Source organism: Podarcis melisellensis (assembly GCF_964234715.1).
Source record: "Podarcis melisellensis genome assembly, chromosome: 2".
Taxonomy (NCBI): Eukaryota; Metazoa; Chordata; class Lepidosauria; order Squamata; family Lacertidae; genus Podarcis; species Podarcis melisellensis.
Window position 1 is genome coordinate 57,852,944 of NC_138529.1, and position 72,089 is coordinate 57,925,032.

The following is a 72,089-nucleotide window of genomic DNA, read 5'->3' on the forward strand; positions in this document are numbered from 1 at the left end:
ACTGGTAAAGAGGAGACTGAAAGGAGCTATGATAACCATCTTCAAATATCTCAAGGGCTTTCACATGGAAGATGGAGCAAGCCTGATATCTTCTGCTCCAGAGGCTAGGACCGGAACCAATGGATTCAAGATACAAGAAAGGAGATTCCAACTAAAGAACTTTCTGACAATAAGAGCTGTTCGACAGTGAAGCAGACTCCCATGAGAAGTAGTGGACTCTCCTTCTTTGGAAGTTGTTACGCAGAGGTTGGATGGCCATCTGTCATGTATGATCTAGTTGAGAGTCCTACATTGCAAGGCATTGGACTAGATGACCCTTGGAGTACCTTCCAACTCTTCAAATCTATGATTCTATGAAACATCGATCTGGAAACATTGTGTTGAAAATGATAGCAGGTCAATGGCTTCTTTATTTTTTAAAGGTAAAGGTACCCCTGACTGTTAGGTCCAGTCACGGACGACTCTGGAATTGCTGCGCTCATCTCGCTCTATAGGCCAAGGGAGCCGGCGTTTGTCTGCAGACAGCTTCCGGGTCATGTGACCAGCATGACTAAGCTGCTTCTGGTGAACCAGAGCAGCACACAGAAACACCGTTTACCTTCCCACCGGAGCAGTACCTATTTATCTACTTGCACTTTGATGTGCTTTCGAACTGCTAGGTTGGCAGGAGCAGGGACTGAACAATGGGAGCTCACTCCATTGCAGGGATTCAAACCGCCGACCTTCCAATCAGCAAGCCCTAGGCTCAGTGGTTTACACCACAGCGCCACCCGCGTCCCCTCTTTATTTTTTACATATGTGCTTATCAGGAATGTGGATAATATACTGTAAACACCAGTTTCAGCTTGAGGCCAACATGTAATACAATGAGCTTTGGAACAAATGTGGCCGAGGCTGTCCAATCTCTACAAGTGGCCCAAGTATTCCAGTAACTGACCATCAGTCTTATTCAGTAACTAATGACTGATGACTCTTTCAAGCCCATTTTTGTGTCTTGTTCCAGCCAACACACATGGGCTCTTTCAATGTATTTCCATGCATCCAATCAGTTTTCAAATTGATTAAACATGTGTCTAGACTGAGCTACAACACCTCTTGAGGAATGTAGCACATTGTGCACCGCAAACCATTACATGCTGTTGAGTAGTCATTTGGAACTATGCTGACCTGTTCGTGAGATCCTTTCAACATAGGCAAAACCACTGAAAAGATCAAAACACGTCAAAAATGGTCTTGACTTTTTACCTCTTCTACTGTCTAGGAAAGTCCTAGCAAAAGAGGATATGGCAAAGAATGACGTCAGCTCTTCATATAGTTTGAAGAATTCAAACCATATGACTTCAAACGCCACAGTCTCTTGTGGCATTGTCAGGCAAGAAAAGCAGAATATAATTTGCGTGTTCTGTTTATTTTACAATTTAACGGACACAAAAGAACCTTAATTAGCACATCTCAGAGGTATAATGAACTGCAGAAGTGACGGTTCAGTTTGCCAACATACCATTCAGAAAGTGATTTTGCAGGTTCAGATGAGTAAAAGTAATAAACACCAAATCTGTCTGTCTTGATCATGCAGTGAAATATAGATGAATCCTACTAGAATTCTCTGTCGGTTACATCATGCTATTCATGTATCGTATATAAGAGTTGATGACTTTTTAAAAATGTAACCGTAGAAATTTATTTTCCCTTGGTATAAGAAAAAGACTGCAGCAGTCTGCTATATTGACACTTTCTGGGACTTGGGTTATACACTTTTTTAGGGTGGGGAAAAAAACACAGTGCAGTAAGACCTACAAGTTCCACATGGAAATGTAGCTTCTTATTCTCAGTATGTATAATACATTGCTTTATGGAGTCACCAGATTGCCAGCAGTGGATGGGAAGGGAGGGTATGTACTTGTCAAACATAATAGGTGAAGTATGGGGAATATTTTCTAAATTATATTGTGGGACTGAAATGCTTTCTGACCATGGCAGGTGGGTGTCAAGGATAAAAGCACTTAGATAACTTCCTGTTGAACAAACTAGTTCTAATCACAATTATGCTGGTTGTAACTGAGGTAGCAAAGGCTCTAAAATTGACCTAAAATTGTCTTGCCCCAGCTACACACAAAAAGCCTGTGGTCAATGCTCCTACCACCATCTAACTTATGTTGACTTGGGTAGAAATTTGTTTTATAGTTTAATGAGACCATTTCACCACTAGGAACATTATGTTTATACGAGCCCATTATGTGGCTGGTGGAGTGGGGTGAGGGAATGTTATGTGCCCAATGGCTGGGCTCACTTGTTTAATCAAAATCAATGAACCCTTGTCTTAAAGTAAGAGACAATGCCCTAATAAATTGGAATGGGTTCTATTATTCTAAGTAACTCCCAGATGCAAGGGATGTGGGTGGCGCTGAGGGTTAAACCACAGAGCCTAGGACTTGCCGATCAGAAGGTCGGCGGTTCGAATCCCCGCAACGGGGTGAGCTCCTGTTGCTCAGTCCCTGCTCCTGTCAACCTAGCAGTTCAAAAGCACATCAAAGTGCAAGTAGATAATAGAGGTACCCAGTGGCGTAGCGTGGGGGTGGAGGGGGGGGGCCGGCCGCACCGGGCGCAACATCTGGGGGTTAGGGTTGGGGGCGCAAATCCACGGGTTAGGGGGCGCAAATTACTTGCCTTGCCCCGGATGCTGACAACCCATGCTACGCCACTGGAGGTACCGCTCTGGCGGGAAGGAAAATGGTGTTTCCATGCACTGCTCTGGTTCACCAGAAGCGGCTTAGTCATGCTAGCCACATGACCCGGAAGCTATACGCCGGCTCCCTTGGCCAATAAAGTGAGATGAGCACCGCAACCCCAGAGTCGGTCATGACTGGACCTAATGGTCAGGGGTCCCTTTACCTTTACCTTTAACTCCCAGATGCCCCCAGCAGCAGATGCTGAAAGGCAATGGTGGCAACCCTTAGCCATTCTTCCTTAGCTCTCCAGCCATTCTCTTCAGTAGCCTTTGCTCGGGTTTAGCAAAGGGTGCTATCTCATCACTAGGGTGGAAATAAGACTGTCCAGTCAGGCTGTGAGGCACCATCATGCTCTTTGCCTCAGGCTTCAAAATGCCTTAGGCCAGCCCATGAAAGCACCATTACATAAAGAAAGAGAGACTCAATATTACTACCTGGTTAACCATTAAACCATTAAACAATGGATTGGTTATGAAAAATGTAGCACATTTTATGAAAACACAGCTGATTAAGAGAGCAGTGAAGGAATAGTTCTAATATTCTTTGTCTTCCCAGTTCTTTTATAAGGAAGTTTTACAAACCTCCTAAACGGGCTTCTCTGTGATTTCTCTTCCTTATGAGCAGCATCTTTTCCCAATTATCTGCTTAACCATAATCTACAAAATCAGTCTTGTTAAATTAAACCATATGTTTTCTGAATTCAAAGATAGGACGTAGACTGCATGTGTCGACTGTACAGACACACACACACAGGGTTCCTGTGGCTAGCTGAAGTTGTTCTCAATGTAAGGCCCAAGGGTGAAGAGAAGGAGATGGCTGGCTGCCATTTTTCCACTCTCAGAGCCTGGACCAGCCTTAGAAAGTCTAACATGATGATGTAATGGAGCAAAGGAAAGAGCTCTGCATTAAACATCTCAGTGTCCAAAAAAATAATTAAATAAATAGACACTTGGCACCCCAAAGCTCAAACACATTGAGGTTAAAAAGGATCCAGACTTACACTATAAACACACCGTGAAGGAAGGTTGCTTGGAAATTAGTGCTATTTTTTCCTAACATATAGGTGCCAGAGACATGGCACTTGAGGCAGTATGGGTGGGCCCCCAAAATCAAAATGGCACTGTTAAATGACACACACCCATTGCTAAGAACAGGGCAGGTGTCACCCCCTGGCATCCATGAGTCATTGGCAGGGTCAATCCTAATGCCTGTCCTCAGTCCCTAAGTAATAATAATAATAATAATAATATGACCTAGCATTTTAAGTAGTGCTGGATAGACAGCTGCGTCGAGCTGACATTTTTAATTTTACATAGTGCTCCTGGTGTAGCATCACTCTGAGGCGTTGTGGAATATGAGAATGGTAGCCAGATCCAACCATCCAGTGCTGCTTGGATAACTGCTGCTGCCACCAGAAAATCCTGCTGGGACCCACTGATAGAAGCTAAAACCATAAAGCACTTTGCCCAGGAGCCTTGCAATCTGGATCCAGGCATGGCTCAGTGACAAAACGAGTGCCTCCTCCAAATTGTCATTATTTTGCAGGAGGGATTGAAGCCCATAACAGAACATTAAAGCGATCAAAATGTTCTGTCACCCTACTGTAACATATACACTTAAAAACAAAGTCTTTTGGTGGGTTTAGAAAAGGCATAGGCAAACTCGGCCCTCCAGATGTTTGGGGACTACAGTTCCCATAATCCCTGACCACTGGTCCTGTTAGCTAGGGATCATGGGAGTTGTAGTCCCAAAACATCTGGAGGGCCGAGTTTGCCTATGCCTGGTTTAGAAAGTGATGGGGGAAGGCAGCGAAAAGTGTAGGATGGCCAAATGGCCAATGAGAATATGTGCAGGTACCCTGTAAGGAAAGTAGTACAGATGCAGGATGAATTCTGAACTGCCCCAGAATCCAATCAGAAGGAAAGCTTGATAAAGGCTGGACCACTGCATGATTGTTGTGCAAGCAAATGGGGGCACATGCTGAACAAACAGGTTGTCTGGAAGACCCCTATGTCTTTCATTGCCAGATGGTGAGAGCAAACATCTAAAACAGTTGACAGCAAAGCAGTACTTTAAGACAGAAGTCCAGGGCCCGCTCAGCTGAATGAACAGGAGTTGGGAAGAGGGAATGCAACAGGGCTGGCTTACGGCATTAAATGAAGTAATGCATGCTATCATCTAACTCCTTCTACATCATACAGGACCAAAGAATCATGGGAACTGTAACTTGTTAAGGGTGTTGAGAATTGTAGCTTCCTTGGGGGAAAGCTATGACCTTTAAATATGCTTTAAATGTATGGTGTAGGGTGTGACCATTAAGACCATTATTAAGTCCAGAATCTCGATTTACCTCACCGCACCACTGCATGTACATTGAAGAATAAATACCGGTAATAGTTTAAAATGCACTGAGGACCTCTAAACCTTATGGAGGAGCAGGCATTTACAGCTGCAGCCCCACTCTTCTGCAACATCCAGTTCCAGCCTGAGGTAAGAAAAACTGTAGCCGAGGTCTGGGATGACAGACTCTGTAGAGACTCCAGAATGCTTGAATATGTGGACAGCTCTGTAGTGCATCTCTGCTGCAATGTACCATTGTTCAGATGGTCTCCATGAAATCATTCTTGTCCAAGCTGTGACGAATGTCATTTACTTCCCCCACTCCGGCCATCCATTCTAGTGAAAAAAATGAATTCAAATTTGAAAGCAAACCCTCCTAAAAGCGAGAGGCAAAATAGTGCAACACCGGGAAGCAGACTTTTTTTGCTATACATATTACAAAATGGCTAACAGCCAAACACCGTGGCCGATTACCGCACTAACATTAGGCACCCATAAAACATTGACATCAGTGGACGCAAAGCAGAAACATGTTATCTGTTTCAAATGTTGCCTGATCAGCTCCAGATATGGCTTCTTTCCAGGGCTGACCTAGAATGTTCCATAGCTAGTGCTGGAGATTATTATCATCTGGCGACAGCTGAGGGTATCCATGTTGCCTTCCCCCATCCCCCTTAAAATTTAGAAAGGTATATTAAAGAAGGGGGGATAGAAGAAAGCCACCAGTACTCTGAATTTGACATTTTTACAGTGCTCATAGTAAGCTAGCTGCCTTGCAGAACTCAGAGGTGACAGGTCCACACCCATACAAAGACTAAGGACAGGGCCCAATGATGAGCATTCAGATAGTAAGTTACAATGCTCAGAGCACTACAGTCCCTCAGTAACCCTCACAACAATCCTCTCAGGCAAGGTTGAGGAGCTCATGGCTCTCCAGATGTTGTTGGGTTCCAGCTCCCATCACCTCTGGCTGCTGGCCATACTGGTTGGGACTGATGGGGCCACAGGGCCCTATCTTTGCTGTAATATATGCCATATTGCAGGTAGGAGACTGAAGCTGGGAGGCAATGGGTTGTATCCAATGCTGTTGCTAGTGACATTCATTTACACAATCGACCTTCCCGCCTCCTCTCCTCTCCCCTGCAGTGCTGGGCTGGGGGTCCTCCCAGAACAGATTGTGGAGCACACAGGGAGAGCAAAGGAAGGGGAAGTCTTGTTGAGGCTGCCTTCAGTATTCTACCTCAGGACTTCCGGACCTCCATGATGACCATGGGGCTGTCTCAACACACAGGGCAGGGCAGGTTCTTGCTCTAGGTCAAAGAAGGGTTGTCTAGAAATAGGTGTGATGGATATCACAATGAATTTATGAAACTGATCCCCCACTTGCAGGAGTAGTGGACCAATCTGGAAGGTCCACCACAGAGACAAATGGAATCCGATGGTTTCTTTAACTACCTAGGGGTACTTTTCAAATGGATAGAGCAGACAACTCTGTTGAAGCATGTGTTGCAATGAGGAATAGTTAGGTATGGTAATCCCTGAGCATCTTGACATGTTACTTCCCTGAGCCTCTTCTCCAGAACCTATTCTGCACCTTGGTGTGCCACAGTTCTATATTCCCCAGGCTCATTGCCTGGATCATACAAGTGCCCATGTGACTCTCCTTTTGTATTGCTAAATCCTGTGCTGGTTGATTTGTGCCTATTTTCAATGTGCCCTTTTGAGATAAAGGGAGCAGGGAAGGAGGAGAGGAGCATGGAGAAATTGTGTGCTCTCTCTCACAATTTACTGAACGTTCTTTAGCACTGACCGGTAACAAGCAACCGAAACCATACCTGTCTCATCACAACAGACCAGTCAGCCTTCACATCTAGGTAGATCTTCAGCTTCTGCCAGAACTTTGCAACCAGTTATTGTTTTGCCAGATAGTACACACACACATACACACATACAATCTTCTTGGGAGCTACGACCACCCACGTTGAAGCTGACATGCTAAGGAAACCTACCCATGAATCATCTTAAACTAGCAACAGCTGCTCGTTCTTTCTTTTCACAATAAAAAGTTCAGCTTGAAAAGTCTAGCTGCATCTTTCCAGCTCATATGAGCCTGGCAGAACAGTCTTACCAAACTGTGTTCTCTATGGCATTGTAAGCAGAACTACCTGACTACGTCTAGCAGCACAACACACATCTCATCAGTGATGCAGGCTAAGGAGAAGTGAACATGCAGATGGAGCTACTTTAAACATTTTTAATGCAGGCGCTCCCTCAACTGAAGTTTTCAAGGGAAACAGTTTCAATGGAAAAGCCAATTATTCAGTGGGATAGAGAGAGCTGTTTTCTCCTTGAATTCAGCTGTCACAACCCCCCACCCAACAACACATAGACTTCCAGAAGTGCACTCTTCTTCCCCGTCATAATTATGACATTTTTGAATTGCAGCTGAAGAGATTGAGTCTACACTCCTTTGTGCGCTTGCTAGGAAGCAAGCCCTGTTGATCTGTGTCCAATTGCCATCAGCAGCCGGCAAGCATGAAAGAGCCTTTTCTGGTGGCTTAACTTCCAAGGGCTTGATTGTGAACACACTTAAAAGCCTACCTGCTATGAGGAACCTGTGTTATTAGGGTTCCTGATTAAATAAATGTGTTTTGAAGGTCCCTTGAGATCTTTGATGTCAGACAGGAAGCTACCAAGGTAGCACATCAGCATCTGCCTTTGGAACTCCCTGACTGGAGAAGGTAGACCATCTCCCTTCTTGTCCTTTTGCTGGCAGGTGAAGACCTGCTTGGGGAGGATTGACTGCTTTTAATGAAAGGGCTGGTGCCATGGTGTTTTTACTGTAATCATCTGTATCTTTTTAATAGATCTTGGAGGGAAAGAGAAAGAGAGATTTTAAAATCTAATAATAATAATAATAATAATAATAATAATAATAATAAATAATAATAAAGTTATTATTTATACCATGCCCATCTGGCTGGGCTTCCCCAGCCATTCTGGGCAGCTTCCCAAAAAATATTAAAATACTGTAATACATCAAACATTAAAAGCTTCCCTAAACAGGGCTGCCTTCAGATGTCTTCTATTAATGTTTAAGTGTTTTTTAATAACTCCTCCTCCCTATGTTTTTAGCTGTTCTTATTTTTTCTGTAAACCATCCTGAGTCCCTCTCATGGGAAAAGGTGGGATATAAATAAATGAAAAGTTTTAGTATGGTCACTAATTTATGTTGGGTGGGATTTAGCTAAGTTGTTGCATGCGTGGCATGAGGTCCACTCACTCACCTTCCCTCCCTCTCCTCCCCCCCCCCATGCCCCTGCATTGCTGCCTAAATCTGCTCCGGAAGGTTGAGGGGAAACCCCAGAACACGTTTAGGAGCTGTAAGGTGCTATTTACATGGAATTTTTACTTGATGGGATAATCGCTTGTTGCTTTCTTACACTTGCTGGTGGTGGATTGTTGTTACATCAAAGGCATCACACATAAAATCTGATTCTGAAGATTAGAATCCAAGTTCTCTATGTAGCTCATGGTTAAGAGATATCACATCAGAATTATCTGGTGCCCATGATGGAGAACACTTGGATGCGGTAACCCAGAGGCCAAAAATGTCTAAGACAGCTCCATGATCCTGAAATGGGCAAGGTGTTACAAAACCTGGGTAAGCCCTAAGGACCATGCAGGTGTACCTCATCTGATGGCCAGAAATCACAGGGAGAAAACTTTCTTACCAGAAGTGAAAACTGAAACAAAAATAAGCATACTTTGTGGAGGATAAAAATAGAAGATAAAAATACTTTGTGGAAATCACTGTGATTGGACATACTTCATTACTCCTGGACACTCTTTATATCCATTCATGTTTTCTACTTTATTTTAGTGCTGTTTATTTCAAATTCAGTGGTGACTACTGCTCTGCTCTCCCCACTTGCAGAAACCCATGAAAAAGGTCCTAGTTATTCTCCCTAAATGGCTACCAACTGTGAGGCTGTCCTACGCAGTTCACATAACAAGAACAGCAGTATGCCTGAGCAAAATGTTCAGTCATTTGCTCTTCATATTTTGCTTACGAAAGGAAAAAAGAGGGAGTGCTTTCCAAATAATAAAGCTTTGTCATCACTAAAGGCTTCTTCTGTTTAGCCCCGTGATACCTTTGGGAGAAATTAGCTTCCTGACTTGTACTGGAACAGCTGCTATTTCTTGGCTGCTTCTTGGTTTGAAAATGTGTATAAAAGCATTTTTGTGTCTGCGTGTGAATAGTCATTATTTCCAGCATATTCAAGAACTTGGGACAACGAAAAAGGTATTCCCAAATGATCATGCAGAAAACAATCGTTTGGTGTTCATACTCCTAGAGACCAATTGCCAATTGCAACAGAAAATTTTTAAATGTTCGTCAATATTGCTCACCTACATTTCATTTACCTTCCCTTTGTCTTGAGGCAGGAATGGCCACTCCTCTTGGGATCTAGTATATCTACTGCCACCTATGTTAAATTCCTCACTACCAAATATAAGTGGAGGCAGTAGAGGTGAATGTTCAGGAGCATAGCTCAGTCGGTAGAGCATGAGACTATTAATCTCATGGATGCGTGTTTGAGGCCCATGTTGGGCAAAGGGGTCTAGAGTAGATGACCCTCTACAATTCTAAATCAAGCTGCTTCGACAAGTAGGAAGCTGAACACTGCTTGACTAAAGTCTACTACTGAGGCTTTGGTGAAGTCAAAAACTGTTTGTAAGTTGTGTGTGTGTAGTCTACCAGATCACCCTTGTTGACATGCAGATGTACTCTTAGGCACAAAGCAAGCACTACAGAAATTATGAATGGTGCATGTGACTGTATCTTTTGCAAACTGTTTTCCAGTCTTTTATTGTGCTGATGGTCCCACAAGAACTTCATCATGAGACTCTCACCTCCCGTAGTTGGAGAACTTAAGACTGAATTGCCCAAAAGAATGCTTGGTTCACAGGACAAGCCTACCCTTGGTTTAGTGAGACTGCACAATTGTATAGACTCAGGACAAGGAAGCCAAAGCCTTGATCACACCTTGTGATTAGTGAAGAGAGAGCTGAACCATGAGTTCCTGTTAGCAAGAGTTGCAAGAGTTCAGCAGGACATTATGGGGCATGCACAGACTGGAAATGAAGGAGATGTCTACCTAAAAACTTTTGCAAGCACACAGCATTGAAGGTGGTATTGCATGGAGCCACTCAGATATCATCCTGAGCAGAAGTCATCATTAATAAATAGGACGTGGGGAGGGAGGAGGGGCTCCCTGTCCTACTCAGGCTTCAAAAGCACCATGGATTAGTAAACGGACCCCAACAATTTTTTTTTAAAAAAAACATTTATTTGCTTTCTCAATTAAAATTTTAGCCATAGATGGAATATAACATAAAAACAAGATTCCAAAGAATCTCTTGGACTTCCCTCCTCCCCTTTCTGGGTCCTAACGTTAATCATTTCCTTCTGCATCTTTTATGATAGTCCAAATTTTTTACATCTCCATTGTGTCCACAGTTCACCATTCAGCTACAAGTGATATTCCAAACCTACTAACGATGTTAACTGTTTACAATGGTTTCTAAGATAGGTTATAAATTTTCCCTATTCCCTTATTAAAATTTTGGTCTTCCTGATTTCTGACTCTTCCGGTCATTTTAGCCATTTTGGCATAATCCATCAACTTGATCTGCCATTCTTCTCTGGTAGGGACTTTACCTTCTTTCCATCTCTGGGCCAATAACATCCGCGATCCCATACAGAGTCTTTTCTGCTCCCTTGGGGTTTCAGAACCTAGAATTCCTAAAAGGAAGAATTCGGTTTTGTTTGTTTTAGGGGGACGGGACACCTTTCAAAGCACACACACACTCTTCAGACTGCCCCTACTGTTCCCGCACAAGCCCTTGGCTGAATGGGAGGGGTCTCCTCCGTCTTTCATCCCAGGGGGACAAACGACGGCGCGGTTCCGACACCTCCTCCCTCTGGAGGGCAGTCATTCAAAGGCCCAAAAGCAAAGCAAAAGTGTTCAGGGTCCGCTTCTTATCCGCAAACGAAGTGGAACAAATGGTGGCGGCAGGTAGCGGGTGTGCAAGGGAGGTAGCAAGGGACGGGAGATTTCTACCAGACCCCGGCAGGCCGAGCGGAAAACTTGCTCTGGAGTTTGAAGGAAGGCTGGCGGAGCCGGCGGAGAGAGCCGCGAGAGCAGCTTCAGGTGACCCCACCCGCCTTTCCGCCCCCTGGCCTGCCGCCGCCCCACCCCCGAGCGCCGTCCCGCCGGAGGGGCCTGTCTCCGCCCCCTCGCTCCTCACGCCCTTATTTAACTCCGCCGCGCAACAGGGGGAGCGGCTCACTCCGCCGTCCCGCCGCTCGTCTCCTCGCGCCGCCTCGGGTCTTCCCCCTCCGTCACGATGCGCTCGGGACTGCTGCTGCCTTTGGCCCTGGCTCTGTGGGCCAGCGTCTCTTGGGCTGCCACTCGGACCCCTTACCAGCAGATCTTGCATCACAGCCGGCTCCGGGGCAGGCATCAAGGGTAAGTCTCTGAACTTAAATTGGGGGGGGGGGGGAAGCGATCTGGTGATCCACCCAACCCGCGGGACCCGGTGCCTCTTGCACAGTGTGCCTGGCTCGTGCAAAATGCGGGAGACGCGTTCGCCTCAGAACGGATGTGCGATGGTTTGGAGAACGCGAAGCAGAGGCCACATGATGGGCCGAAGGTGTTTCGCTGCCGCCCTGCTGCCTCTCGAGTTTAGATTATTTTTTTAGATTTCAGTTTAGATTTTGGGTTCCACAGAAATGTCTCTTGGTCCAAAAACGCGTCTCCTGTTCCGGTGTAATTCGTTTAAGGGATGGTCGGAGGGGCAAGCATTTGGAAAACGAAGAGAAAATCCCAATCCATGGATTAAAAAGCAAGTTTTAAACAGCTGGGGGATCCACTTGGATAATGGTCAGTGGGGATCAAATGGCTTGTGGAGATGAGCTGTGTTTCCCAAAAGAGTGAGGCTCTTTCTCCTGCCAGTTATTTATTCTCTATTAGGTAGGTCTGAAAGAATAGGAGGCAAGATTGTATCTTTTTGTTTTTCCATTTACTGCACGGGATGGTTCAGGTAGTCTGTTTTCAAGTTACATAGAACTCTTCCTGCTTAGAGAAGAGTGCTGTAGGAATTGAAGGTTGGCTACCCTTGAGGCACAGCATACTGGCACTAACCCTACACCCACCTTTCATGGACTGGCTGCACATCTCACTCTTTCTCTTTAAGGAATGCATCCAATATTGTGTTCAGATGACTGAAAGTCAATCCAGTTCTTGCCAACATTTGCCTTACATTTAAATGGACAAAGGTTCAGTTAGCCAAGTGTTAAGCTGTTCATTTGTGCTCACCTTTCCAAACTTACCCCTGCCAAGCCAATTCAACAGACAAAGTGAAATAAGGCAGAACCATAAATGTGGTTGCTTCTCCCGTCCCCACCAAAAAAAATAAAATTAAGGTGCTCAGTATCCAGGCCAGCTATGTTAGTTTGGCACCTGAGGCAGAAAACCCCACTAATGACTCTTTCCCCTTCTTAGCAGTAAAAATGCAAGCAATAATAAATTAAATGACACTCAAAATCAACTACCTGAGGTAGTCATCTCATTCTACTAACAGTAGAGCTGGTTAACATTTCTGTCCTAAATGGCATGAACACGTGTAAGCTCTTTAAGCACAGCTGTTGAAATAGCACATTTTAGGCTCATGCCACTAGTGAATTTAATAAGGCTGATGGCATTAAGGGGAACTTCAGGCGTACTGAAACCAAAGAAATGTGAATCAAGCCAAGCTGATACATGCAGGAATGGAAAACCTCCTGGAAGGCTTTGAGTATGAAGGAAACAAATCACTTTAGTCATTTGGGGGCAAATTCTAAAAGGCCTATTTGGGGACGCGGGCGGCGCTGTGGTCTAAACCACAGAGCCTAGGGCTTGCCGATCAGAAGGTTGGCGGTTTGAATCCCCGTGACGGGGTGAGCTCCCGTTGTTCGGTCCCTGCTCCTGTTAACCTAGAAGTTCGAAAGCACGTCAAAGTGCAAGTAGATAAATAGGTACCACTCCAGCAGGAAGGTAAATGGCATTTCCATGCTTTGGTTAGCCAGAAGCGGCTTAGCCATGACCTGGAAGCTGTACGCCGGCTCCCTCGACCAGTAAAGCGAGATGAGCGTCACAACCCCAAAGTCGTCCATGACTGGACCTAACAGTCAGGGGTCCCTTTTAAAGTATTTATATAGCTTTTGCTGCACTACAGATCCCATCCTCCATGACGGTTGGCTATGCTAGCTGTGGTTGATGGAGGCTGAAGTTCAAGATGTTTGAAGGGACAGATTGAGAAAGCCAGTACTACAATAGGAGCTGATAAGTCAGAGGGATCCGAGTGTTGATAGAATGCAGTTCTCTAGATGCTCTTTTCATTGGTGCGTAAACAGTCACAAGTGTGGTCCTTTTAGGGGCATTCAATTCGGAGAATTCTGGTGCAAGTTGGGAAGCAACAGGCAAGCACAGGCTTAGCTGTGAATGGGCTCTGGGGTTCCTTCTCTCCGGGCCCTTATTTAGATCGTAATACTTATCCTGACCCTCACACAACAACACCCACCCACAAATTAACTTAAAAACAAGGAAACAACTGGATGAAATTAAATACACAACTATCAAGGGCAAGTAGTTCTGATAGCCAGAAATGCTCCTTCTATTTCATAGATCAGGTATTTGGAATTGACATTGCTCGTTTCCTGCCTTTCTTCCAAGGAGTTTAGGGGAGCGTTTTATCCTCCTAACAGCTTGGTGGTGCAGGCTAGGCTGAGAGATAATGATTGCCCAAAGCCAACAAGTAAGCTTTGTAGCTAAGGGAAGATTTCAATATGGGCTTCCCACATCCTATCCCATCCTATCATTGTTAACACAGGGACTAGATTCTGTATCTTGGTTAGATCCTGCGTTAACCACTGTTTTATCATCACCTTTCCTCACTCATAGTCACCCACACACTCGGTAGTATAAGATTCATTTCACTTTGTTGTTGTCCCATCATGTTGTGGTGTTGTGTGTGAATATCCCAAACAGATGGGTGGAACTGGTCACTTGAATGCCGACTTTTTAATATGAAATACCAATGCAGTCAGCTCAGTCCACATCATTTCTTCATTTTTGCTCTTTCCTTCTTTCTCACACACGTCACTATGATATTCCTATCACAGGGTGAAGGGGAAAGAAAAGCACTCCTCATGCAAGTAGCTTATCCTTCTATTGTTTTGCCCCCTGTGGTTACTTGAAGGAAAGGCCCTTTTTGCATTACTTGGTGTTTTTCATCGTTATCATCAGTCAGCTTATTCACAAGCAATGCTAAGCCAAAACCATAGCTTGGTGCAAATGCATGAGTGTGCAGGATCCCATAGAGAGCTGCTTTGCTCCTCTGGTCCTGCTGTTGTGATGTAAAGCCATGGTGTGTTATCTGAGCCAAGGTTTATGGTTTGTCGCATTCCCCACAAACCAGGGGCTGTTGCCAGGATTTGCCTTTGAGTTTACAATGGCCAAGATCTCCTCTCTGGGAACCTTCACACTTGTGCATTTGTGTCAAGCCACACAGAAGCCTTCTCCACCCCCAGTCTGTCTCTGTCTCTGTGTGTAAACTGTTCCCCATGAGCGTCCTTCTATCCATGAGTGATGAACTTTGATGCAGGAAGGTAGCAGGCAGGCTCTCTTCCAAGCCCCTGTCAATCAGCTGTCCTCCATATCCTTTTCCTCATCAAAACTGAAGTAGAGTTAATTTAAATTGGATGAAAATTTCTTCCAAAGTTATAACTCACATTCGCTAACACACTCACTCAGGGGATCACTTGCCCTAGTGGAAATATACAAAGTTCGAATGCATTCAAAGGAAGGGTGCAATAGAGGTGGAGGAAATCTAACCTGGCTTAGTGAAAAGAAAGGTCTTTCACATTTCAGCTTCATTTATGATTTATATTCTGATCTCATGGAAATTTAAACTGTGGGGGTAATGATTCCTTCTTTATAAATACAGTGCTTCTTTTAGGACTTATTATTTACAAGACGTCTTTGAATGCCAGGTTATGTATAGGGAACTCAATATATATATATTTCTCTCCTTTACCTGTAGTCCCAATGTGTGTGCTGTGCTGAAGCTCATGGGAACAAACCAGAAATACTTGCCAAACTGCAAAATGTGGTACCATAGGAAAATCTGCGGCAAATCAACGTAAGTACTTGAGTGGTTTGAAGAAAATACAGTGCTGTGAAGCAGATGGATCTCTGTTGGTTTTGGGGTGCTGTGCGGCAGGTGTCCGGTGTTTCTTGTTACCACCAGGCCAAACATAGTTTGCCAGCTTCACAGCTGCCCTGTTTTCATAATACCAGGCATGCTGTAAAAGCCAGAGGTCTATCAAGCCCCTGAGAAGCACAAGTCACTTTGGGGTTTCCTTTCTCAGAAATCTGCAGCAAACCATAGTGTGCCATTTCCAACTCAGGTCTACAAACCAGATTTTGACTTTGGTTTGCTATCCTGCTTGCAGGATAAACCAAGATCGGAGGAAGTCAATCGCACGAATGGCAGCACATTATCCTAAATTCTCCCTTTCCCCTTGGGAAGGGTCATTGCTCAGTAGTAAAATACATGCTTTGCATACAGGAGGTCGCAGGTTCAAATTCCAACTATCTGCCCCTAAGACTGAGAAAGCCCCCTGTCTAGGGAATTGAAGCCTGTCAATGTATACCGTATTGGATTAGAGTGGCCATGCTTCAAGTAAGTCAGTTTCCTAACACTGGTTTACTTCCAGTGTCATTTCTGATCCACCCTTATATAAGAACATAATCTGATCAGGCCAGTGTCCCATCTAGTCCAGCATCTTGTTCTCACAGGAGACAACTAGATGCCTCTGAGAAATCCAAAAGCAGGACTTGAGCACAACAGCACTCTGATCTTCCTGTGGTTTCCAGCAACTGGTACTGCCTCTGTTGCCCCTAAATCATTGCTTTGCAAGTTTTAGGGACCTTCTTAAAACCTGCTTTGTGTCTTTAAATTGCTGCTCTGACCTGCATCTCCCTGAAAGATGGTGATTATGTGACTCCTTTTGGCAGAATAACAGAATTCCAAATTTGCAAATCAATTTGTACGCCTGGTCATTCATCTCCTAAAATAAACAGTCCTTAGATAATGTTGTCTCAATAATGTTCTGTTGACATAAAAATATTTTCTGGGGAAAACATGCAGCCACATATGAGAAGCCTTTCTCAGAGTGTGGGCATCTACACTACTGGATGTGCAAGGTATCCATTTTTATGTAGTATTTTGAATTCCTGGAGCCTCTTGAGTCTGGAAAGAGCTAGTGAGAATGGGGAATGGATGTGGTTGTTGTCAGAGGCAAGTTAGTGGACTGGATAGATTACTGGGTGACCCAGTCTATTTGCTCTTAACTAAACTTGAGTTTCCTAGTAATTCATAGCACCTCCATGTAAATCAGACACAAGATTTATCATGATAATCCCTTTTCCTGGGATTATCCCTTTTACTGCATAGCACAGTGGTCTCTTCTCTTCTTTTGAATTTATTGATGGTAAACTGAGGGGTGCTTTCTGGGGAGATCATTTCCTTGTAGAGAAAATGATTCACACTGTCATGTATGAAAGACATTGCAAGCCTGTTTTGTCATAATTACATGGGTTTGTGTAGATCAAGCGTATGCAAAACTATCCGGCCTTTGTTTGCAGCCCCTTCAGTTGCACGAGGAAGACTTTCAAATCAGTCCGATGCCTGTCCCTGCAGATGTTAGCATTCAATAGACCTTGCATAAAGCACCCTAGGAAAGTGGCCTCAACACGTCCTCTTGGAAGGGGCAGTCTGCACCTAATTATGAATGTGTGCAGTGCTGGCTGGCTGCCAGGTATGAGTTGAAGCCTGCTAGTCTTCCAGGAAAGGTGTAACCTCCACGGGGTCACACAAGCTCCAGGAAAAAATGAAATTTGGGGAGGGTGGGCGGAGGGAGGAATGAAACAGTCTTTTTAAAGTTCAAGGAAGACTCCAGACAGCTAAATTCACTTGAATGACTGTTACGTCTGTCAGCAGTAACAGTAAGTGTAATTTTCTAGATATGCTTAGACAAATGCAGGAATGACAGCAACAATTTTCCAGGGAGACAGAAGTGGGTCAGTGAAAGTTATGTGACCAAGTATCTCCTTAGAGGTGGAAAACGACATTGTCTCACAGCATTTTAAAAACTCAGTATCATATGGTGAAAATTAAAGGCACAGAGTATTTCTCAGGGAAAGGGTGAAAACTCTATCCCTCACCCCACCCCACCCACTTTTTTTTAACTAGGATTTTTACCCCAATGCAGACTTAGGACCAATTTGAACGTTACCATAACAGTGTGCTTGCTATTTCTGCATAGTTGGAAACAGGGCCAGCCTAAAATGGAGCAGAAAATATGGCTGCTCTCTCCACCAGTCAAGGTGCACAGTACCCAAGTCTGGTAAAATTATTTTGAAATCAAATTATGTTGATACAGGAAACCTCACAAGCACCTCTCTCCTTCCCTGGCAGTAAAAATACAATAGCAATAAATTAAATAAACTATCTATTTGCTGTCCTTCCATGCTGTCCTTCAAATCTTCTACTTGAGGTGCTTACCTCACTTTGTCATGTGGTTGGGCCAGTCCCAAAGTTCATTGCTGGTGTGGATATTTAGCTTGCAATCCAGCCAAACTTTGTGGATATTAAATATGCAATTCAGCCAACCACTGTGGAGAGCAGAATCCAGTAACTAGAGTAAGCAAGAAGGAAACATTCTCTGTGAACGGAAGTGGGAAGGCCATACTTTCAACCAATGGCATTAAAATTAAAAGCGTAGAGCAATTTCAAGCAGGCCAGCCACCAACCTAGAGCTGGACTGAGGAATAGAAGAACAGTCAAACAGTATGTGAATAGATACAGTGCTCAATCTAGCATAGCATTAGGCTTTCATAAGCTCTTCTGTTTCAATGGGCTTAAGCAGACCTAACTTCTTGTTGGGTTTAGGCTGTAGGAAATGATTTCTGGATGGGATTGTCAAGCAGCACAAGGAACCAGATCTTTATGGTGCTCAAATAGAACTATACTGCTTACAAAAGGAAAGTTGGAATATGTTTACACTTTTTAAATTTTTGGGGTGATACATAACAGCTCCCCCTATTGTTCTCCCTACCGTCCTATTATCCATGTCTTGCAGTAATCATGACTCTAGGTTGGTGCAACAGCAGATGGCAAAGGAGGTTGGGCAACATGCTGGATGGAGCGACCTGCAATGGTTCCATCTCCCACTGTATTGAGACAAATGCAAGAACTCAGGGACATGACCTGGCAATGCTTTTCATAGGCCACTATTTCTTATGCAGCTGGGAACTCCCATCAACCCAAGATAGCAGCCATATTACTGTTTACATGACCACTGATCCCATAATGATGAACATGTGAGTCAGCCATCCCTTATCTTGCCAGGGACTGTTTTGCTTCTCACATGTATAAACAAATCAGAAATTGGAGCGAGTTTGGGAACTTGATTAAGAAGTCCCTCTCTGAACTTTCCTTTGTTGACTGTTGAGTTGGAAATCCAAAAGGCATAATGTTATGCTTGATAGGATTTCAGTGCTGTTTCTTGCAGATGGCCTTCAAAACTCTTTTACTAAGTGAGCCTTAGGAAGTAGCCCTGAAACTATTAATAAAAAAAGGTTATGGAATGCAACAGGTAGAAACACGACAAAAGAAATCTGTTTTTGTGCAGAGTGTATGTTTTCCTTTCTCCCTCAAGCTTTGCCCTTCCCCAAGTTCCCTGCACAGTCAGTCTATCTTGTATTTTTGGTGTATCCTTGGTCCTTTAGTCAGCACAGTTTGTGGTTTCTCACTTCCTCTATTAAGCCAGATCGCAGATGGGATCATATGTCCATTTACAGCAAGAGCGAGGTGGGAGGGGGGCTCTAATCTAATGGGTATATATGATATACCCATTATATATATGATATACCCATTGGCATGCAAATAGTCATGTAAACAGAACTTTAATATCAGCTGTCATTGTGTGTGTGTGTGTCTGAGAGAGAGAGCGAGAGAGAGAGAGAACTTAATTGTTCTTCAGCAGAATAAACTGGAGATTCTATACTGCGCTTCTTTGTTGATGGGAGAAGAGGAGAAAAAAGGATGGCTCTGACATGAGCCCTTTGCTCCCATTCAAATCCATAATGCAATTACTCTTTGATCCGAGAAGAATGTGGCTGTCCATACTGTGCAGCTGGAGGGTGTGTCTCCCATCATGTACATATTTTCCTTCAGCACGGATTAGCCAAACGTATTTGTGATGAGCCATTGGGCTAAAAGGGAATTTTATGATCATTCAGCAAAAATGTTGATACTAGAATCATAGCAGTAATTGTCTGTCTAGCAGGGACTTGTCCAAGCTTTGATGAATTAGTATATTTAGAGGAGAGTGCCACGATACGAGCAAACCATTTTAGGGGACATTGAGCTGGCTGTAATTTGGGGGATCAGTTGAGCATTTCCATTCTCCACAATACTAATATGCGGGGGGGGGGTGCTACAAAGCATGCTAGTCCTGCACTCATCAGGACCAAATTAGGTTGCATACCCCACATAAAGAGGCTTCCTGCATTTATCCATATCTGTCAGGAAATTGCCATCGGAAGAACAGGTGGCGGTAGGGCTCCAGGAGAATAGGAGAGACTCTGCAGCAGAAGAGGGAACCAGTAGGGGGGGAGCAGGTGCTCCAAGGGGAAGGGAATCGGAGGAGAGGCTCTGGGACACTTCCAGTGAAAACAGCGGAGAGGTATCAAAGCCCCCTTTAGGAACCCCCACCCCTCGCCGGAAACTGTCACGCAGGGAATCCAGGAGACGTGTTTCCGTTAAGCAGCTTTTATGCTGGAAGCGTTTCTGCAGGCGCCCACTGTCGGATTCTACCAGCGACTGACGGAGCCATGTCAAAGGGCTCCGCTCAAGGCAGAGCTTTGCTACGCTGAGCAAACTCTGAGGGACCAACCCTTTTACGCACAAGTAGCTCATTGTCCCATCATAATATCCATATAGACCCACAGGATTCAGACCGCATTAGAGCATGCCTGAACAGGAATGTCTTAAAGCACCTTCAATGTGCCAGCAGGCTTGGGTAAATTTCTCAGGGCAGCCTTTCATGCTTTAACTGTGTTCTTTGGTACAGGTACATGATCACAAAATGCATGTGCTGTGAAGCATTACACATATATAAAGGCAACTGCTTTCTTTTTACAAGATATGGAAGGAGCAACTGAGAAATGACTAGGCTTCTGTTTCTGTGTATTTTTAAGGATTGTGATGATTTGTACATTCTTGTACTCACTCATCTGTACTGACATGCTGTTTACATATTTTGCACTTGGATAGAAAGAATAACCCACCCAACAAAACAAATAATAATACAACACCATCAACAAAATTACATGGCAGAAAAGACCTCCTTCCTAGGTCCCTGCCAAGCTGATCTCCCTAGCGTAGGGGCCCTCTCCTATATCAGGGCTCATATGGGAAGAGATTCTCTTGAGACATTGCCAGTAGCATGTTGAGAGGTATATAGTGCACCTGCAGCTTGCTGATGTTCTCAGATGTACTTTAAAAGCAAACAAACCCCTGTATCTCAGTCTCAGTTATTTGGCCATCAAGTCAAGAATATCTGGAATAAGACGTAGTTCAACATTATATAGGAAGTTGCCCTATGCCATGTCAGACAAATAGTTCATCTAGGTCAGTATTGCTGACACTGACTGGCAGAGGCTTGCCAGGGTTTTAGACTGGGCATTCCCAGCCCTACCAGGGCTTGACAGAAACTGAACCTGGGGCCTTCTGCATGTAAAGCAGATGCCCCACTGCTTAGTTACAGCCCTTCCTGAATATTTTGTTCAACTCTATAAAGAGTTCTTTCTATTGTTGTTGTTTTTTAAAAAAAATCTGTATTCCACCCTCCCCTTCTATTTTCAAACAAGAAGCTCATTTCAACACTTGTCTACTGTGGAGTCTCAATAGAGTCTAGCGGTTATGAATCACTGGCACAGACACAGCTAATGTAATTAGAAACATTTGCCTCAACAAGGTTGCCCTCTCTGTGTTTCCCTCTGGATGTCCTATTGCAGAATATTAATTTGGAAGACATTTAAGATGTCTGCAAAGAAGAGTTGCTGATGATAGGTGTTCTCTCCTTCAGACGTGAGGGTGGGAACATCTGCCAGCCCAGAGAATATTAAGTTAGACGTATAGAATGTAGGTTCAGATCCCTGCTCAGCCACAAAGCCACTTTGGTTAAGCCTATCTGGAAGAGCTGCCAAGATAAAAAAACAAGTGGCACATTATGACATGCTATGTGTGAGGTAGCACACAGCCAATTCTTACTCCTGTCACCAGGTGCTGTGGGGCTCCACCCCACACCAAGCAATGGCACCATGTGGCACTAGGGCTGTTGGTTGGAACTGTGGATGGTTGCAGCTGAGACATTCACACAACAGAAACTTGGTGGCCCAAAGAGCCTGATCTCATGCCCTTGCCTGATTGGTACAATTTTCCATGCCTTCTGCATTTATTCAGTGTGGGGAACTTATCATTGAGGGAGATACCATTTTATATTTCTGTCCTGCTGACATTAGCCTCCAGCCACTTGCTTGCCGGCCTCAAAGTATTTACCCTCTAGCTTTATATCTGGTACATATAAAGCTCCCTGAATCATGCCTTGTCCATCAAGGTGAGCAACCAAATATGTTTAATTGCTGTTCCTACAGGTTTCCTGCAAAGCTGTTTGATGCTCAACCATCATCTTTCTTTCTCTGGTCAATACCACTGGTCTTATTCTTGTGCACATCTAAAAGCCCACCCCACATCTCACTTGCCTGAATTCTGCCAGCCCATTTGATGATATTCACGATGGTCCGCAAAGCATTATAACCATCTCCATTCCTACCAGCCTTCTTGGATGTTACGTTCTGCAGAGGCGGCTTTCTTAGTAGTTCCACTACCCTTAGAATCATATTCTAAAATGTATGCATAGTTGTATGTGTTGTGTGGCAAAGTCCCAAACCCTCCCGGGAAATTTAATAAAGACACATGAAACAGTATTTTAGGTTAATGGGTGAAAAAGGCCACAACTTTATTGGTTACAGAATGTGAGTGGTACTTTTTTTCATAACATTTGAAGAACTACAAAGCTAGAGTATTAACTGTGTTTTGATCCATATATTAAACTGGGAAGTGCAAATCAGAAGGGCTTGCTTAAAAATGTGGGCCATAAAATAAAAAAAAAATCCTTGGGCATCCCCAAAATCAGCTACTTTGAAATATGTAGTTGAAGTGAAGACTTCACCCTGCTGCCTTCATAAGGCGCAGGACATTCTTTTGGATATTCAGCATTTTGAATGTGCTCTTATGTTGGAAGTAGATCTGATACAGAAGTTGGTTTGTATAATTGTCAGCCTATGTTTGGATAAGTTGTGGATAAATTGGCCTTAGAGCAGAGGCAGCTTATGTGACATCATGGTGTTTTATTAACTGTACAGTGAAAGCAGAGCTCTGTTTGGTTAATTATGTAACTTTCCAGAGTTGGATACTGCAGGGAAAAGGAAGATATCCCCCCCCCTGCCCCCACTGATAGATTTATATGTGCCTTATGTTTTGTTTTGCCCGTTCCATAGCCAACCTGGAATTATTTGACAGCCTGTCCCACAAAAATGTAAACAAAAATAGCTTTGCCACTGGATAATTAGAAATGAGATTTCATAAAACTAGAAGTGGGTGGTTTGTCCCTTCTGTCATTAGGGCTACTTCAGACAAGCACCACTGATTACCTCCCCTTCTACAGGAATGCACTTTGGTTCTTGAACACGTACAAAAAATAATCTGCATAATTTTATTTCTGCTTTAGGCATCTTTATACTGCTGCTGTTTCCTGTAGCTCATGGGGCCACCACTGTGCTCACAGACAAGGCAGGTTCTTGTGTGGACTGCCATGCCTCCACTGGAGGAGTGCGAGAGTGGCTGCCATTATTTACATCCTTGCGGATATGGCTCCATTGTTCACATCCCAGCCCAGCGGGAGCCCCATGAGCTTGCAAGGCAACTAATCAACCAGCCCTGCAGCTGCTGCAGCCACAGACGTTGTAGCTGCTGTCTCTATGCAAAGCACTTATCGTCATCAGCAAAGCTTCTTTATGTGATCATGTATTCAGGTATGTGGTTGCATGAAGAACACAATGGTTGCTTGTTTGTGTGGGAACCAGCCCTTGGAGTTTCACGATATTAGATCCTTTTTTAAACAAACAAACAATGTGCTTCATTGCTGTTCTCCTGTTACTTTTGAATTTATATTCTTTTTTAGCCACATGAAAGGATTTTTCCAGCCTTGGGGTGGGTGGCGATGATACTGTTTTTGAAATCAAAATATGTGGATTTTGTTACAACAAACTATTACTCATGGATCTTGACCAGGCCGATACGTTTAAGCTTATTTTTATTATTTCAAAATTTCACTTTAAATTAACTCTGAGATACTAAGAATAACTGGGAGGGGAAGCAATGGCCAATACAAGCAAGGATTTTCCACACATTTTGAAGTCAGCGTCTGATTTACTAATGGAAAAAGATTTCCCTTAAAACCACCCACCAAATAAGGCAGGAAATGTGTGGTTAGAAGCCATTTGAGTATATAGGACAGACACTCATGGTGTAAGCAGGTACTGATAGGGGAGTTGTTGACTTAGTAATATCTCAGTGGAGCCAAACATTCAAATTATCACTCATTGCTAATCAGACATCATAAGCACAGTATATAAATGTATCACTGTTCACAGAATATACTAGTGATTTGTGCAGCTTGTTGATTCTGAACACTGGGTCCAGTGGTCCCCTAGGAACTGAATTTGGTGCTTTCATTTCATTTAATTGCTGGGGGGGAAAATGATGTTTCTATAACCTTAAGAAAGAAAAACCTAACTTTTCTAGCCTCTGTTAGTTTGTATGGAAGCAGAAGAGAGCAAAATCTGTTTAGAATATCCCAGAACAATTGGGTAAATAAAACATAACAATGTTTTTATAGAATGTGAAGAAAAGAGGCAAATAGTGTGCAGTAATTATGGGTAATTATCACCCTTACGTGCATTTTGCTTCGTGTACACACAGAACAATTGTGTGTCCAATCATGGGAGACAATTTGTATTCTTGTATTATTTGAAGTGTTCATTTGAGATGATTTACTTACTTCTGATGTGTATGGGCTTTGGAAGAGTGGCCAAATATGATTGTTAGCATGATTGGTTATGTTGAGCGTGCTCCAACTATAGTTATACACTACAAAACCCGCAAAAGGTGTTTGATTTTATGATAAATTGGGGGGAGTGTTACTGTTGCTTAGCCTATGACTGAGAGAGGCAGGCTGACCAATTCAAAATAAATAGGGAATAGAGAAGATCAAAAATATTGCTTTGTTTTTGTTAATGTTTTATTTAATGGTACATATTTCTGGGAGCCAGGAGTAACCCAGAAACCAGAAGGTCAGTGCTCAGTAACCAGCATATCAGGCTGAGAAAGGAGGCAGGAGCTAAACCCAAGGAAGGAGGGAAGGGAGTCAGAGGAGATAAGATTCTGACCCTAGTGGTCTGGAAACCATCAAGCTATTACTCAAAAGCAACCTTGCTATGACCCAGGGAACTCAATGCAGCACAGAGTTGGGCTGAGCTGAGAGCACAATATAATCTACAAGAAAGGCTGATTGGAGCCCAAACTCACCACAACTTGAACTGGGAATGTCTGAACAGCTGATCTAAGTGCTTGCCTTGGCTGTGATGATGTGCTGCAGCAGACATAACCAACATCTGTATGATCACAGGCTGCTCTGTTTGCAGATAAGTGTTTGGAGGCTGGAAGTACCGTATATTTTGCTGCACACACTGGCTTGACCATTGGGTCAGGGAGAAGCTCCTTTAAGAGATGGGCTGGAAGCAGCAATAAGTGAAGGCGTGTGAGCAGCTGCAGAGAGAGGGAATGAGGTGGGACAGGCTACAGGATCAACCCAAATGGAAGTCTCCTGCTTTAAATCAACAAGGAAATGCTTGTCAACCAGGAGCAACTGGGGCGAGTGGCATCCCCAGAAGTCTTGGCAGCAGTGATCAAGTTTGGCTGATGAAGCATTGAATGAAACAGATTGGTTATCCGGAAACTCTGTTCCGGCGATATTTGGTGACAGATTATGTATATAGCAAACTTTGCAATTTCTGTTCATTTGTATTAGTCTATAAATAGTGTTTAGTGCCATTGTTATTGGCCATTGTTCAGCTTGTCTATATTGCAACACAGGGGTCTGTTTATGGCATATTGCCATGGGGCAGGGTGTCAGCAAGGTTGGGGTGCTGCAGGCACTCCCACCAGTGTACCCAGACCACCCCAAACTCACTACCATCTGGGCCTGCCCTCATAGCATGACGATAAGCTGCTTGCCAGCACAGAGGTGGATCGGGATATGGAGCACACATTCACAGACACAGCATTACTCAAACAAATATGTACACCTTAACTTTACATACCAGATTCAAAAGAGATGTGACATAACTGTAGCGGCTTATACATTATTGCTCTTAGTTCTTTCAGGCCTCTTGCCAGTTGCTTTGAAGCTGAGGTCACTTCCACCGCTTCCCCTTCCCTCTGCAGGGTCTTCCCAAGCAGATCCGTCCACATTTAGACTGCCCTTCTGAGTTTGGTGTACATTAGGTTCCTGGCCTATTAGCCGCACTTCATTAACCTCCCATCTCTCTATAAATAAGCCTTTGGGAAACGACGTCAGTTCTCGAGAATTCTTTAGGTTAAACTTTGGGTGGACTTGCCTTTAATCATTTCTTTGTGTTTATTCCAGTTTTGAACCAAAGTGCTGTCTAGACTTTGAGAGAATATACAATTGGCTCTTTTGTGTCCAAAAAGAACAATTAAGGAATACAAAGTATGTGTGTGTGGTTTTTTTTCTGAAGAGAAAGTAGGGTAGATGAGATTGAAAAGTTGTACCAGTGGGGTGTTGAGATCTCTAGAAGTCAAAGAAAGCAATTTAGCCGTTTCCCACATGGAATATATAATGTCTAGACAATCAGTCTGGATTTTTTGGTGCAATTTTGCTTGGAAACTATGACACATAATTTATTTCCTTCTATAACTCATGTACAGGTATTTGCTACATGCTAAATCTTAATTACCTTGAAGAACTTTGTTTCATTCAATAGTTTCCCCTGTTCATTTTTATAACATATGAAATAGTTTTACCCTTGACCTCCCTCCCCAGAATATATATATAGAGAGAGAGAGGGGTGTGTGTGTGTGTGTGTGTGTGTGTGTGTGTGTGTGTTTTCTTGGGTATACTTCCTTTCAACCAATTTTACAACTCAGGTCAGCAGTCAACACACTATTATTCTTTGCATTTTTGTCACTGGAATTAAATTGTCCAGTCTCTTCTAAATGTTGTAAAGCTAGAAATAATACAACCCTGGGGAAATCATGAACCTGCTTTCCTTATGAATATTAAAGCATGGTCTGTTGCTGCCTTTTTTAAAAAAATGCATTAATGTAGGAAGCATTTTTTGTAAAGTGAAAAAAAAGTTGGTACATAAATTGTAGCTTAATTAAAGTGTGGTCTACTATGGTGACTTCATTTAATAGCATTCAAGAGCAGAGAAAGAGCAAGCCAAGAGCTATTAAATCTATCAGACAGTTCATTAGCGTGTGCAATTGACCAGCTTCTGTTTTTTCTCTAAAGCCTCTGAACACAACTAATTGGCTTAGCTGCTTGGTTTATATCGCAGAAGAGCATTTGCTGCTTTACTTATCTTTCTGCTCACAACATAATTAATGTGTCCCCTGTGCCCATCCAAATAAGTACGGAGGATAAATGAGGCCATCTACATCGAGGGAATAATTAATTCCTAATGTTTAAGGCTGAGAGCTCTAATTTGATCCAAGAAAGCAAAAAGTGTGTTTCAAGGAGAGAAGTAGTATTCCAGAACTGGTGGGCCCATGAGAGAAAACACTAGGTTGTTTCGTTAAGATAATAAACATAATGGAATTACAATGTTATCCAAACAATGATTAAATGTGGTGTACAAGGCCAGTGGTTCCCAAAATATCTTAATCTGCTAACAAAACACAGCACTTGCAACTTCATTCCTTTTAAAGTGGACACAAAAGACTGTTACCAAACACTCTGCTTGTTCTTCAAGAGGCTCTGTACACCACAGAGTAATTGAAGTAACTGAAAGCCACAACCCCATACATTGATTCTTAGAAGTAAGCAACACTGAGTTCAGTAGAACGTAGTCACAGCAAGTATAGAACTGCAGCTTAACACTTTTAAGATTTAAGAAGTAGTAGTGGATTGCTGGAAGCTCCAAGGCATAGGTGAGGCACCTGTGGCCCTCCATATGTTGTTAAACTACAATCCCCATCAGCACCAGTCAGCATGACCAATAGTCAGGGATGATGGGAATTGTAGTCCAGAGATATCCCTGCCATAAGGTTATCTCCCTTTTGGACTACTGAAATGCACTTATCTTATGAGGATAAGACAGATACTATTACACTGGCTGAAGCAAATTTTCTCTTGGAGGGCTAAAGTTCCTCTGTTGGCCAGTAAGGCTACCCCTACAGCTTAATAACTGCTGGTATATACCATCGCTGTACTGTTTATTTTGGGTCTATGGACTGCAATGAAGCCTATCTGTATGTGAATATAGATTGTCTCAGTTTCTGTGTTTATACACCCATGAAGGTGATGGATGGTTGGTGAAGGACCTTGTGTGAGAGGTAGGAAAGTGAAGATCTTCCAGGGTGGGAAACTGGGGGAAGAATGGGAAGCTCCCAGATGAGAGGTCCTCCTCTTTCTGTGTGAGACAAGAATTAAGATCTACCTTAAAGTGATGACTCTGTACTTTCTTTTCTCTTTCTCTTTTCGTTTTTATTTAGATTTTTAAAATTGTATTGTATTATGAAAAGCCTTAATAAAATTTTATGGGGGGAAAGGATTGTGTTTACCTGTTTTTATGGTGAGGAAGTGGTGTATGAATGGAAAATAGATGCATACCTCATAGGTTGTTGCTGTGATTGCGATGTCCCATTTTGGGTGTTGTCATGATGAGAATTGCAAGTAGAAAGGTAATTCCAGTTCAGGTAGGTGTGAGCATGATTACATCTCCAGCTGGGAAACTTGACTTGTATGAACCATCCCTATAACTGCAGGCAAGCATTTGGACCACAATATAAAGTCTATATATGAACGGTAGTCAAATGCATAGAATGGGGGTACCTGTGCTACAATTGAAAAAGTCACAAAAGTCACAGTACTGCCTGATTAAACTGTGCTACTTAAGGTTGTGTGTCTGATTGCTGCCCCATGCTCCAAAAAGCCTTCATGTGAACAGCTAGCATGTCAGGGAGGATTACAACCCAGCCTTCTACTTCTAATTTCCTACACACACACACACACACACACACACACACACACTGCATCATTTAAGCATCATTTGTTATGATTTACTTTAAATTACAAACAACCACACCCATAAATCAGTAAAGAAACTATCAAAACAGAGCGAATGAAACACAGCATAAAAGGCTGAAAAACAGTCAACTTAAATGCTTCAGCAAATATTCATTGGCAGATTCATCACCTGATATGCTTGTGACAAACAGCTCACCATTCATGCAGATAATGTGATATTCCATCTATAGTATGCTGTGGTATGGTCTTTTGGAGCTCTGTGCCATGCAACCAATTGAAATTGGCATGACAGCTAGCCATTGCTTTGACTATGCTCCATTTCTTTCTCGCTGCAGAATGATTACCTACGAATGTTGTCCAGGATATGAAGAAGTTCCAGGGGAAAAAGGCTGTCCAGCTGGTAAATCAATTGAAGTACAAACTAATACCTTGTGCAAATTTGGGATGGTGTGGGAGCATCAGTGCATACATTGATTCTGCCAGTGGGCCTCACAGGTAGCTTTCAGTGAGGAGGAGATGTCTTGCGCAGTATAGTTTCCAGACATTATGATGGGAGTAGCAGCAGGTCATTTGATCCCCAGGCTGCTTTACTCATTACATTTTGGGAGTACAGAACGCAACCAGTAACCAACAAGGCAAATCCAATGTTAGTCATATGCAGACGAGACCCATTGAATCAATGCACTTAAGTTACTTAGGACTGTTGATATAAATGAGTCAACTATACAGTATTGGATATCACTCTAGATGTAGTTCACTGATTAATGAATATGTGGTGAGCTACTACTCTTCTGGGCCCAAATTATATCTGGCCAACATCGTAAAATGAGCATGGTGCAGGCGAGTTCCTGATATTCAACCCAAACCTTCCTTTTCCCCATCATTCCTGTCACCATTGGGGTTGCTGTTGATGTCTGCATGCAACCTATTCCCTCCATAGGCAAGCAGTCTTGGCAATTCTGCTCATATTTCTTTCCCTCACTCCTAGAGTTCCCAGATCCATTATTCCCCATTTATTAGTGACTATTACTCATGATGGCTATCTGGAATGTAGGGTGGCATGATGACTACCTGAAATCAAGGGCAGCATGCCTCTGAACATGAGTTACTTGGGGAAAGCAAGAGGGGTGGGGTGTTGCATTCTGCCCCTGCTTGTGGGCTTGCAAGAAGCAGCTGGTTGACCACTATTCTTTTTTTTTGAAAAATTATATACCTCCCTTCATTTACTACATAAAACATAATGCACAATATATGTCGGTATATAATATCCATACAATACAAAACAGACAAATAAATACATTTCATAATAAGAAGCAATATCATGGTACCTAATATAGAACAGGCATCATGGATACATATTAAGCAGCAATATCAAATTAGACACAGTATCTTTCTTTCTTACTTCACTGAACCTTTATACAAGTATAGGCCATCATAAAACATCCATATATAAAAAATTAAAATATATACAAATAAACAGCCATTTGAAATATGTAGTAGCTAGGATTTTCATGCTCTGCATCTTCCTTCCCATCCCAAAACACCCTCAGGGTGGGTAGAGTCCAGTTTGTCTGCCTCTGCAGCAGTAGCTGCTAATAAACAATGTCCCATGCACCAAATTAACGTTAAAAGTTAAGAGGGTAGCCTCAGTTATAAGGAGCAGGGAGTATGAGGTTTGAACTTCACCTCCCTTTTCTTTTTTTCCGATAACCTGGCTGTGAGTAAGTCTGTCATTGCTGCTAATATGTTTCCTTGACACTGCCCACAGAGAGCCCAGCTTTATCCTTTATTAGGAATAAAATGCTGGACCAGGTGGAGCTGTGGTTTGATGCAGCAAGGCAGTTGCTAAGTTCACTGTATTCTGCACAAACATATCTATTGTTATCTCAGTTGCCTCCTCCAGCTCCCATGCCTTCTGTCACGTCTGGAACATGCCGCACATTACTTTCTAGTACAGTGGTACCTCTGGATGTGAACGGGATCCGTTCCGGAGCCCCGTTTGCATCCTGAAGCAAATGCAACCCGCGTCTGCGGGTCACGATTTGCTGCTTCCGTGCATGCGCGTGACATCATTTTGAGCGTTTGCTCATGCGTGAGCCGTGAAACCCGGAAGTAATGCGTTCTGTTACTTCCGGGTCGCCGCGGAGCGTAACCTGAAAACGCTCAACCTGAAGCATATTTAACCTGAGGTATGACTACATGTAACGGTAACAGGACAGCCCTTTTTTCTTTTTTGCCAAGGAGGGTGTGACTTGCAGCGGAGAAACAGCAGGAGAGGATAAGGGTGCTTAACCCTTTATCCACACACAGACTGCCGGCTGCAAATTGTCCCTCCTAGTGACTTCCCTGCCACCAAATTGTTTCAAACATGCATTTTCTAGGGCAGATGCGAACATGCCCTTGAAAACGCATTGGTTACAAAGGGTGCTTAGGAGAGCAATTTCACATAGGAAGATAGTGGGTGGAGAAAGGGTGAAGTTCGCTTTCCCCCTGCTATTTCTCCACTCGCAAAGCAGCTTTTTCAGTTTTAAAAAATGGGTCATTGGGCAATTCTTACAAGCATTTCCATGTAATATGCATTTTTATGGTGAAGTAGTAAATGTTATGATTATGCTATTGCCTTGTCAAAGTGAAATGTCATCTGTATTATTATTTTTAAACAGCTTTGCCTCTTTCCAACCTGTACGAAACACTTGGAACTGTTGGGGCCTCAACCACACAGCTCTACTCTGCCAGCTCTAACTTGAGTGCTGAAATCACAGGCCCTGGAAGCTACACAATCTTTGCCCCAACCAATGAAGCCTGGGCATCCTTGCCTGCCGTAAGAATAAGTGCCACTTCAGTTTCTAAAACTTGAATGTGTTGAGGAAATCATGAAAAATAGAGGTGGTCTATCCACAAAGTGGGTAGGACACAGTAAGAAGATTGGAATCATGATTTTAAATGAAGGAATAAGAATATTCAGACACCATGATTAAATATCATTATACGTATATTCACATTTAATCATTGTTATATATTGTTTCATTGTTACCCTTTCTAATATGTTGTTTTGTTGTTCCGTAAACCACCGTGATACTTCTTTGAAATGAAAGGCAATATACAAATTATTTAAATAAAGGAACTATTGGGATCACACTTCCGGAGCTCAGGTCCTGCTTGATGGCTTCTCATAGGCATCCGGTTGGACACTGTGAAAGCAGGATGCTGCTCCACATGGGCCTTTGGCCAAATCCAGTGGGGCTCCTAGTTGCATGTCAAGACCCCGAGGCCTCCCCCTTATGTTGAATAAGAACACCTGGACACAGTATTTTGGGTTAATGGGCAGATAAAGGCCACAACTTTATTGCTTACAGAATGTGAGTGGTATTGGCTTAGACACTGGAATTGAACCGACTATATCTGACTCCTGCCCACCATGCAGGTAATCCAGTAAGGGTCAACCACCAATAAGGGGAGTCCTGTTGATGTACATCAACTAAGAACTCCCCCAGGGTCCCCAATGGGGTCATGGCATGGCCCTAGCCCCTACCCGGGCTTCAGACAAGATCCACACCCCTGGATCCCTTTAACGGAACACCCTTAAAAATGGAGGGGCAGGTGATGGCCACACCTCCCCTCCCCCAAAACAGGTTTTACCAATGCCTAACCGCCAAACCTTACAAAAGTTGTGATGATTGCTATGAGGTAGGTGAAAACAGGAAGATCCCTGGCCGTACGGCTGCTTAAATTAGCCAAGTCATGCCCACCCGCCCACCCCGCCAGCTGGCTAGGGCTGGGACGCGCCTAGAGACTCCCCAATGACCCGGGAGCTTGGCTCTGCCCCCGCTGTGTGCAGGAGGGCCTGCCCGCAACACTGCCCCACCAGTGGAGCAGCTTTCTAATCTTAGTTGCTCAAGCTCCCATTCTGTGTTCTTGCAACTTCCAAGAGCACTCCTGCTTATCTTTTATCCTGTTTCTTTTCCTGTGCCTCCCATAGCTATTCATAAGAGGGATGATTAGATGAAATTATTTCTCTTAAAGCAGAAAATACAAAAGGCTGCCAGTAGCTGAAAGCGGGATCTAGAACAACCTTTCTCAACCTTGGGTCCCCAGATGTTGCTGGAATACAGCTCCTATCTTCCCTAGCTAGCAGGACCCGAGTGGTCAAGGATGTTGAGAGTTGTAGTTAACAGCATTTGGGGACCCAAGGTTGAGAAAAGGCATTGTATCGTTTTATTCACAGTGGGCTCAGTTCATTGGATGGGAGCTGGGTAGTGCAAGTAACACAATTGCTAGCTTGAGGATGCATTCTCCTTTCAGCTGGGGAGCTGTACACAAGAAGTTGCAGTCCAGGAATCTTCCCAGCAATTGCATATTGTTCCACTGACAGAGGAACAGGGCTACAGTTGTTAGCCCTCACTATAGGGGAGGCAGTTGCAGTCCAAGCATATTTCCTTCCTGCTTGCGAGGTAGAAGCAGGTAGAAATAGTCAGGTACTATTAGTCAAGCATTGACACCTATGGCTTTGTGAGAATAAGCTCAGTGGAACTGAGTATTTGGTCTCATTTGCTTTTTCTCAGGAAATGTTGGATTCTTTGGTGAGCAATGTTAACATTGAGCTGTTAAATGCTCTTCGCTACCATATGGTGAATAAAAAAGTTCTTACGGATGATCTGAAACATGGAACAACTCTCCCTTCAATGTACCAGAATATTGATGTACAGATCCATCATTATCCAAATGGAGTGAGTATTTGGTAAAACTGCAAGGAAAACTGAAACTACAAGGGCAATTGATATGTACCAAATATTCTTTAAAGAGATTCTATTTTAGATGGCCAACTTAATTGTTCTGCCAGATGTATTAATATGAACTGGCTTTTCCCAATATAAGGGGTGGGTGATGTAACCAAAGGCTTGGGGCCAGCCACCATTATGGCCTCATGTCCGGGAAATCAGTTGACACTTTTAAAAATGCGAATAAATGGGTAACTTATTTATTGACTTATTAAAAGGATGAAACTGACTTTCAAACCACTAGGATCCTTCAAGGTGGCTCTCACAGATGCATACAGACAACCTTTAGAATTCTTCCTGTCCCACATAGACTTAATGATAGAGAAAATGATACGTGGAATTCTTTAAACCAGCTATTGACATATTATTCCACTGGCATAATATAATATGTTAATCATATACTAGCTTTAGTTTTTTATTTGTCTGGTCCCTGTGTTCCCCAGATCGTGACAGTGAACTGTGCTAGGTTGTTGGAGGCTGACCATCACGCCACCAACGGAGTGGTCCACCTGATAGACAAAGTCATTTCCACAACAACAAACAGCATCCTTCAAATTGTTGAGCTTGAAGAGAATCTTGAAACCCTAAGAGTAAGTCCATTTCAAATATATATCCCAATATTTCCTTTGATGCCCATTTAGGGCAAAATCACTTCCTTGAAAACATATTAACTTGTATCCCTGCTGGATTCCTTCCATTCTAACATGCCTAATTCCGTTTCTTTTGTATTTATTCAAAGACTGCTGTGGCAGCTGCTGGTCTCGACAGTCTTTTGGAAAGTGAAGGCCAGTTTACATTGCTGGCTCCAACCAATGAAGCTTTTAAGAAGATCCCACCAGAAACCCTAACCAGGATCCTAGGAGACCCAGAAGCTCTGAAAGGTAAACAGCTGTGAAAATGTCTATTGTACATAGATATAATTTGTAACCCACTTTGACTTTTTTTCTACAGTCAAGTGGAAAACAGTGGACCCTCTGGATACAAACTTAATTTGTTATGGGGATCCGTACGTACCCCAAAAAGTCCACATTTAGAGGTGCTGCTTCTGTGCATGTGAGCGGTGCTATAGAGCGTTTTTGCACATGTGTGTGCGGCGAAACCCGGAAGTATACTGGATAAAACCCGGAAGGGTCCACTGGATAAATTTTATAAAATAATTTTTTAGAAAAATCCTGAGTAGAAGGGCACTGGAGGTAGGGGAACGTCTTAGACTATGTGTTTTGCCAGAAGTCTCCAGCTAGTATATGTGGTCTAATGTTAGGAATGAATCTGGGTCAGATGTATTTCTGGAACTTTGCTATACTTTTTCTTGGTGTGTAATTCACTGATGATTTTATAACTTTGCCATATCTTGAAAGGCAAGGTTAAATGTTAATTTTTCAGGGGTAAGGGGTGGGGAGAAACTTATATTTCTGTAATGGTTCAAAGTGACATACCGCTGACCTCAAATCTTTTCTCTCTCTGATTTCTCTCCTTAAAGTTAGTAGCAGATGGACATTGTGGTGACCTCGACAGCTGCATTGCTGCTGCTTACTGGGAAGGAGAAGGGGAGAGACAAGGGGGTGAAGTCCAACTGGTGCATGTGTAGCAGCAGGAGCACCAGATAGGCTCTGCTGGTGCGCTTGCACTGTGCCAACCTCCCCACCATCTCCCCCTCTCCTTCCCAGTAAGCACCAGCGACTCAGCTGTCAGGAGCTCAAGTGAGCACCACCACTCGGCTTTTTAGGACAGCTGGCAGAAAGGTCCTCTAAAGAGAAGGCGGGTTTCAATCCCCATAGCCCAGTGCTCTGTTTTCATGACCCGCTGCCATGGTGTTGGCCTTTCTCTGCTCATTCTCCACCCTCTGGTTTTAAGGCAGGAATGTAGAGAGAAGGCCATGGAAAAAAGAAGAAGCTGTATTTGTACTGAGTCAGAAGCCAGAAGGCAGACAGGGAGCTCAGATGAATGGAGAACTAAATAAGGAATAACAAGCTCATCAGCACTTTCCATGGGGAACTAGATGAGCAATAGCAAGTTGGTCAGCACTTTGAGCGATGTGCTAGATGAGCATTAGCCTGGTTCTACGTAGCAATAGCAAGCTGGTTTTAAAAACACCAAACCAAACTCAAGGCTAGCCACTCGCCTCCTAAGCAGGAAACTAAAGCACAAATAAACCAGGTCTTTGTTCCTTGAAATGGAGAACAATGCTCAACACTGGCAGGTCTTGATCAAATGTGGTGGGGGAAAGAAAATTTTGGAAATTTATTTATTAAATCACGCTAGCCGCCCCATAACAATGCTCTGGGCATCTCACACAATGAAATCAAACAGTTTTAAGTTCACCATAAAGCAGCAAAAGTCACAATGAGCTAATTTTGAAAAACCATTACACAATTTAAAAATCAAAACCATACTTCCATTAAAAAGTGTGCATCTGCTTTTGCAGATGAGTGTCCCAACCTCATTTCTTGGCAAAGTGGAAATGTTTTTGGAAACCATCAGGGAAACTTTGTACATATCTCAAGAGTACAGATTCTCTGGCTAATTTAGGACATTACAATGATGCTAATTGGCTTCAAAGCTGTACTATTTACTTCCCTTGTCTCCAGCTTCTTGCAATTAGTGTGCATATGTACATACAACATGCATTTGGTTCTTTTGTGGGGGGCATGATCAGATTAAACGTGATACCTTGTTGTTTGGTTTAATTTTCATTCCATAGCCTATGACACACTGGTAGCAATTTTCAAGCCACTATATCTTTCCTTTTTAAAAATTTTAAAGAGATTTCCCCTCTTTTCAAATCTGCTTGGTATATTTTGTTTCCACGTAGACCTGCTGAGCAACCACATCTTGAAAACAGCTATGTGTGCAGAAGCCATTATTGCTGGTTTATCAATGGAAACCCTGCAGGGGAACATGCTGGACGTAGGCTGCAATGGCGACGAACTGACTCTTAATGGAAGGCCCATCATTGCTAACAAGGATGTCATCGCGACCAATGGCGTGATACACTTTGTCAACGAATTACTCATCCCAGACTCTGGTAAACCTTTTTCTCATTGTGACTTTGTCTCAGACAAGATGTGCTTGGTGAGCTTGCCAGTGTGAACAGTGCAGCTCAACCGCCAGGGCTGTTGTTTGGGGATGACCCCCAGGGTCTCAGTTCCAGGCCCTTTGTGTTCGGTGTTGGACATCCTGCCCATTTTTGTAGGTTTTTTCTTTCCTTATAGCATGGCTGAGCACACTGCAGAGCAAAGTGCAGATGAGACACCAGCCAACTTGCCCAGAAGCATCTCTGCATATAAATTATACCCATTTTAAGTACCTTTTAATTATACCTTTTAAGCAACACCCCTGCTCATTGCCATCAATTGTATTCTTTTATTAGAATATATGGAGAATGCACTACAACAACCTGACCCAGTTGTGACTGGCCTAATTCCATGTCAGTTCAGCTGATGTTCCATCTGAGTCACTTGTCTTCCACAGTGTAGCTTTCCCACTTCTAAAATGAGGTTATATATGAATGTATTTCACAGAAAGAAAAATATTAAAAACAAGCTTAATGTCAACAAAATTAAGAATTGAAATGCCAAATATTTCTTGGTTTGTTTTTTTGATAGAGGAAGCACAGCATGAGCATTGAAATGGAGATGTAAAATGAATCATAAAGTCTCGTTTTTAAAACACACATAATGAACCTGGCATAGAATACACATATTTTGTTGCATATTTTAATTTAATTTAAAGCTCTGGTCCATGGGTAGGCAAACTAAGGCCCGGGGGCTGGATCTGGCCCAGTCAGTGTGTTTTTACATGAGTAGAATGTGTCCTTTTATTTAAAATGCATCTCTGGGTTATTTGTGGGGCATAGGAATTCGTTCATTTTTTTCTTCAAAATATAGTCTGGTCCCCCACAAGGTCTGAGGGACAGTGGACCGGCCCCCTGCTGAAAAAGTTTGCTGACCCCTGCTCTGGTCCTTCATCAGTTACCCCTTCTGTAATAATTAATAATGTTGAGACTCATGTTAACATCTTTTCTTTTTAAATTGCAGCTAAAACTTTATTGGAGCTCGGTCAGGATTCCGACGTTTCAAAGGCTATGGACCTTTTTAGACGAGCTGGCCTCAGTTCGCATCTCACGGGAAATGAGCGGCTGACAGTTCTTGCCCCCATCAATTCTTTCTTCACAGGTAAGCTCTGGCACTCATCTGCACTCTAATCTGCTTAGTGGCAGAACCAGAAGCGTCAGTCAACTCAGGACAGAATCCATACTCTGGTGGGCACTGCTGGTTGTGTGTGACAGCCATGACTGAAAACGAGGAGAGATTATAATCCCCTCTGCATGCATGAGCTGTCCCTAAAGCTTTGTTTTATTGTTGAAAGTCAATTTGAGCTTGTAAGGTTGCAAGTTAAAGTCACATCTCTTTCCTTTTTTTGGGGGGGTGTTATTCTGGTTCTAATGCATGACTGTAAAAGGTAATGTAAAATGCAGTCGCTTTAATGCATGCAGGATATGCCCATCAAACACGGGACCAGCCAGCCCAGGTTACAGTGTGATATTGGCACTGTAAAGGCATGCTGCTTCCCCAAAGATCATCTTCATTTGCGCTGACTAGTTTCTGGGGAACTCACAATTCTGCCTGATTGAAAGAATCCACATTCATCTGAATGTATTCATATCAGTGGAATAATTCACATTGTTTCTACAGGGTCACCTATTAATTCATGTACAGTATAGGGGTACCTGGTGTTGATTGAATGAACTTTACAGTGTGTGTGAAGCCACTCTGAAATGATAGATATGGGGGGATGGGAATCCTGCCTTTTGTCTTGTCAACATAACAGCCAGTTCTTGTCACAGGAGCTCATTGTGTGTTTTGGCTTTGGGGAATGAATGGGCGGTGTTCAGCAGAGGTGGGGAAACCAAGGCTCTCCCAATTTCATTGGACTACATTTCCTGTCATCTCTGACCATTTGTTATGCTTGCTGGGGCTGATGGGAGTCCAGCAATGTATGGAAGGACACAGGTTCCTCACTACAGATTTGCACAGTGGTACCAGTTGCTCTGACAGTAACTCTCTACTTAGATGTTACCTTTAGATCCTGCTTTTCCTCTCAAGAACTCTGAGGCTGTCATGTGGACCTCAGGCTATCTCTCGCCCAAGGCGATTAAAAAAATGAGCTTGATCAACATTTGCTAGAACTTTATGACAAAGTGTTGCAAACGTTTATGCTTCAATAACATTAAGTCTTTGAAGTGCCACAGAATTTTGTGTTGCTTTTGTTACAAAAGCTAAATGGTTATTTCTTTGGAATTGAAATACATTGGCACTAACATGGAGGGAGAAAGAGGCAATGGAGTATCCTTTGTCCTCACACTGTGGAACCCTGAGCTACAAAGGAAACTGTGCATGCTGCACTGAAATATTGAAAGTGTTGACTCGAGCGGCATTTTCTCTTTTATAATAATAAGCACTTTTATTATTTTTAGTTTCAGGAACTATCAGAGTGATGCCCAAGGATGACACTGGTGTGAATCACAATTGTTCCCTCAGCAAGTTTTCTGTGTAGCCACATGGGTTGCAGATGCAAATTTTGTTTTTGCAGACACTGACTACATTTTAAAAGAAAGCAATTGCCAGCCTTTTTTGCGGTGGGGGAGGGGTCACACACAGTGGCGTAGCGTGGGGGTGCAGGGGGGGCCGGCCGTACCAGGCGCAACATCTGGGGGGTAGGGTTAGGGGGTGCAAATCCACGGGTTAGGGTATGCAAATTACTTGCCTTGCCCCGGGTGCTGACAACCCACGCTATGCCACTGGTCGCGCAGGGGACTGACTTTGAAACTTGCATTTTGCGACAAAATTCTACACAACAGCATGCTTTAGATGCCTTGTTATAAAACTATGACTCTTGGCTTTCTTTTGTTCTGCAGATCAGACTCCTACGCCAGGCAGGAACGTGCTCCGGGATCACATAATTAAAGAGCAGCTTTCCTCTAAATACCTTTTCCATGGACAGAAACTAGAAACTCTGAGTGGCAAGCAGCTGAGAGTATTTGTGTACCGAAATGTATGTTTGCCATTTAATTACTCCTCCCAGTTTTTACTTTTAAAACAGGGTTTGTGGCTCTGGGTTCCTTTGGGAGGAAAGGTAGGGAAATAGTAGTAGTAGTAGTAGTAGTAGTAGTAGTAGTTGTAGTAACAATCAGTTCAAATAAAATCCTTTCTCCAGGTACTCATACATAGCAGTTTAAATAGGGTTATTTCATTTCTGTCCTTGCAGCAATCCTGTGTTTGACCTAAGATTATTCAGTGGTGATTCTGTATAGATGAACAAGCTGGTTCCTTCCTTTTCTGCATTGGAAAGTTCTTTTCACACAACACTGAATTGATTCCACTCTAGTGTTACACTGAGCTGATTTGTTTGAATGCTCTGCCTTTTAAACCACTTGTTCAGCATGCAGTCGAGAGACTGTTAGCTTTGTGGGAATGTCCGATTTACTAGTCAGTTGGTGTTCAAGTACTTCTAGGCCTCATGCCATAGACCAAGATGTGCAGGGTCTCTAGTGTGGAAACTTAAATCATTTTAAACTTCTGCGATGCTTTTAATTAAAACCCAATCCATCCTGTAGACTCTCTGCATCGAAAATGCCTGCATTGCTGCCCACGACAAAAGAGGAAGATTTGGAACCTTGTTCAGTATGGAAAAGTTGGTGACTCCCCCTCTTGGCACCGTTATGGATGTGCTCAAAGCGGATGATCGTTTCAGGTGACATTTTTAGTTTGTATTGTTGGCTTGAGAACAGTGACATGGGAGAAGTGGTTTTGCTTTAGTGAGAACTTGAGGCTGATTATTTCTGCATATTTAATCACATTTTGAATTTTAAAATCAATTATCTGATTTAAACCTTTTTTATATAAAAAAGTATGGAAGACAGATGTAGGAAACTGTCCTATACAGATCCAGACCATTAGTCCATCTAGGTCAATATTGTATATACACTGTGTATTGTATTGTATATACACTGACTGGCAGAAGTTCTCTGGTTTTTCAGACAGGAAACATCTCTGGACCTGCCTAGAGATGTTGGGGGCTGATGCATGCAAAGCAGGTGCCATGCCACTGAGATATAGTGTTTAACAGCATGGCTTTTGACTCACAAATAAATAAATTGACACCATTATTGTAATATTAAGGACATGATTTTTGAATTATTTTTATTTATAAAAATACCTACGTATCACTATTCATTAAAAAAAAACACCAGAGCCGTTTACCACAATTAAACTGAAAACCATACAATAAAAACCATGTAAATATTTAAAACTGGAAATCAACAATTGCAAAAGGATATTTTATTAATGGCCAGCATACACGTGGCAACATAGAAAAGTTTCTGGCTGGTGTTTAAAGGTTAAAACAGAAGGCACCTGTTGTACCTCTTCTGGATTTTATTATGTTTTTAAAAAATAAATGAATCAAAAGTCCTGATGGGCACACATAGTTGTGTAGTTCTCTGTCTGTTACTGGGAAATTCTAATTGTGTCTCTCCAGTTCAAGCCTAATTCATACATTGGCAAAGCATTTAAAATTAATTTGAGGCTCTTGCTTGAAAGCTTTTCTCAGTGGCATTGTAGACCTAACTTTTATTTGAATATTTAATCAAAATGCATTTTTATCACAGTGATTTTTATTCTCCATGATTACAGAGGATGGGCAGAGCATTCCACCCTGGAGAGGGTTTGGATGGGGTGGAAGGCAGCTCTATCTGATTATTGCCTCCGCAGAGGTCTTTCCTTCACCCATCTAAAATGTGGAAAGGCAGGGAAAAATTCCAAAATGCATCATTTTGAAGGCAAGGAGGGACAGAGCTGGTGGAGACCAAGGATCTGCTAGATCCTACGCAGCTTTAATGAGCTGCAGATTGTGGCAGGCACTCCACTTCAAGCCCATTTGCTGCATCTACCCTGGTTCCGCCTCTCCTTTGAGGCTCAGCGCTACCCAGCCAGGGTTAGGATTGCCCACAAGTAATTCAACACAGACCAATGCTGCAATTTAATTAGATCCTAACTTCATTATAATTCTTTCCATGTTAAGTGCTTGTACTTTATCTTTTCCTCTTTAATAATAAGTGCAGCAGGCCAGTAGGGCAGTATTAATTCCCTTTTGCAGATAAAGAGCTCATGATTAAAGACAGCAGTGGTCAAGGTTTCTAAGCTGATTGAACTGTGTCGCCTGAATGCAAATAGCACCCAAGCCATGGGGAGGCTTTTTGCACTAATGCTGCAATGGGGAACTTTTTGCAAAGTAGCCAGATGCAAAAGTGGGAAGAGCAATGGTGCGATGCTCACCTTGGTACAGTAGGTTATATTTCAGAAATGCAAAAGTCAGAGGTTTCAACAAACTGCACACATTCCTCTGTCCTCCTTCCAGGCAAGCCAGAAGTATTATCAGAGTTCAAGGACATATTCTGGCCAAAGAAAAGAACTCAGGAGGGTGTGGCCTGTGGCAGGGCCAAAGAGAGGCGTCTGGAAAGCCATCTTTGGCTCCTGGGCCTGAGCGCCTCACCCTGCACTGCTGCTCTAATGGGACATGTGACCTGCCAACACAAAGGTCTAGAGCATCCTGTTTCCAGCAGTGTCCAGCCAGTTCCCTTTGGGAAGTCTTTGTTGAAGAGCTCCTTGCTCCTCCCCAATAATATATTGCAGGCACATCAGGGTTCCCTAAACGCAGTAATCTCTTCCGGCGAAAGGAACAGAGAAGCCCACTAGCTCGGGAGTTCTGTGTACACGTTGGGGCATATATGGAGCTCTATGCTGGACCTCTTTGTTATTTCAGCCGTGACATTTTAAACAGCTCTTTGAAAATGCTTGAGCGTTCAATGCGTATTTTCTCTGTGTGTTTCCGACAGCACACTAGTGGCTGCCATCCAGTCTGCAGGCCTCACAGAAACGCTGAACAGGCCAAGGTCCTTCACAGTGTTCGCACCAACAAACGAAGCCTTCCGAGCCATGCCGCAAGGGGAGCTGAACAAACTTATGGGTAAATGTCCATAGATCTGGTTGGCTGTGGTGTGTGATATTGAGATTACTTACACTGAGTTCCTTGGATAAGTGAGCTTTACAGTATTTTGTGCTATTACAGTCTCATTTTCAGCTTCTCTTTTGTTTGCTCGTCCATGGGAGAGAGACAATAGGTTAGAAAAGTTTTCACTGATGTCACAAGGAATGATTTGTCCGTGAGGTGACAGTGATTTACTATCAACACCCATGGTGAGACAGTTCAGGCCCTTCAAACTTTGTGTGTGGGGGGGTGCACTAGATCCCAACAATTTATCAGAATGAAAAGAAATATTTTGCAGAGTTGCCACCCACTCTGCTGAACTTCCCTCCCCTGCTCATCCAACTGCTGTTATGGGGGGGGGATGTCCTGTTTTTCTATATGCTAGCATGTGTGATTGCAAGTTTAGTTGTGTGAGAGAGAAAGAGAAAGAGCTAGTCTCTGTTCTCTCTATGTGTGTGATTATGTATGTGTGAAAGAGCGAGTCTGTGAGAGCCAGGCAATGATAGTCTACCTGCCAGTCTCTCTGCCATGTGTGCAATTGTCTCTGTGTGTGGAAAGGACGTAGACAGTCCAGACATCCCTTATGCCTCAGTCCTTGAAATTTCCTAGTACATTTATGGAATATTGCAAGGGTAATGAAGGAGTAGAAAAAAGGCAAATAAAGAAGAGTATCAGTCAAGATTCAGGGTTGATAAGATGGACAAGCAGTAGTAGTAGAAGAAGAAGAGTTTGGATTTGATATCCCGCTTTATCACTACCCTTCAGGAGTCTCAAAGCGGCTAACATTCTCCTTTCCCTTCCTCCCCCACAACAAACACTCTGTGAGGTGAGTGAGGCTGAGAGACATCAAAGAAGTGTGACTGGCCCAAGGTCACCCAGCAGCTGCATGTGGAGGAGCAGGGAAGCGAACCTGGTTCACCAGATTACGAGTCCACTGCTCTTAACCACTACACCACACTGGCTCTGTGGTGTGGGCTGTAGTGCATGGGTATTTATATGCTACACCCTCTGTTAACAAACAACATCTAAAAAACTACTTCTAATACGTTCCTCAAGAGAGCGAGGGAAACCATGCCTGGGCTACTAAAGGACCTAAGTGAGAAAAATGTCATGTGTATGTCTAAAAAAGTTACCAAGAATCATAGCAGGGAAGATGGAAATCACAGATGGCCATCAATAAATGTTGATGAATGTTAGCTGGGCTGGTAAGGACAGGGGTGATATTTTCATAAGCCCCAGGCCCAGTGGGGGGAAAAAAGCTTCAGCTTGGAAGCCCTATAAGGAAAGGGTATGCGAACTTGTTCAATTATCTTTCATGTAAATATTGAAACATTCTCTTGCCTGAACTGAAAAATAGTTGTGGCTTAGAAAAGAATATGAGCTGTTCTAGTGCAATGGCTTTTCTCAGTTCATGCCCATCCCATTTGTGACATCATAATGCAACATCTGCTGATGGGAGCTGGTTATCCTTTTAAGTTCGCAGAGCAGCAGTCTGCACATTTGCTCTATTGCTTAACGCACAAATAGTTTGTAACTGATTTGTAGCTACCGTAAGTAGCTGTGGAACTGAAACATCCCAGATGTGAACAGCCAAAATGTTCTGAGGCTTTGTAAGCAAAATATTTAGCTTACTCCTCTGAAAGCAATGAATCACCATTGATGGGAATATATAGCAAAGAGCAACTTACGTAAGAGGGAAAAGGGAAGAAGAGCTGTAATTTCTTGTTTGATCATCTTTATCTCTTGGATGTGTTACTCGTAGCTGCAGCTGGATTTGGGACAATATACAACCTACTTCTATATTTGCTCCAAACAATTCAGTAGCAGGGGGTTCTAGTCCAGCCCCCTGCTACTGAATTGTTTGGAGCAAATATAGAAGTAGGTTGTATATGACTCTTGTGGTCTTTTCCAACTCTATGATTCTATGATGGCAGTATATATTATATGGTATAATGTCTGACTGCATATCATTTCTGCATCTCAGAAATTTCAGTTTCACTCTGGAGCTGAGAAAACCTGGACGATCTGTCCAGAGTTAAGGCTCACACACAAAATCCTGAAATTCATTACCTCCAGTGTTATGCCTTTGCACATGCTTTGCAAAGTACATATAGAAAAGTACTGAATTCAATACCAAACCAGTCCATAGATGCATGAGACATGAGAGTGAATTTTCAGCAATATAATTGCAATGCTTCCTTTGAAATTCCAGTACTGTCTTTTAAATGAGGAACTGCTGAATACTTTCTAGCCAGAGACCATAGGAGTCAAAAGTGTACATATTTATCTCATCCAAGTTGTGATTCCAAGTTCACTGAAGACCAACTGAAACACGAAATCCGTTTTTCATAGTGAGGCCTTGAACCTTTCTTGAATGGATTTTTCAATGTTGTAATAGAGAGCAAATTTAGATGGGTGTTTTGTGGATCATGATATTTTCTGTTTTACAAATGTGCCTTTGTTGGTAAAGGCACAGAGGAAAAGATCAGTAATGCGTAAAGGCTTATCAAAACAGCTTCAAACATTTTGGTTCAGTTTCACCTGTTTCCAAAAACAGCATCGGGGTTTTCTTTTCCAGTACGTCTTCTGCCACTTTTGGAAGCACTTGCCAGATATCAGATTTATAAGCTGCTATGATTCATTGCCAGTATATGTTGGCATCCTCTTCTGCTTATGGAAGAAACAGATAGAGACAAAGGCATCATAAGCAATGAAGGCACCAGTTGCGGCAGCATAGCAGAAAAATATTGCAAGGAAATGATGTGATGTCAAATTTAAAAAATCCACAGAGCACTACGGGAATCATAGCTGCTGTTAAAGGATAGTGGTTCCAAGTATTTTTTAAGTCCTGTCCCCCCCACCAATTGCAGATCACTCAGATCACACATTCATGCATTTGAAGTCAAATAACTTCAATACATTCTATGTAATACAGTATAGCTGTTTATACTGCATCCTTCCTCCTGCTGCAGAAAACACTTCAGCTGCTCAGTACTTAAGAGTTTCTTTGCTGGAAGGAAAGAAACTTGCCAGCATATGTGAGAATCTGAACATGGGCACTCTAGAGATATATGGCTGCAGTCTGACTTCATGGAACAGCTGCATACTGTTAGTGGAAGGCGGAATACTTCTGATATTGTCCTTCGTCTGTTTACCTCACTATGTGATACTTTGTTTTCTTTCCTAAATACCACGAAACAAGTAAAGTGAGCTATAACACATATCTTGGGTCTCTTTCACCCCCAGGTAATGCTAAAGAACTTGCCAGCATTCTGAAGTACCACATCGGGGATGAAATATTGGTTAGTGGAGCAGTTGGTGCCGTTGTAAGAATGAAGACCTTGCAGGGTGATAAACTGGAAGTCAGCACTGTAAGTTCATCTCCCCCCCCCCTTATCTCTTGTTGTGAAAATACTGAGTTGTTTATCTGCAAATACCTTGAATTTCTGAGAAGCAGACAATGGTTTTATTGTTGCATGTCTCATTTCTGTGCTTGTATAATATCCTCTTATTCTCCCTTCCCTGCATTTTCGTAAGAAATCATGCAGGATAGTTATAAATACAAAGACATACTCCTAATATTAACCAGTTAACAATGTTCACACAAAACTTTACCTCCCTGGGATTCCTTTGTGGGAGGCTGGGAGGGGAAAAGAAGATTAGAAGTGAGCCTCAATTTTGCATACTCTTTCTCCCTCCTCTCCTCACCATGGAGGAAATGTAGGCTTTATCTCACAATGACTGAGTGATCTCATGTTCAAATCTATCCCCTATCCATTCATTCACTTCTAGAAGTGAATAGAGTAGTGGAGATAGTTCAAGGTTTGTCCTGACATATAATCTGAATAGGTACAGTGTTGTCATGGAAAGTTTAGAGGAAACTAGACAATGATGTTTATCATGTCTCTTAAACAAGAACAGGAACCTTCAGACTTCAAACCTGGACACAACTACGGTAAGTCCAGTGCCATCTGTGACAAACCTACATAATGACACTATCCACAGAGGAAGAGAGGCTGGAAAAGAAAGACCAGTTGTGTGTGGTTAGCAACTACCAACAAAATACACACACTGTCTAGACACTTGTAGTGTTACATAATAACATTATCTCATTTTAATAACCTTCTTTTCACTTGTCAAAAACACATGCAGTGCTGTTAGCAATCATGGCATGAACAGCTTCGCAATGAGCTTCTACTGATACCGTAATTGTGATAGTTTATGTAGCAGATTCCTTAATCCATGGCAGTGTTTTGGGGATTAAGCACAGCCTAGTGCCCCTCAAGACTTATGGTGGCCTGGCAGAACAAGGGACAGCCTGCAGGAAAATCGGAGTCTGCTTGTGGCTGCCAGCAAGGGAGGAACCACAAAAAGCAATCTTACATTTGTTTAACATAGTCTGCATCCACATTCTTACTTTGCTGAAGGTATATTAATTACTTTGTTAAACCAAACTGCTTGGGTGCAGCAGATTTCAGTGCAATATGCTGCTGGGTCTTTTGGAGAAGATTAAAAAAAAAACCTGCATATTTTCTCCTCTAGAATTATTTCTCCTAGCATATGTTTCTGATCACTTATCTCTGCTTCTTTTTTCTCTCTTAAGAAAAACCACATCGTAAACGTCAACAAGGAACCTGTGGCCGAAGCTGATATTATGGCCACTAATGGTGTGATTTATGCTGTGAATACCGTTTTACAACCACCAGGTAGGTCAAGTTAGGTTCAGGAATAAAAGAGATCTCCACCCCCTCCCTCAGGTTTGCTTCTCTTTCCTAAGGAGTTAAGGTCACATTATTATTACTGTGGAGCAGCAGCAAAATGCACATTTCCTGTGCAGCAGGAAACAAGTGGGTAATTCCCATCTTCCTGAGAAACATTATATTTTCAGTCTCCAAAGCACTCATTCACTTCAACAGGGCGCACATGAAACGTTAGGAAAACTGCATGTGCCATATACATGATTGGAAACATTGGGAGGGAAGAAGGGAAAGTGATTTTGCAGGGCTGTGAATCATAATTTCCTTTGACAATTTAACAAAAAACATACTGGACACAATATTTTTGGGTGGGTGGGGGTCAGCTTACAAGCAGGCTGCTCCTGGTGAGCCAGCTCAAAGGGCTCCTTTGCTCCTTTGAGAACAAACAGGATGTTTGCCTGCCTACTCATCCGTGAGAATGATGGCAGTGGTCTTGATTTGAACTCCAGGCCTCTTTACTTAATATGAAAGTGCTGAATACAGCAGAGTTGGAAGAGAGCCCCCAGGATCATCTAGTCCAACGCCCTGCAATGCAGGAATATGCAGCTGTCCCATATGGGAATCAAACCTGCAACCTTGGCGTTATCAGCACCACACTCTTAACTACAACTTCTATCATCCCTAGCCATTTCCCATGCTTGCTGGGGCTGATGGGAGTTGTAGTTCTGCAAAATCTGGAAGGCTAAAGGTTCCCCACATCCCAACCTATGTTCTTAATTGTGTTCTACCCAAAAGTGTACCAGTTTTGGTGGATGGAGGGCAATGACAGGAGCAGTGGACAACTCCTAAAATACAATGTACAACCCAGCTGTAGTATTTTCCCTTTCCTGCATATGGCAACAAAGCATTTCTCTTAAGGAAGTATCTTGGATAGTATGTGGAATTTTCTGGGTTTGTTCACAGAGCGGTAATGTTTGGTCACTTGGACAGACTGACAGCAGAGTTCGAAGCACTGGTATAGAGTTGTTGCCATTGCATTTAGTTCGTTCCATAAATTTGTGCCCTGCCTCTTCATTTGATGCGTAAGGTAGCTCAAAAAACAAAACACCAACCCAAAATAAAAGCATTACAACAGAACGTTGTAATTTGGTGTTCTAAATTAATGGAAGCAGAAAACATCCACAAGTGTATTTGAATGTTGTTTGTGTCTTTTAGCTTCCAGGCCTAATGAAAGAAGCGATGAGCCTGCAGATCCGGCACTGGAAATCTTCAAGCAAGCCTCTGCATTATCCAAGGCAAGCATAATGCTCAAGCAGCATATAGAGACATTTCTAATGTCCCTTTGTTTGGACATGGACAACATAGATCATATCACTGGAACCTACATTCAGATTAAATTATTATAATTTATTTACTTGTTCCACTTTTAAACTGCCCTCTTCAAGTAAGATCCTGGAGCAGTTTGTAAAATATCTAGTCAAAACGGTAATAAAGCCACTAAACCTTTAACCACTAATTTTATAATCATCATCACCCTATTCAGGCTCTCAGAATCAACACAGCAGAGGGCAATGTAATCACAACAGACCTTGAATCCATCAATCTCCTGCAAAGGCCAGGGTAGACAGATGTGTCTTAAGCTGCTGTCTTCCAGATCAGTTATACTCACATGCTGTGAAGAGGGCAGGGAGAGCGAGCCCATGTGAGTTAAGGACTTGGCCCACTGTCTTTATGTCACCACACATAGAGGTTTGCAACAGGAGGTACTCTCTGAACATATCCCAAAATGTCCTTGCTTGGAAAGATCTCCCACTGATTACAGTGAAATTTGCCTGTCTGCAGCCCCCTCCTAAAATCACAATCCTAAGTATGTAGTGAACCATACAGAACCAATGGAACTGGTATCCATGGATGAGATGTGAAATATTTTGTACCAGCTCCCTAAATCATGCTATGCAGTCTCTCATTTGGCCATATTTGAATGGCCTCCAAAGTAATGGCTGTGGTGCAAATGGCCTCCCCCAGGCACAGCCTGCTTCTCCCAGTTTTCTTTCCATCTGTACAGAGGCTTACGGTGGTAGCAGCCAAGGGCTGAAATTTGACCTACAGCAGCTTTTCAAGTGGTGCAGGGGGAACCGCAGGGCACACAGCTGCTGTTCTGACACAAGCTCCCTTTGGATTAGCCCACTGGTCCCTGCCCCCAGCCCCACAACACTGCTCTGATATGGGCAAAACCCATGCTTACTAAGGGAATATTTTTGTTTGGGGTTTTCAATTGCACATCAATTTGCTATAAAATTATATCAATATTATTGATTTGTTTCATCTGTACAAATGTAAACGTTCTCTCTCTCTTTTCCCCCATTGCAGATTTCCCACAGGAATGTTCGATTAGGTAAGCAAAATTTACATGCCACGTAACTTAAATGGTTCCTCTGTGGTGTGGCAGCTACCAGGATTTGTAGTTGCATCCCATGCCTCACCCATGAGAACCATTTGTGTTCTCTCAGAACATGTTTAATCCACTCACAGGGACCTCCATATAGTCCAGGCATCTTCACTTGATATCTTATGAGTGCTGTGTGGGTGCTTGCCAACGGAAACATTTTTAGCCACACGCTCAGTGGGGGTCATGTATACTCTGGACCCCCTCTGAATTTGCCTGCTGTTGTACCCTTCTGGGAAGCAATGCCATTCCCTCATTTCTTAGTGAGGCTTTCCTTCTCTTTGTTTCTTGTAGGCTCTTCAAGGGCAATTCGCTAAGGCTGAGTTGAACTATCAGCTATGAAAAAATGTGATAACAAGGAATGTGAAGGGTCCCAGTCAAAACACAAACGTGATGGAAGTAGGAAGATATGCTCAGCCATATTTCCCTGTCTCCCACTGCTCCTTTCACTGAGACAGACCACTGGTCCATCTAGATCAATAGGGATGCGGGTGGCACTGTGGTCTAAACCACTGAGCCCCTTGGACTTGTTGATTGGAAGGTCGGCGGTTCGAATCCGCGTGATGGTGGTGAGCTCCTGTTGTTCTGTCCTAGCTCCTGCCAACCTAGCAGTTCGAAAGCATGCCAGTGCAAGTCGATAAATAGATACCACTGTGGCGGGAAGGTGTTTCCGTGCGCTATGGTTTCTGTCACGGTGTCCTGTTGCACCAGAAGCAGTTTAGTCATGCTGGCCACATGACCCGGAAAGCTGTCTATGGACAAATAGTGGCTCCCTTGGCCTGAAGCAAGATGAGCACCGCACCCCAGTCGCCTTTGACTGGGTCCAGGGGCCCTTTACCTTTTACCATCTAGATCAGTATTGCCCACACAGAACAGCAGCCGCTCTCTAGGGTTTCAGTTAGGGTTTCTTCCCAGCCCTACCTGGAGATAGGGAACATTGCTTGGCTGCTTAGGCAATGTGATGGACAGGTTTCCTTTCCCTTGCATAGTGGCCAAACAATCCCTCTCCTCTTGTCCTGCCTGGTCTAGACATGCAACAGAGTGAGGTGATAAAATCCTGAGGCAACAGAGTGGTCTATGCCATTTCAGCTTGCAGATGGTAGATTATATTTTTTGAACACTTCCCCACATTTTAAAATACACCTCCTTTTAAATAAAAACTAGGTTCTGGCTCAGTCTGTTCCCTGCTCTGCGACAAGGGAGGGCTTGTGGGGTGTTGTTTTAACAGAGGGACATATTTTATAAATGTAATTCCCCCACCTGGAATCTGAAGTGGTACTCTTCATTCTTCCATCTCAGGATGTTGCCACCAAATTCACAACAAATTATGCTGTGTATATAAACGTCTAGGAGACACCTAGACATCTCATACTATACCCCACTGTGAAGGGGATAGCATACTGTAATATCACATCGCCCAATTCTTGCAAATTGCCATGTTCAGGCCAGAGCACTGTGGCATAGGCATCCAGCCTAGTTTAATGAAGCTTTGCAAATCCAGTGAAATTAAGTACGTGGTAATGTGTGCCTGATTGCAGTCAATGTTGAAAACAAACACTGTAGGCACATTCTAAAGCATCTTTCAAGCAATTCAGTTTTCATTTGGCTGTGAACAGCTTTAGAGAGGAACAAAATAACATAGTGGTAGTAAATGGTTTACTGAATTTAATTTGAGAAGACCTCTCACTATCTTTTTGATGCAGCCATAGAAGATTAATGCAGTTGTGGTTATGACAGCGTCTGCTTCTCTCCTTTTTCAGCTCCTGTGTATTCCAGATTGTTAGCAAGAATGAAACACTAAAGCAACAGCCATTCTGTATATGCAAAGCACAACCAAGGATTCAACTAGCTTTTGCCATTGGGTTGCTGAAAAGAAGGACTTTGTTTTCTACAAAACAACAACAACACCCACACATACACACATGCCACCATGTATTACACAAAGGTTATGTTTTTTTCAACTGAAATGAAGGAGAGAAAATAAAAGCCATATATATTTAAACCATTGTTTGATAAGCCTAATTTTGTTACAATTGGTAGCTGAGAATTCAGGGAGTCTCAGGTATGTGTGTCTACTCCAAAATTATTTAGGCCCAGCCTCCAGTTGTGCAAGAGCTAAAATGACTTTGATTGCAAACACGCTAAAATTGATCCCTCTCTGGTTAGTATTTAATAAAAATGTTTAAAGTTTGCATGCACTGTCAAGAACTGCACACACTGGCTTATGCTCAGAATCCTATTGAATATCTGAGGCTTTGGCTTTAGAAAAGGGAGTTATTCAGAAATGCATCCTGAATTAGACTCAGGTTGGCTTTCAATTGCTACAGTCTGTCTTCATGGTTTTGAGTGCAGGTACGTAGACCGATCCTGCACTTTTGCACACAGTCACTGCTAAAACCAAGATTTGTGAAGCTCATTTGTCCACACTGGCCCTTCACATTCTTGAGGGTCAGTGAGATGAATGGTCCATTTTCTATAAGGTGCTAATAGTAGTATTTTCCTACTTAACACAGTTTTGTTGTGAAATATTTTAGAAGATAGCCACAGAAGCATTTATTATTCATTTCTACATGTATAGGGGTAGGTACAGATGGATCGTGAGTGGTCTCTGTACCCTGGTGCTTTTCTTTTTCTTTGAAAAAACAGAGTTTTTAAAAGAGTCTTGCTTTAGAGTAATAATCCAACTTTGTGACTTTTCCACACTTTATGGTTTGAGGCTTGCAAGCTTACAGATAAGATATTCTGATTTGGTCTCTCATAGTTAATGGGGTTGGGTGGGGCTTTCAACTACATTTTGAAAATGAAGGCAACAAGCTTCATAGCAATTACATAAAATCTTAATATCGTTTTTCAGAGCGCACAGCCTAGGCATGACTTAGACATAAATTTGTATGTGGATATTTTAAAGGATGTAAAAGTACAGCTTGTGCCTTCAATTAAAACTGGCTATTTAGGTCACAATACAGGTGCTACAGAACTAGCTCCCTACATGCTGTGGAAGCTTTCTCATTCATCCACCCCTGATAGAGAACAAAACCTGTCAGAAATTCAGGAGATTTTCTTTAAAAAGGGGGGAGTTTCGATGTAACGTACACTTACAAAAAACTGCCTGTGTGTGGACAAACTATCACACATTCTAACACGAGTTCTAAGAATTGCGGCCTGTAGTCTTAAGAGACTTTGCTAGGCACTCTCTTAACAATGCCAGTTGTGTACTTCAGCAAGAACATGTGGTTTTTATTTTCTTCCCTCCTGTGCTTTGAAAATGTTCCACACAATTCTGTGTTTTAGCTTTTTTTTTTTTTAAGCCTCATTGATGATATTAGGGAATTTGCATGATATAAGCTATGGTTTGATCAGTGCTGTCAATTAGCTTTTGTTTACACATATGGTTCTAACTTTAATATATCTTTTTCTTCCTGAGCCTGGCAATACATCCTCTCTGTAATGTGGTCATAGAGCAATCCCTCATCAAAACCTTCAAATAAACAATACATTTGTGATAAATCTTGGGTTTTCTTTTTAAAATATAAATTGACTGTGTCAGTAATATTACAAGTGACATCAGCATACTTTGTTTAGGGAGACAGTTTTACCTCAGATAGCTTTTAAGAAATCCCATGAGTACCACCCCAAAATACTGCAAAGTCTTTCTGCAGATTTTACACATTGTGAAGCATTTCTTTCAGCCATTTACCTCAGAGTATTACCTCACACTATCCTGGCAGTGAGGAAGTAGGACACTGCCATCTCAGTTTGCACATGGTAACTTATTTGTTTGACAGTATCTCCATCTGAAAATCGCAGCCATTTCTCTTTTTAGAGAGAAAGTTCAAAAAGCAACTTTCCTTGATATGGCAAGTTTTGATACAAAGCAGTCATTTTCAAATGTGGACACTTTAAAGCATTCAGATTCAGATATGGGATGGCACAGAGGCCTGGCAGAATTGGCAGGGCCAGGGGGCGGGGAGAAATTGAAAGTGTTGCATAAATATTTTACAATATTCTTTGTTTATTTTTTTGGACATATTCATGAGATAGCTTAAAGACGCCCTTCACCCACTATTTATTTATTTGTAAGTATTTGGACTAATTATTTATTTGTAACTCAAAACAACTACAAAAATGTGAATAAGAAAGTTTTGTTTTTTAAAAAATAAAGTAGCACATGGTTGGCCAAGCCAGGCTTTCAGCAATTATCAAGAGCTTTGTGAACATGAAACATATTTGGAGAACAAATATTTTGTTCCCAGTGTTTTGTTACCTGTGCATCAAACTAGACTGTTGATTGCATAGGTGCCATATTCATGAACATGCTATGGTAATGCTACCAGCTGGCACCATTAAGAGCTCATTTGCCAAGTACCCCAGTAAATGCCTACCTCTCCCAATGACACTTAGCTCAAAGGACTTTTGTGCATTTGTAGTCCTTCCAAGAACTCTGTAAAGTAGGGCATTATTAACATCCCTGCAAAGCCAGGGCACTATCAATTAGAAATCCTTGCAATAGCCCTGAGAAGTAGGGCACTATTAATCAATACCAGCTTACCCAAGATTGCCCAGCTAGTCAGTCAATGCTTCAGCAAAAGTTTGATTCTCTTCCTTGCCTAATTCATCAGTCATTATGGTGTAGTACCACCTTTAGATTCCCACATTTAATGATGGTGCTAGATTTCTCAGTGACACATGTCCCTTCCTATGTAGAATTTATTGACAGAACCTGTGGCCTTTGAGATGCTGTTCGACTCCACTGACTATGCTCCTGGAGCAGATGGGAGTCAAAGTCCAGCAACATCTGAAGGGCCACAGGTCCCTCACCCCATTTTAAAGCATTCTGGTGAGCACAAGAATCGGAATCAAAGGAAAACTGTCAGAATCCTATATAGAACCAAGCACTTCAAACAGGAGTCTGCAAGCCACATCCCAATGCCTCCCTTGCCATTGCTCATGCTAAGCCCTGGGAATCTTGCCCTTTTCCATACCCAGCGAAACAATTTGCTACGACACAGTTTGACTTAGTATTACGCATCCCATTCAAGGGACTCCCATGCTCTTTTTCAATACCAGATGCAGGTTTGTCCAATCATACAAGCATAAGAACAGCATGCTGGACCAGGGCAATTGCTAGTCCAGCATCCTATTCTCACAGCGGCCAAACAGATACTTGTGGGAAACCTGTAAGCAGGACCTGAGCACAAACACACTCCCCTCCTGTGGTTTCCAGCAACTGGTATTCAGGAGCATTGTTGCCTCTGGCTGAAGAGGCAGAACATAGTTCTTGATCGCCTTATTCCCCACAAATTTGTTCAATCCTCTTTTAGAGGATCCTCTTTTCAATCAACAACAGTTGAACAGGATCAAGTGGTGATTCTTTCCAAGAATTTCCATTTCTGGGGTGGTGAAGGTGACTTTTAAATTGTGGTCTTAATGGGAAGGGAAACCCTTGCCCCCTACCATAAACTAGGAGAGGAGGGAGTGTCACAGAGTAGGCCAGGCCGTTGTTTTTCTTCCACATTCAAATATAAATGACCTCATCCGAAGCCTGAGTGGCACTACTTGGTTCTTCTCACTGTATAAGCAGACCTAATGTTTACACAGGAGAAGTTGAAGCATTTCCTTCAAGAGAATACTTCTGACCTCTTAGAGCTACTTCTTTTCCTCATATCCCCAGGAATGGGGATAATAGCACATGCAATACTGTGGTTTGGAACAAAAAGCAATGGTGCACTGAAGCACAGCGCTATTAAGTGCTAGAGGGATTCCGATAAACAATGGGCGTGAAAGAAAATGCTTCAATGGCTTAAAATAAGAACCGAGTGCTTCCGAAGAAAAACAAGCAGGCCAAATTCTCATAGGAGAAATATACATTTAAGAGCAGAAGAACTATGCCAGAACAGCATAGTTTGACAGAGAGGGCTGCTCTCCAAAAGGAGAATTCTCAAAGTCTGCAATGTTCTGTGTTCTGGATTAGGGGTGAATGGAGACAAGGTCCAGCCAGCCTTCGCAAACAAAAATCAAGCACAGCAAAACCAAGTTCACAGATGTTCTAAAGGCAAACAAGGAAATGAAAGAGGAACTTTTGAAAAAGGAAGGATTATTCACATATTTCAAAACTAGTCTTAAACATCTATTGTACTGCCAGCTCAGGAGAAGGCAACCTTAAATTATTACGGTGAAATTTCAAATCCTATTTGGTTCTAAGCAAATGTGTCACAAATCTGAAAGTCATTTTTACTCACCTGCAATAAACTGAAAAGACAATCCTATGCATGTCTAGGTAAAGGGACCCCTGACTGTTAGGTCCAGTCACGGATGACTCTGGGGTTGCGGTGCTCATCTCGCTTTATTGACCGAGGGAGCTGGTGTACAGCTTCTGGGTCATGTGGCCAGCATGACTAAGCCACTTCTGGTGAACCAGAGCAGCGCACGTTTACCTTTCCACCGGAGCGGTACCTATTTATCTACTTGCACTTGACGTGCTTTCGAACTGCTAGGTGGGCAGGAGCTGGGACCAAGCAACAGGAACTCACCCCATCGCAGGGATTCAAACCGCAAATTCCACTAAGTTCAATAGGACTTACTCCAAGGTATAGGATTACAGCCTAACCTGTCGGGTCTATTCAGAGTGCCACTATTATGTCTGTGGCTCATTGCCTACGTATATTAACAAAATCCATTATGGGACCTGGCAGTTTTGTATTAGCATCACATTTGTGACTTGTGTCCATCTGGCACACTGGAAGAACTCTGTGTTTTACTTCCATTTTGTATCCATGCTTATGAGCTTCCTTACTCTATGAGGCATCAGCAGCCGATAGCATCTCCACTTTTTGTTCATGTAGAATTTGTTATGATCAAATTCATGGCTCATAAAATTCATGCTCCCTAAAATGGCAAAACCCTCTGGGTCAGCACTGTTGCCTTTTTAACTATACGTCTTACCACTCCTCTTAACCCTGATGTGTGAGGGTATTCATCTTACCACTTGGGAGGATGATACAAGGGGTCACATCCACTCCCATCTGCAGCAGTATGGAAGCAGATCCCCTTGCTAAAGGGTGAACATGACCCATGTGACCCATCCTATCCACTGACATTCACCTGAGTGGTTACATCATTTGTATGGTAGAGTAGCAGTCTTCTTCTTTGGCGATCACTCATAGCTGAGTAAGAGTAGCAGTCCCATCCTTTTAGCACCACCACATAGATAATGCTCTCTATGGTGCTAGTAGTCCACCTAGATACACAGTTTTGAAAATCTCAAATTGTGCAATTTTGCAATTTTATTATTTTTTTTAAAAAAACCAAAACAAGTGTAAATAAATTATGCAAATCATTTGGCCATGTGGAGTGCTTCCACGTGATATTGTTTACATAGCAGAGGGGAGCAAAGAAACATGGTAAAAACTGGTGGCACCTAAGAATGAACCACCTCATCATATGTTAATGTACCACAGAGCAGGACTGCACTGCCCTCCTGACCTCCATCTGGTTGGGTCACAGCAGCATATTGAGATCCAGGGGTGCAGTGGTGGTGGGATTGTTGTGGTACAAACACACCAGTGCCCTGCACTGGCTTTGCCATGGCTCTACCCTTCTCCTCCTCCTCTCATCTCTGTTTAGCATTCTCCTTTCTTTATGTGATGGACTCTCCACCAACATTCATTATAAGCCGTCTGTTGAAAACCAGGAGGAAGCTCCATTTGTTTAAAACATTGACCAACAGGGGGAAAAATGTAATTCACTCAGATCAAAACAGCTTCTGCTATTGTGTTCTCTATGAGAGGATTCCAGAGATTTATTGAGGATCATTCCTTGCCAAGTTCAGCACTACCCCAGGCTCCATGCCTGTGAAATACTTTGTTCTTGGCACAGGCTCCTCCATCAGGGGAAAAAAATAGCTGGAAACCTTTATGCTCTCAAGAGGAGCACAAAATGTCAACTGTTGCTAAAGTGGACTTCAGTGAAGCAGTCTCCCCACCCACCCACTTTTTCCTAACAAGAGACTAGATTTGTCCAGAGACATTTGTGAGTCTGGGCTACTGACTCCTAACTGCACCCAGACAGAACCATTCGTAACTTGCACCCTGAGCAGTAGCTCCAAGCCTGACTCTCTGAACCAGGTGAAGAGGGGTCAGCAGGCAGAGGCAGAGCAAGCTGATTGGGCACCTGGGACCAGCCGGGCAGGATGCTCCATGGGGCCTCTGAGGAGTCTGTCTGCCTCCTCTCACTCAGACGCCCTACAGCTGAAGGAGAGGCGGCGAGCGGACTGTTTGGGGCAGTGCGGATCCTGCGAGTTCCCAAGCCACCACGTCACTCCCAGGGGAGATGCGAGGCTTGTCACGCTGCAGGCCCCGCGGTGAGTGCCCCCTGGCATTTTGTCACCCCCCTCTGTGGTGACACATGGTGCAGCCCGCCCCCACCGCACCCCCCTTCGTCCGCCCCTGTCAGAGGGACCAGCTGCCCCAGAGGCAGAGGTGCTGGATACTCAGACCTCAACATCACGCTTAAGGCATATTCTGGAGCCCATTAGCTGGATGCATCAACACTTGAACCTCCCCTTCTGCAGAACTGGCCTCTTGCACACATTCTAATACCTGTCTATTAATGCAGATAATAAGCCTGCAGGGAACTAGCAAGAGAGGAGATGCCTTGATAATCCCCCAATATCTTGGCTTCACCCATGTTTCTCTCCACACACCCCATGCCACTCTCTTATAACCTCGTTTGCTGTTTTGTAGCTCTTTCGGTTAGCCCCCTGCCAGCATCCCCAGGGATCCTGCTGCCCTGTAAATGGAAATTTAGTAAAATCCACGAATGCTGACCCACTCCTACATATTTTCTTTCACAATTCCTCTCCATTGCAGCTTTTATTTTTTCAGATTTTTTGTGTTTTTCTTTGGTACTAATATAATATCAACAAAGCAAAATTCAATAAATTATTATTATCATTCTTGTTTAGAGCAACCCTAGATCAGGAATGGCCCTTCAGATGTTGTTGAACTACAACTCCCATCAGCCCCAGCCACCTTGGTCATTAGGTTTCTCGTCCCTATTTGGAGGTTCCTGGGAACTGGAATCATTCTGAGTGTCACTCATTGCAGGAGACTGTGGGTGCTGCCTTATCATCTCAGAAACATTATAATTGGCATGGCTTAAATGCTGAATTGAACGTTCATATTTCAAAGTGTTAAAAATTAAAATAAGTTCAGAGAAGTGAGAATTTTGAAGAAGAATGGCTGTGTTGTGGTTCACATATTGTTTCGGAAAGGTGTGAATTAGGTATGTTTGCCTTTAAATGCAAACTGAAGTAAATTTCTCCTCCATCCCTATCGGCGACATTATGTGCCCACTGATATATCTAATGTATATGTTTTAATACACGATTTTCAGCCAGTACATCAGGATCCAATGGTGGATCATCAGTTATCAGAATATTGTTACCAGAGGTAAGGACAAGGGGTGGGGGCAATATGTAGGACCTCTAGGCTACTGAATGGGATAGTTGAAAGGGCTATCAAAAGGGAACATTTCCAACAATGAGCTTTCTTAGTAAAAAAATCAAAAAACGATCTAGAAACAACCATCTTTAAAACAGCATTAAATTAACTCTTTTTACTACAGATGATCTCCTCCCTTAAACTTTTCACTGCTGTTCTGCAAATGAATTTAACTACAGGGAAAGAAACTAGCACAGTGTCCTGTTCCAAGAGAAATTCCATACATAGGGGACTTCGATTGTAAAGTGTGCGTTTTCTCAGCCGTGTGGAAAAAGTGGAACATTGTTTTCCTAGTTTACAAAGAGGGCTTGGAGTTGATTTGACCCATGGGCTGATGTTTGGGTGGTCGGCCGAAGGAAACTGCGCAGCAACCTCTCGAGCAGATGCACTATTGACATGTGCGCGCATCTCATTAGGAGCCTTCTCAACACTTTGTTGTTGAATGTGTAACAGGGGGAGCATTCATTTGTATTTGGAGGCCACCCAGGGTAAAATAGTCAGCAGTAGGAAAAAGAAAAGGAAGGGCCACGACAGAGGCACAACTCCTGAGATCTTTCAAACAGACAATGAGAAAGGCAAAGGTGAAACCACCCACATGCTCTTACAGTGGTACCTCTGGTTAAGAACTTAATTCATTCCGGAGGTCCGTTCTTAACCTGAAACCATTCTTAACCTGAGGTACCACTTTCGCTAGCGGGGCCACCCGCTGCCACCGCCACACAATTTCTGTTCTCATTCTGAGGTAAAGTTCTTAACCTGAGGTACTATTTCAGGAGTCTGTAACCTGAAGTGTTTATAACCTGAGGTACCACTGTACTGATTTGACCAAACTGCGGGAGGCAGTGGAAGACAGAAGTGCCTGGCGTGCTCTGGTCCATGGGGTCACGAAGAGTCAGACACGACTAAACGACTAAACAACAACAACCACTGTACTGAGAAACATTATATCACATATATCACACACACAGACAAGCAACAGTCATTATTATGTAGTTGCTATAAATGACCAATCATATCATTGTATAAATGACTGGAGGTGAGTACCTTTTAGGTTGGCTAGCAAAGTGGGGATGGCGGTGTGAAAATGGGAGAAGGCTAAGAAGAAGGCTGAACCAACAGTATAGCGTTTCAGTTCATGCAAACAATGAGCACTGTGGTGTTTAGCTGTCACAGAGTCGCTAGCTTCTTTGTCCCATTTTCCACTGGGAACAGGAAAATGGCTTGCAGAATAAATTCCTAGAGAAAATAAGTATGAAGTCACTTCCAGTACTGTTGGCTGAAAGGCAGGACATAAAAAGGGAACATAAATAATTGGCATGAGATTGTGTTGGTTTTAAACAATATAATAATAATAATAATAATAATAATAATAATAATAATAATAAATTTTATTTATATCCCGCCCTCCCCAGCCGAAGCTGGGCTCAGGGCGGCTAACAACAGTCAAAATAGTTCAACATTCTAAAAACATTCATTATAAAATTAATTAAATCAAATTAATGGCAACCATCAAGCAAAATTCTGTGTAGGTTGCCAGAGGAGGGGGTCAGGCTGCGCCCTGACCAAAGGCCTGGTGGAACAGCTCTGTCTTGCAGGCCCTGCGGAAAGATGACAGGTCCCGCAGAGCCCTAGTCTCTTGTGACAGAGCGTTCCACCAGATTGGAGCCGCGGCCGAGAAAGCCCTGGCTCTAGTTGAGGCCAGCCTAACCTCTCTGTGGCCTGGGATCTTTAGGATGTTTTTATTTGCAGACCGTAAATTTCTCTGTGGGGCATACCAGGAGAGGCGGTCCCGTAGGTACGAGGGTCCTAGGCCGTATAGGGCTTTAAGATGCTATGTGATCAAGGGATGGGGCGATACGGGTGATGTGCTGGTAGATCTCTGGATGATTCGCACTGGATCAGGAAGGATTTTTGTTTTACAATAGCTGCAACAAAATTGCTTCCTGCGGCCTTAAATTATACTGTTGAGATGAAGAGATACCAGGAGTGGGGTTTTGTGTGGAAAGATGGTGAGTTGTGTTCAGTTCCATTAAAGATTCCAGAGTCCAAATTAGACAGGACTAGTTAAACCTCTCGATACATTTAATGCGCACATTTTCACCCCTGCTGTGTTTCGAATGACAATAGCTGGTCTGAATCTGCTATTTAGATTGAGATGAAATCTCCCTCGGTGTCATTTAGAGGAGTCACATCTAGCTTGGCCCTAAGGGAAGATTGTGAAATAAAGTCTGTGGTTTTCTGTAGAAGTTGATTCATCCCCTGCTCGTAACAAGGGATCATTCCCACAGTCACTGTGCTTAGGGGTGCTGATCTCAGTGGCTAGACATATCTGTAAGCACCACAGCTACAATCCTTGTTTTATTGCTCATTGAGACTCAGGTTACAAATTCAGCAGAACTGGAAAGCTTTTCCTGGATTGTGCTATAGCCGGCTGCAAGTAAAAGTTGGTGGTAGTGGTGCCTGAACCCATGCAAGAGCTTCTCCATTGGGTGGGGCATATGAAACTCCAGCTTCTTGCACGTCACACGTGTGACATCATGCACACGACACTACCCCCCCCCCCTCCATCTGCCTTCACAAGCTGGTGCCTCTGTGGCCAGGAGTATGAGGTTTGTGGGGGGACGACTCCTCCATCTCCTCTCCTCCCATTAAAGCTATTGCAAGGGGCAATAGAGTAAGCAGCTCTCTTTTCCAGGCAAATTTCCTCCCCCACTGCAAAACCACCCTAAGATTAAAAAAAAGAAATAGGATGCTGAATTATGCACACAATTGACAGCACACTGTGAGCTGAACTTGAAGTAAAGGAAACAAATATGGAAAATCAACATCAGAGTTCCTGGCGTGACTATAGTCCTCTTTATTGTAGCTGGATAGATTGGAATTGTTAGTCATCACGCAGCATTTATATTAGGTGCTATATTCCCTTGGCAGCAGCAGAGTAAACTGATGATGAACTGGTTGTGTTCCCTCAAATTTCCTTACGCTAATGAGAGCCTCTTAGCATTGTCTTGGATTTTCTTTTATCATAATGACATTTTCCATGATTTGTGAGATGTTTCCAATATGAACAATTCAGCAACTTAGAAAGCAGCTGGCAGGAACTCCTGCTCCCACCCACCTGCCTGGGAATAGGATTGGCTTTTCCCTTTCAAGAAATAGATGGATGGCTGGTGCCTCTACACAGCCCTGGAGTATAGCCTGAACCACATGGGATGCCCTAACCAATGACAAGGATCCATTTCTCCTACTTCTGAGCTTCCTGGTACGTGAGCTTTTTGCCACTGCAAAACCATATTTTGGCTCTGGAACATAGCTTGAAGATTGGCTAAATTCAAAATATATTGACAAAGCATTTGAGAAGTACCCTTTGGATTCATCTTGCAAACAACCCCTCCTACACAACTGCCTGGATATCTATTTTCAGAATGGACAGTAGCATTTTATTGTACAGACATGCATTTCTTTAAGACACCGTTGCTGAAAGATATATTGTGCAGAACACTTAGTGCCTGCAAAATATTATGAGTCTCCAGTTGGATCAGGAGATTTTCCAAAACAGAGAACACATTGCTAATAACAAAGAGCTGTGAAAAATAAAACAGAAATTTTTTAGTGCCTTTAAAAAACAGGTTGATGTATTTGTTTGGAACAGAGGCATGTTTAAATAACACCTAAAGGCATAAGGCTAGGTTAAATGGCTTAGATATGGAATTGCACCAGCATATTTGTGGGTTTCACCTTTGGGGAAATGACAGGAAGATGATCCTTGGAAATGACAGAAGCTTAAGTTATTGCTAAAGGTTCCACAAATTATAGAAGTAGCTGCAGCCCTGTCTTGGGCCTGTCTCACTCTGACCAAGCCTACATCTCTTTTGCAGTAGCCAACTGTTGATAAAGTACCAGAATGGCTGTTTTGTTAAGCAATTGCCTGATGATGTTGTCTTTTCCCTGAAGGCCATATTGTCCTCCTGGGAGCCTGTCCCTTCATGAGCCTGCCTTTCCCAATCCATAAAGCCCAATGTGAGTAGCCTCTAGGGTTTAACTGAAACTGTTTTATTGCCAAATAGTTTAGACCTTTCAGTCACTACCCAAGATTCCCTGAGATCCAAATACATGGAGCTGTGTCTATGTCATAGAGTCAGACCCATTGAAAATAATGAATTTAAATTTCTCATGTCCATGGATTTCAGTGGGTCTACTCAGATAGATCCAACCCACTGCTCTTCCACTGTGCTTTCAGCACTACTGGGCACAGGAATCACCTCAGTATCTTCAGGTGGGAGACAAAGACAGGAAACAGGATCAGTTGGGAAATCTGAAACATTTCAGACTGGAAAATGCATGGCCTTGAGTAAAGAGCTGCCCCCTTTTGCCATGTTCTTTTAAAGATCCAGTTAGTTTGATATCTACCCGAGACTAGACATTTGAAAACTACCCTGGAGTTTAAAGCTAGGAACAACAGTTTAACGGTGTCGATATGCTTCTAGGATGCAACAATATTTAGAGGGCATTTGAGTCACAGCCTTGTACAAATCGCTATGGTCCAACAAGCGATGATTTCCCAGGTTGGATACAGTGCCAAGGAAGAGATTGTGGTATGTTGCTCCTATTCACACTGAGGGAGGAGCAAAATGGTAAACCATTAAGCATAACATGCAGATTCAACTTATGTTTTTTCATATTGTCATTTACTTAAGCCACAGGAGTAATTATATTGCCTTCATTCGTAAAGGCCTGGCAAGCGAATTCTGATGTCCCCCTTATGGGTATTGATCTATGTCTCATGTGCTCTACGCCTTTATAAGTTAGCACTTTTTTCTTTTCTTTTTTACAGTGGAAGAGTTATTTTAAATAAATACATTTCTCCTAAACTCAAATGATTGATGCACTTGGGACCTCGCAAAGTTTATTGTTGCAGCAGAAAGACAGAGTGGAAAGTTTATTCACAGCCCCTGCTACCCTCCTGCATGGAATCTTGATGGTTAGAAGTGAAGAGTAACAGATCAGATTAGTTGCTGCCTGGTGATTTATTAATGAGGAGTGCATGATGAATGGAAGCCAGGATTTATACCTAGTATAAGAGCAACAAGCAATATTTATAACGGCTTATGGCAGATTCCACTCTGCATCAGGCCGGATGCTGACGATGTCTTTCACAAATCATGTGTCTGCTGTACAGAATCATGTGAGCTTAACGTTATAAAATTTGTAACCATCAAAACAATGTGAACTGGGTTTTTTTAAATTTAAAAATCTAACCTCCCCAACTTATTGATAAATCACTTTATGAGTTCTTTGAACTGAATGCTTTTCTAGCAACCTCAAAGTCATGAGCACCAAAACAGCAATTGTACTTTTAGCACCAGGTGTGGGTGGTGGCAAAACTCTGAATATGGCCTTGAGCAATTTCTTTTGGCAAAGCTTCTCTTTCTGCATAATATACAGACTTTAGCAGTTGCATCTTAACTTAAATTCTGTCAATTTCAAGCTCTCTCCACCCCCTACTCTGCCGCAATCACATCCTGAAAACTACTTTGAAAGTTGGCAAACATGTAGGCCTTAGATGCTGCATTCAAAATTTGATTAGATGGTAACGTTTGATTGAATCTGGCAGGTGTTCTGAAGTTTTGTTCTGAAGTAACAGTGTGCAGAAAAAGAATTTTTTAAAATCATTCCAGATTTCTGGATGCCACTGTTTCATGATATGCTCAGTGCTTGTTTTGTTTCCATTCATCTACTTGCTGATTTTATGGGTTGTTGTTGGCATCCCTTTGTCTTGAGAGACAATGGAGTGTGCCTTCAGGGGTGAAGTCAGACCATTGGAGAATCACAGTGCCTGCAGAGACCAGTAACTTGCAGCTGCTGCTTCCTGTGTTGTTTTTGCTGCATTAGCAGCACAAAAGTGACCTCCCTGGGGCACAAACCTGGACAGTGTGTATGGAGGTCCTGGGCTGCCCAGACAACAAGACACCCTTCTTGGCCTCTCTGATGTGGTCCAAAGGAAAGCAGAGCAATACTGCAGGAGCTGCCAGAAGGAGGTGTAGAAGACACCATTCAACAGTCTTAGGGACCCCACTTCCGATTTGTGTAGGGTTTACTCCTTAGCCTTTTCTTCTCCTGAAGGTGTCCCACAAGACAGTGGTTGACTTCCTATGTTTCTTTCAACAGCCTTGGAAGGCATACCAATATTGCCATCTCAGTATTATGAAAGTCAGTGTGTTGCAGGAGGGAAAATGTTAGGTGTGACCTTGGTTCAAATCCTCCCTCGGCCATGAAGCTCCTGGTGTGACCCTGGGACAATCACTATCTATAACCTAACTCATTCACAGGTTTGCTGTGAGGATAGAATTAGAGTCACTAATATAAACAATGGATAGGGCTCAGTGGCTGCAACTTTCAGGACCTATCTTTCTGTTCCCCTCCTAAATTCTTCAGTCAAAAAACCTCTCCAGAGGGTCAGTGGGCATCATGAGCAGCATGGATCTGCAGTATCAAGGGGGAACTGGGCTTCCACAGAGCAGCACTCAGTTGGCACAAGATCCCTTCACTGGATCTCAGGCTACTCCTTTCTCACAATGCAGGTCCACTTGGACAGCTGCTGCATGCGGTGCTGCATGGTGCAGTGGGAGAGTTGAAGCCAAGAGATAGGAGCTGTTTGAAGTCTTCCTCATGACAGGCAAGAGCAAGTCTAATGCCAACCAGGGGGTGGGTTTATCTCTCCACACAGTATGATGGGCAGCAGTGTCTCCCCTACTCCAAATCTTCTGGATCATGCACAAAAGGAATTGGTAATACTCAAGCACATAATGAATTGCTGCAGGAATTCCGAATCCTGCCTGAGGTTCTGGCAGAATGAAACCATTTTGGAGAGGAGTATAATGTTTCTGCTCAGACATCCTTTCTCTTCTGCTGCTCACAGTCCACCATTTCTACCAATCTACTGCCTCAGAAAAGAGTCTCAAGAGACTGAGTCACACAGCGGGAAGGCCCCCCCCCCAACTAACTATTGTTGCTGTCAGGGAGTCAGTAGGTGACCTTAGACAAGCCACCGTCTCTTGGCTTCAGCTCTCCCTCTGTGCCATGTAGCATCGCATGCATGGTGCCGGATCTGAGTTCTGGCAAGTTCCCACTGAAAAAGAAGCCCTGTGACCTTCAGAGACTGGGGTGTGGATCCCCACTCAGCCACGAAGCTCACCCATCACACCAACACTTTGGACCAGCCACTATCTCTCAGCCTAACCTACGTCACAAAGGTAGCTTTGATGATAAAATGAGGAGGAGAGAACCATTGCAACAACTTGAGTGCTTTGGAGGAAAAGGTGGTATATAAAAGTATGAACAAATGTATTTTTTGAGTGAATCGGGCTCATGGTGGTCCTGTTCCAGAAATGCTGCTTTTTTAAAAATGATTCATTTGCCATGCTTCTAATTGAAACTGCTATCAGGTTCCTGAGGGGAAAGCCTTGATCCCCCTGCCGCACTTCCATTATTTTATTTAAATGTATTCTAAATTAGATACCTTGTAAACATAGAGCCTAGGGCTTGCCAATCAGAAGGTCGGCAGTTTGAATCTCTGCGACAGGGTGAGCTCCCGTTGCTCGGTCCCTGCTCCTGCCAACCTAGCAGTTCGAAAGTACGTCAAAGTGCAAGTAGATAAATAGGTACCACTGCAGCAGGAAGGTAAACAGTGTTTCTGTGCGCTGCTCTGGTTCGCCAGAAGTGGCTTAGTCATGCTGGCCACATGACCTGGAAGCTGTACGCCGGCTCCCTCAGCCAATACAGCTAGATGAGCGCTGCAACCCCAGAGTCGTTCACAACTGGACTTCATTGTCAGGGGTCCTTTACCTTTACCTAAACATAGAAGAAGAGATATGATCTAGCTATAAACTTTAAATTACTCAGTTTAAAGAATTTACCTTATTGTATGAAGCCCAAGAACCACCAGTTAATTGGCTGGCTGTAATATTTATTATAAGTGGCTTTTTGCTTCCTCCACCCACCCCATGGCAGATTAGATCTGAGGCTCCTAGCAATTTCATAAATAATTTCCTCTCGTTTACTGCAAATCAAATATTTCATTCTCTTGTGGGTTTTCCTTTTCAGGCAATTCCCATCTGCAGAGTGTTTTAAATGTGGTTGCTATTCCTTGGATCTGTTATTTCCTCAACAAGGAATGTTTCACATTAAGCCAGAAAAATGAAAAAAGAGGGAGACTCAGTTGAGCACTGTAGTTGTAAAACTGACAAAGCCACCATCCAGAAGCTGTCAACTCCATCTCACCCCTTCATTTTGGGAGCCATGTCCATTATTTTTACTCGAGAAACAAATAGAAGATGTTGTTTCAGTGATGTCGCTTGACATTCAGTCAGTTCCGAGAAACCATTTTTCCACTGTAAGCTAGCTCACAAAATGCCAGTAGCTCCTGTTTTCTTTTCTTTTATCACTGGAAGAAAGCCATGTGTGGTGAGAGAACTGGGAATCAAGGCTTTCTGAGTTCTAGACTAGCTCCAGGATGAACTCTGGGTGCCTTTATGCCTTTATTTCTTTATAAAATGATCATTTTGCAAAAATAAAGGCACCATATTTGTGTCCTAGATTTGCATTCTGCCATTCCTTCAAGAATGGTGCACAACAGTGGTGTAGCATGGGTTGCCAGCATCTAGGATCGCGTGGGGTGGGGGTGAGATAGAGGGAAACGGATACGCACGAGTATTCAACTGCCTAATGGTATATGCGTCACCCAGGAGATTGCAGCTGCAACGATAAACAAAGAAGAGTCGTTCCGTTGTCAGGAGAGGTCACTTCCTGGTTCACATGGAGAAGCTGTTTTCAGTGAGGCCCAGCAATGAAAGCACACAGCTGTATTGAGGCAGCACCAGGTGTTGAAATGTTGAACCCCTAAAATTTTTGCACCCAGGGCAACCGCCCCTGTGCCCCTGCCAGGCTACACCAGTGGTACACATTAGGTTAATGCATTTTATCCTCACAACAACTCTGTGAGGTAGGTCAGGGTACAAGAGGATGATTGGCTCAAAGTCACTCACTAAGCTCCATGGCTTAGCTGGGAGTTCAGTCCCATTTCTCCTTGGATCAAGTATTTATCCACATCACTCAGCATGGCCTTTCAGTACTGAAATGGCAGTGTTTCTGAAGTACTCCTCTGTGTGCGCACAACAGTTTATTGAGTGAAATTGCACAGAAAATGAAAGCAGTAATAAAGGATCCACGTGCAAAGGCAACTCCGACAGGGGGTGTTAGTTGTCCTGTCTTCCGTAGGCCTCAGACATCTAATGCTTTTCTTCTTTGTAGTAATGGCTCTTCCCTCCCTAGCTGAGAAATTATAATTGGTTCAGCAGCAGTGCCATATTCCTTCCACAGCTGAATGCCTTGATAGCCCTTGAGCTGAAGGTAAGCACCTAGTACAACCACATAAAGCTCTTTGCCTTCTACTTCCCAGCAGGCATTAGTTCAATGAGAGAGCTGAGTTCATATGTGTCAGAGCTGCCTCCAGGTCCCAGCTCACAGAGGACCAACGCCAGCCGGTGGTAAAGTACAAAAGTCTTTATTGAAGTTCAGTTTCCATTTACAAGCCACAGCGTGCAGCTCTACGTCTAGAACCTAGACCGGCGAAGCTCCGTCTGAGTCTCCACCTCCTGTACACCAGTTTAAGACTCTAGCCTTACTCCACCTCTTCCGTTGTTCTTTCCTCCTCTGGGTCCTTCTGCCCCCCGGGGTCTCCTCCTTTCTGGACTCTTCTGACGCTGACCCCCCTGACTCTTGTCCCTACTTCCGGCGGGCTTTAGGACCTGGTTCCCTATCCGGGCTACCTGCTGTGCCGCTCGCCTGTACATTTGAACTTGGCGCGTGCGCCCAGCCTCCAACCTTCCTCTCGACCGTTTCCGCGCTCTCCGATGGAGGCGTGGTCAATCCTGACTCATCTCCTCTCGCTGGTGGTGAGCAGCCTGATCCCGATACTTGGGACTCCTCCCCCCCACTGCGCTCTGGTGGGGAAGCTGGTCCTGATTTCCAACTGCTGCTCTCTGAGTCCCCTCTGGCCCCTTCTTCCTGGGGTGTCCCCCTAGGCACCCCCCTTGCCCTGGCCATAGGCACCCCCTTCTGTGAATCTTCCGATTCGCTGGAGAGACTCTGGGAATCCCTCGGACCACTGTCATCACCTACGCTCCCCTCGGAATCCTCCCCCTCGCTCTCCATTTCCTCCCTCTCCTGTGCCTCTGCTCCTGAGCCCCTGACAATATGGGATAGGGGAAATGATGATTAGCCCATGTGGGCTGTCAATATTGTATTAGATAACTCTATGCATTCTGTGACATCTAAATGAATAATCCTCTTGTAATGTTGGCAGTTGATGACTTCACAGGGCCTGAGCACTTAGGCCAAAAAAATTAATGGAAGCGTGTTAATTTTGCGCGTGGAATCACTCTGGCTGTGTTGCCAATATGTCCATACTCTTTGCTCTATGTCTTGTGTTCAGAGGGCTTCAGCATCCAGTATACAACTTGCAATACGCCACATTTTATTAAAGGCCTCCTATCTGTTCAAATTTCCTCTGTGATGGGAAAATCACACTGACATTAGGAAAATCTGTTTAGTCTCCAGCGGAATTATTGCTGCTTCAGCTCTGATGCCATCGTGAAATCTGGCCTTCATTTGGAATGTGGCTTATAGAACAAAAATAACATTGACTCAAAGTGAATGATAAGAAAGCTTTTAGCTTTCTTCAGTTTCAAACAAATGAGAATAGAGGAAAAATTACTTGTGATGGAAAATTATACCTATTTACAAACACCATCAACTATTATCAGAAAAAGGGCATTTATAAATAAATCAGGGATAACCTCAGACACTACATTTACCGACAAAGAAGTTTCAGGATTTAAATGTTTTGAGTAAGTCAAAAGTGTTTTTTAATTAAGTAATCTGCAAATGTCCCTGAACTAGTTAAGCCAGAGCATTTTGATCTTTAGGTCTTTAGCAGCATTTCTTGCTTAAGGTCAAGGGGAGCTGAGCCAGATCAGATATGAGTGGCTCAGAGCATTTTCACACAATGAGGTGTTAAAATGAGGCCTTGGAAGTCTTTCCCACTGACTGTGCCATGTGAAAAGGTTGTTAATGTTGGATAGAGTTTGGGAGACACATCGGCTGTGCTTTGTGGCAAAGGTAGGGTTCAACATTATGGAGCAATTTAAGCAAACCTCAGTTGAAACCTGCCATGTGAAAATACCCTGGGGTGTCTCCAACTAGGTTCTACTCAGAGTAGACCCACTGAAATTAATGGACCTAAATTTTTCATGTCCATTCATTTTAATGGACTTGCTCTGACTATGACTAAAGTTGGACTACCTCTGTTTTTTAGCCTCTCCAGTAGTGACACAAGCCTTATCCCGATGTCCTGAAAAGTAGTAGAATAAATATGAGAAGAGTAATCAGGATCATTCTCATTGCCCAACCACCACTCTAAACATCCATGGGGTGATGCACACAGATTGCATGTGTGTGCAATTTGTAGATGCTGCCATGAAACCATTGAAATGCAGATTTATTGACTGCATGGCAAGCTTATGCATGCACAAGTTGTATGCTCTCTGCTCTCTGCAGAAGGCAAAAGCAGAGGGTGAAATCCAAATCTGGCACACATGGATTCTACCTCTATATAAACTCTAGGTATGGGGAGGAATTTGATTCAGTTCACATTTAAATGCAAACCTACCTAATTTGCACTTTCTGAAACAACACACCAACTGAAACATAGCCATCCTTGGAAATTTGCACGTCTCTGAATTTTGCAGCGTACTTCTCCATGCACAAAATTGCATATCCTAAGTTAAAGTGTGCATTAAAATAATACATTCATGAAACTGGCATACAAAATTGTATTATATTAGGGAAAATAGGCTTTGAGAAAATGTGTATCAGGAGAAATTTGTACTAAAAAGCCAGTGGGTCTTCATTTTTTATCATTATTTAGCAAAATGTATATACTGCCTGACTCTAAATAGAACCTCTAAGTGGTTCGTGAGTATTTATCTTTAAATCACAAACAGATGTGGAAATGTGGAAAACTGAAAATGAGAAATGTGGAGAACAGGAGAATGAGAAATGGAGAGAAAATGAAACGAACAGATTTGCACCCATCACACCAACACACAAAAGGAGGGAGAGTAGGGGATTCATTCTGTCTGCCATCTTGTGCCTTCCTCACAGTAGTGCTAGCATTTGTGTGAATTCCATCTAACACATGCCATGTTGCTGCTTCCCAAGTTAATAACATCTTGAGTTATAGTCTTGCAGTCCATCAAATGTTTCTCAGTATCTCTCGCCTGAGGAAACTGAGAGATGTTTGTTTCTTCTTTAACATCTATGTTTACAGGGCTGGTTTTGAGGGTAGCCAGTTTGTTCCCAAGACAATTATCTTAAACTGGTAATTGCTTCCTTCTCCTAAACTAGTAATTTTATCTTGTTTCTCCTCTCAGATTTACACCAATTGCGGAGGTGTCTTTTCAGCTACACTTCCTTCTTCATGAAGTCATTCATGTATTGACATCAGTCTTCCCTGCCATCTTTTTTACTATAATATATCCTAAGGCAGGGGTAGAACCTTTGAGCCTCTAGATGTTCTTGGATGCCAACTCTCATCAGCCCCAGCTAACATGGTCAATGATAAAGGATGAAAAGAGCAAAAGTCCAGCAACATCAGAAGGGTTGTAGGTTGCCCAGTCCTATCCTGAAAGCTGCATAATACCCATCTGGATTTTGCAGACCCAGAAACACAATTCAGCTTGGCTCATAAAATCTGAGGAAAGCTGAAGTTAAGGTGGTCCAAGGGATCAGAAGCTTACTTGATAGGGTGACCTAAAGAACAGCCAAGGAGGTTAGGTCTTTGGTAACTTCAGCAGTTGGGTATAAGAGGGATTTGGACAAATATAGCTGGGTCATGAAAAGATGAAAAGATGCACTTGCA

The 72,089-nt window shown here is 43.1% G+C and overlaps 1 protein-coding gene across 1 annotated transcript; it reads left to right on the forward strand.

Annotated features, from left to right (window-relative positions):
- The first annotated feature begins 11,413 nt into the window (after positions 1 to 11,413).
- Positions 11,414 to 51,612, forward strand: TGFBI (transforming growth factor beta induced). Its single transcript, XM_081893978.1, has 17 exons — positions 11,414 to 11,605; positions 15,219 to 15,317; positions 28,977 to 29,041; positions 31,305 to 31,462; positions 33,204 to 33,368; positions 33,863 to 34,009; positions 34,159 to 34,300; positions 36,232 to 36,444; positions 37,457 to 37,594; positions 39,337 to 39,473; positions 40,036 to 40,172; positions 42,316 to 42,446; positions 45,714 to 45,838; positions 47,071 to 47,173; positions 48,380 to 48,459; positions 49,535 to 49,559; positions 51,371 to 51,612. Exons 1-17 carry the CDS (start codon positions 11,484 to 11,486, stop codon positions 51,409 to 51,411), a joined length of 2,028 nt encoding a protein of 675 aa, XP_081750104.1. The 5' UTR covers positions 11,414 to 11,483; the 3' UTR covers positions 51,412 to 51,612.
- The last annotated feature ends 20,477 nt before the right edge of the window (positions 51,613 to 72,089 follow it).

What these genes read in the sequence shown, in the direction of transcription:
- TGFBI (XM_081893978.1), top strand. Translation starts at nt 11,484, where the DNA reads ATGCGCTCGGGACTGCTGCTGCCTTTGGCCCTGGCTCTGTGGGCCAGC. An exon ending in AAAATCTGCGGCAAATCAAC is followed by an intron (nt 15,318 to 28,976) that starts GTAAGTACTTGA and finishes TTCTCGCTGCAG; the next exon opens with AATGATTACCTACGAATGTT. An exon ending in CCTGGGCATCCTTGCCTGCC is followed by an intron (nt 31,463 to 33,203) that starts GTAAGAATAAGT and finishes GCTTTTTCTCAG; the next exon opens with GAAATGTTGGATTCTTTGGT.